The following is a 72,089-nucleotide window of genomic DNA, read 5'->3' as shown; positions in this document are numbered from 1 at the left end:
GGTAAGGAAATACAATAATTAGAATCTAAGAGCTCGTGGAATTGGAAGTAACTCATATCATACAAAATTAATTTCTGGGTATAATTTTAATACAAAAAATAGAGCATTCAGCAAATAAATAAATAAATTTAACCTTTATATTGGAAAATTATAGCAAATGTAATCAGAAGCTTCAAAGAGTAGGATAGAAGAATTAAACTACAGAAAATATTTTGCCTAAAAAAATCGACAAATGAAGACAAAATACAAAAAATAGATTGGGAAAACCTTTTCAATACAAAGCATATGAAGTTAATCCTTAAAAATAGTTCCTATAAATTTACGTTAAAAAGAAAGCAACTCAATATCAAAACCTAAAATAGCATGAATGGGAAATTGACAGATGAGGAGCTAAAGATGTAAGATGATTCTCAATTGTACTAGCAATCAGTTAAAACACAAGTCAAATTAATGAAGAAGCCCTGAATTTTACCCATCCAGCTGGAAAAAATTTTTTAAAAAGAAAATAAAAGAGATAATACTTGGTGCTGTGGATATACAGAAGAAAAAGTTCAGTCACATATTATTAGAGAGATATTCTGGAAATTAATCTGCAAAAGAATTATATATACATAGAAATTTCATACGTGTGTGTATATATACACACATATATATTAACATCTATACTTAGAGAAAAGAAGTTCTTGATATCCATGAGCTAGATACAAATATATGTACACATGCATGTGTGTGTGTGCTATGCATACATATACCTATACACTCATATACGTGTATAGTGAGTAAAAAGAACAGTCATAATTTGATGGGGCACAAACTACAAACAACTATTTTTTCCATCACTATCTTCAAACATGTTCTACCTGTTAATATCTTGGAAAGGCGTTATAGCCGTTAGTCGCTTTTAGTCATAAGAAGGCTACAACTCTCTTTCAGATAGAAAAATCCAGTCCAATTTAAACCTGTCATCTTCCATAACTTTTAGGGCTTTCTCAAGGTCAGTTCTGACCCTTTGTTCTAGGATACAGTGAGGAAAGGAGGCATGGTCTATTTATTTTTCCCATCTTTCCTCCCCCTTCTTCTCTACACCCAGGGAATATGGAAAAAAAGAATGTTAATGAAAAGTGGGGAAAGTTTTATATCACTGGTGTTCTCCAAATCAGCCTTCAATAACCTTTGTGTGGCAGCTATTCAAATTCTCGCCTTTTGTGGAGTATGTCTAGGGGTCCTTCTGAGATCTGTGGCATTTGTACACAACAAATTTTGGATGATGCCCTTATTAACCTCAGATTTGCCCCTAGATTTACACTTTGCTATTTTTACTAGTGGGATCCTTCAGCCCAGAAGGCTACTTTTGAAATGGCTCAGACCTACTTGTTCCTTTAGAGTTATATGTCCCTTGGGAATCTCATGTGTTCCTGGCATGTAAAAGAGTAGTGGTGTAGGCTGCAATATTATTACCCTTATCACCTTCCATCCAAATTGTTTCAGGTAGACTCTTGCTTTCAAAATTCTCAAGGTGAGGTACAGGCACACATCTCTACGTTCACATCTTCCCCCCAACTCCCAGAAATTTTCAAGTGCTCCTAAGAATCATCATCACCACATTCTATTTCACTGACCACACCAACATAGGCATATATGCTTCCGCCAACTACCAAGAATCCAACCGCCAAGTATGATGTTGATCTCCCCTTTTGGTGGACACCACTAAATTTAGGGATTTCTCCCATTTGACTTAGTGAGAACAACTCTGTGAAGCACGGAAGGGAAAAAGCCACAACACTTCTCACCCCTGTCAGGACTCCATCAAACTCTCAAATTTTGAGCTTTCTCTTTATGTTGACTATTTTAGAATGGTGGAGTGAGCATCACTGCATTGGAGTTTTGTTATTTTTTGATAAGCCCCAGAGGGGGTGTCTTGGAATTTCCTACATGCTCTCTAGACATGTGAATGCAGTTATCACCTATGGTTTTTCAGGTTTGGAGCCTAAGTAAAAAATCAACAAAAAAGGAAAATCTCACTGAACATCTAGTTACATGCATATTTATTTTGACTTAATAGTTGCATAAAATGAAGAAACCATTTTATAACGTCAGATATGCAAGGGTATGGCAAAAAGAAGCAAACGCAAAGTAGAAATTACCTGATTTTGCAAAATTGACTAAAATTTTAAATTTAATTTAAAATCGACTACATTGTGATTTGGCTCAACAAATATTATGCTACTATTAAAGTAATGTATATCCAGATCTATGAATCTGAAGGAATTTTCACAATACATTTAAAATAACAAGAGAAAGATGTAGAGAGATATTTGGAGCCTGATCCTACTTTGTAAAACAAACAACAACAAGAAGAAAATACCCTTTATATTCATATATAATTGTATAAACATGGAGAATAGTGTGGAAAGATACATGCCAGGCTTTTATCCTATTTTATGGGAAAAGATTGCAGTGAGGAGAAGAAAAAAAAATCTTTTAAAACAGGGGCCAGCCTCGTGGCCAAGTGGTTAAGTTTGCGCTCTACTTTGGTAGCTCAGGGTTTTACTGGTTTGGATCCTGGGCGTGGACCCGGCACTGCTCATCAAGTCGTGCTGAGGCAGCGTCCACATAGCAGAACTAGAAGGCCCTACAACCAGAATATACAACTATGTACTGGGGGATTTGGGGAGAAGAAGAAAAAAAACGAAAATATTGGCAATAGATGTTAGCTCAGGGCCAATCTTTAAAAAAAAGGCATTTTGTATATTAACAGAAAATATGTTTGTATGTATGACAACACTATCAATATACAAAGACTGAATATGTACCAAGGCAAAAGCTAGAAGGCAAAAAGGAACAATGAAAACATTAATTTGATTTTGATTTGGGATTGTGACCAAGTTTAACTTGGAGTTTTGTTAATTTTAATATAGCTTCTTCAGAGAAGTAACTGAGGAAAAAATGCCTGGGGTTTGTTTTGTATAAATACTTCTTAGGTCTTCTTTCAGTTGCAATTTCTCCATAAAAATCTTCCTTTAGCACAAATTGAAGTACTTTGTTCCTTCTCTAAAATATTATAGCAATTATGTCTTGCATAATGTAACAATTAAAACAATTAATCACCTACTGCCTCATGACATAACTTCTTTTCCTTCTTGACCTATATACATTTTAAATTTTTATTGGAATTTAAATATTTGTCATATTACCCAATTAGATTTTGAATTCCTTGTGGTTAGAGAAGCTCTCTAATAAATCTTGGCATTTCTCCAACCACTCACTGCTTTTCTTTGCATGTACAGATGCCCTCAATAAAAGTTGTGCAATTAATTTGAGTAAGGCTTTTTGACTTAAGGAGGGCAATTGATTTAATTTGCCACCCTATTCCCTCACTCAATGGGCACTTGAGTAAAAACTGCTTTTGTGGGCACTAGGGTAATTGGATAGAGAGCTATCAAATATCACTGGCCATAAAAAACCCCACAATATAATAGCAGCATTGATATGAGCAATGAAGAACAAATAAGGCAGAGAAGGGGGAGAAAAGGGAAAGAGGAATGATGAGGTGCCATTTGAGCAGAGACCTAAATGCTGTGAAGAAAGAAACTACGTGCATAACCGAGAGAAGATTTTTTCAGACAGAATGAGTAATGCTGACTGTTTTCCAGGACAGAATGGAAGCCCCTGTAGCTAGAGTATCTATGAGCAAGAAGAAAAGTAGTAGGGAAAAAGGTCAGGCAGTTAGAAAAGGGACAGATCATGCAGGTTTCAAGGATTTAGAATTTTATTCCAAAGTGTTAGGAAGCCATTATAAAGTTTGACCAAAGAAGTGACATGATCATATATATATTTAAAAATCATTCTTCTGGTTCCTGTTGGGAATAGCCTGTAGAGGCACAAAAGGAGAAACAGGGAGAAGAGCTATGAGGCTATTATAATAAACCAGGCAATAGGGAGCAGTAGGATGAGCTACTATGGAAGCAATGCGAAATAATCAGAATATAAATATTTTTGGAAAAGATTTATTTACAGACTTCATGTGGTATATGAATAATAGGAAAGAGTCAAAAAATATTTAAGACTTGGAAAGCTAAGTTATAGATGGTACCATTTAATAAGATGGAGAACATTTGGAGAGAGTAAGTTTAGCATACAGAAATGAATAATTTTATTTAGAACATGTTATTTTTCAGATGAATACTAAAGAACAGTATTAGGTAAGCTAATTACCTAAATTACTCTAAAATGTTAATAGTTTAAACCAACTAACATTTATTTCTTGCTCATTATACTTTAATCTAGCTTGGTGATGGTGGAAGAGCAAAGAGGTCTTTCAGAAAATCAAACGTCTACTCTCTTTCCTAGTGGCCCAGATCAGTTTGTCAGAGTTCAAGTAGAGTGAGGAGGGTGTCTTATCAGAAATACAACCTAGAACAGGGTATCAGAATGTGAGTGGAGTAAGGATATATCCTCAGAAGTGATCTGCCTTGCCTGGTGTGTGGGAGAACATCTATACAGCAGGTAGGATTACATGAGATGTCAGATCCCACACACAGGGTGTATGTAGGGGGAGGAGAGTGGCAGCATGGAGTGGGTTGTTGCAGCATGGGTAGGATGAGGAAAATGTCTACAAGAATTGGGAGAGGGAACAGATTGGTTCACGGTGCCAGATGCTGCATGGAGTGAGGAGGACATCTTTTCATGAGAGGAGTAATAGTAGACACAGGAGATGGCCACTGTGGCAGACCAACATGATCCCTGCTTCCTGGTGTTTATGCCCTTGTGTGATTCCCCTCACCTTGAACGTTGGTGGAACCTGCAACTTGCTGCTTACCAGTATAATACAGCAAAGGTGATAGGATGTGCAAGATTATTTATATATGATGAATCATAAGAATATAGTGTCCTTCTTGCTGAAGTTTCTACCTCCCTTGGTAGTTTGAGGAAGGAAGCATAACCCATGTGATGATGTAATGGAGGGTAGGAGTGAAGAGCAGCTTCTGATCAACAGCCTACAAGAAAATGAGTTTTTCAGTCCTACAAGTATGAGAAAATTAATTTCTCCAACAACCTGAGTGAGCTTGAAAGTGAATTCTTCTTCACTCAAGATTCAGATGAGACCATCCTCCACCACACTCAACCCCAGATTGCCCCTTGATTGCAGAAGACCCAGCTAATTCGTATCTAGAAATCAGACCCACAGAAACAGGGAGATAATAAACATGTCATGCTAAAAAGCTGCTAAATGTGTAGTAATATTTTTACACAGCAATGGTTAACTATGCAGTTACACACAGGGAGATTAATCAAATGGTTAAATATATTCAGGATAAGGGAAGTCTGGGCTCTGTCAAAAGGGAATTAAAAATATGGAAATACACTAAAGAAAGCTGAAATTGCTATAGTTAAATCAGACAAAATGTACTTTAAAACAAAGGCTGTGATAAGAAGCAAAGAAGGGCATTACATAATGATAAAGGGGTCAATCCAACAAGAGGATATAACATTTGTAAATTTTTATGCATCCAACAGAGGAGCACCTACATATATAAAGCAAATATAGACAGATCTAAAGGAAGAAAGACAGCAATAAACAATAGTAGGGGATTTTAATTTTTAATACCCTACTTATATCAGTAGATAGATTATCTAGACAGAAAATGAAGAAGAAAATATCGGTCTTAAATGACATATTAGACTAGCTGGAATTAACCAATAGATACAGAACTTTGTATTTAAAAGCAACAGAATACACATTCTTCTCAAGTGCACATAGAACTTTCTCTAGGATAGATGATACGGCAGGCCACAAAACAAGTCTTAATAAATTTAATAAGATTAAAATCATATCAAACATCTTTTATGACCATAATGATATGAAACTGGAAATAAATTATAAAAAGAAGAGGGAAAATTTGCAAATATGTAAAGATTAAACAACATGCTACTGAACAACCAATGAGTCAAAGAAGAAATCAAAAGAGAAATAAAAAAGTACCTTGAGACAAATGAAAATAGAAATAAAACATACCAAAACTTAGGGAATGCAGCAAAAGCAGTTCTGAGGGATGTTTATAGTGACAAATGCCTACCTCAAGAATCAAGATAAATCTTGAAAAAAAAAAAACCCTCCAACTTTACTCCTCAGGGAACTGGAATACGAAGAACGAATGAGGGCCTGAGGTTAGTAGAAGCAAGGTAATAACAAACATCACATTGGAAATAAATGCAATAGAGACTAAAAAGACAATAGAAAAGATCAATGAAGCTAAGGCTGGCTTTTGATGAGATAAACAAAATGGATATTCTTTAGACAGACTCACCAAGAAAAAAAGAAAAGTCTCAAATAAATGCTATCAGAAATGAAAGAGGAGACATTAAGACTGATACCAGAGAAATACAAAAGATCATAAGAGACTACTATGAACAATTATATGCCAACAATTTGGCCAACCCAGAAGAAATGGATAAATTCCTACAAATGTGCAACCTACCGAGACTAAATCATGAAGAAATAGAAAATATGAACAGACTCATTACTAGTAAGGACATTGAATCAGTAACCAAAATCTCCCAACAAACGAAAGTCCAGGACCAGATGGATTCACTGGTGAATTCTATCAAATATTCAAAGAATTAACACCAGTCTTTCTCAGTCTCTTCCCCAAAATAGGAAAGGATGGAATAGTTCCAAACTCACTTATGAGGCCAGCAATACCTTTATACCAATATCAGAGAAGGGTGCCACAAAAAAAGGAAAACACAGGCCAATCCCTGACAAATATAGATGCAAAATTCTTCAACAAAATATTGTCAAACGGAATTAAACAATACATTAAAATGATCCTACACCATAATCAAGTGGATTAATTCCAGGGATACAAGGATGGTTCAACATTAACAAATCAATTAATGTGATATACCACATTAAAAAATAAAGAATAAAAATCATGTGATCATTTTAACAGAAGCAGAAAAAACGTGACAAAATTCAACATCCGTTTATGATAAAATCTCTCAACAAAGTGAGTATAGAGGGAACACACCTCACAATAATAAAGACTGTATATGACAAACCCACAGCTAATGTCATACTCAATGGTGAAAAACTGAAAGCTTTTAATCTAATATCAGAAACAAGACAAAGATGTCCACTCTTGCCACTTTTATTCGACATAGTGTTAGAAGTCCTAGCCACAGCGATTAGGCAAGAAAAAGAAGTAAAAACCCTCCAAATTGGAAAGGAAAAAATAAAACTGTCACTATTTGCGGATGACTTGATATTGTATAAAGAAAACTCAGACTTCACTAAAAAATTGTTAGAACTAATAAACAAACTCAGTAAAGTTGTCAAGACACAAAATCTGTTGTGCTTCTATAGGCTAATAACAAACTATCAGAAAGAGAAATTATGAAAACAATACTATTTACAATTGCATCAAAAAGAATAAAATACCTGGGAGTAAATTTAACCACGAAGGTGAAAGACCTGTACACTGAAAACGATAGATGTCAATGAAAGAAATTAAAGAAGCCACAAATAAATGGAAAGTTATTCCATGCTCATGGATTGGAAGAATTAATATCGTTAAAATATCCATACAACTCAAAGTAATCTACAGATTAAATGCAATCCTTATCAAAGGTCCAATGGCATTTTTCGCAGAAATAGAACAAACAATCCTAAAATGTGTATGGACCACAAAAGACCCCAAATAGCCAAAGCAATCTCGAGAGAAAAAGAGCAAAGCTACAGGTATCATGCTCCCTGAGTTCAAACTATGCTACAAAGCTATAGCAATCAAAACAGTATGATAATGGTATAAAAACAGACACATAAATCAATGGGACACAATAGAGAGCCAACAAATAAACCCACTCATAAATGATCAATTAATTTACAGCAAAGGAACCAAGAATATGCAGAGGAGAAAGGACAATCTCTTTAATAAATGGTTTGGGAAAACTGGACATTCACATGCAAAAGAATGAAATTTAACCATTATCTTTCACCATACACAAAAATAAACTCAAAATTGGGTTAAATTGGTGAATGAATTAAGACCTGAAACCATAAAACTCCTAGAAGAGTTGCAGTAATCTCCTTGACATCAGTCTTGGTAATGAATTTTTGTATCTGATGCCAAAAACATAGGGAACAAAAGCAACAATAAACAAGTGAGACTACATCAAACGAAAAAGCTTCTGTACATCAAAGAAAAACATCAACAAAATAAAAAGGCAACCTACTGAATGGGAGAAAATATTTGCAAACCATATATCTGATGAGTGGTTAATATCCAAAATATATAAAGAACTCATTCAACTCAATAACAAAAAACACACAATTCAATTAAAAAATGCACAGAGTATCTGAAGACATTTTTCCAAAGGAAACATACAGTTGGCTAACAAGTACATGAAAAGATGCTCAACATCAATAATCATCAGGAGAATGTAAATCAAAATCATTAAGAGATATCACCGCACAACTGTTAGAACGGCTCTTATCAAACAGACAAGAAATAACAAGTGTTGATGAGGATGTAGAGAAAAGGAAACCCTTGTGCACTATTGGTGGATAGCGAATTGGTACAACTACTAAGGAGAGCAGTATGGAGATTCCTCAAAAAATTAAAAACTTTGGGCAATACATATTATCTATATAACCCTCGGTTTCTTCATCTGAAAAATAGGAATAATATTTATTTCATTAGGCTTTTAGGAGAAAATGAGATGGTGCACATCTGTAGATAACTATAAGCACTCAAAAATTACCACATGGTCCATCAATTCGCCTTCTGGGTATTTATTTGAAGAAAATGAGGACACTAACTCAAAAAGATACAAGCACCTTCATTTTCATTCTCACATTCTTTACAATAGCCAAGATGTGGAAACAACCTAAGCATCCACCAACAAGAAAGGGATCAAGAAAATGTGGTATATATATGTATATATAATTTATATATATATGTAAAATATTATTCAGCCATATAAAAGAATGAAATCTTACCATTTTCTACAGCATTTTTGAATGTGGATATGGGAGGCTGGTGAACCTATCTTGGCCACTTTTTAGATGCTTGGACATGGATGTCCAACATGGATGGGTGTTGAGGGCATTATGCTAAGTGAAATAAGTCAGACAGAGAAAGATGAATATCACACATTCTCACTTATATGTGTTGTCTAAAATAAAAAGAAAAAAATACACACAAAAAAGAATCCTTGCACTTAAAGATACAGAGAACAAATTGGTGGTTACCAGTGGCATGAAGTAGAGACTGTAGAAATGAGCAACCAGGGTCAAAAGTAAAAATTTCCAGTTATAAAATAAATAGTCAAGAAGCACCAACATACATAAGCATTAGATATCTCTCAAACTTGTTTCCTAACTTTCTTGTGGTCATATACAACATTTCACACCACTGATATCCATCGCTTAAGAAGTATTTCCCACCTTCTCAGTCTCTCACTCTTCATCCTACAGTAATGTTCTTTCTCTTACTTGGTTTCTTTCTTGATTTCTTGATAAAAGTAATATCTCCTTCCTCTATTGCAGGCATTATGTCTCATTTACATTTTTTGAGTGCTTATAGTTATCTACAGATGTGCACCATCTCATTTTCTCCTAACAGCCTAATGAAATAAATATTATTCCTATTTTTCAGATGAAGAAACCGAGGGTTATATAGATAATATGTATTGCCCAAAGTTATGAGTGAGGAAGCAAATAAAAAGTGACCAAGACAGGTCTACCAGCTTCCCATATCCACTTTCCAAAATCACTCTTCCCCGCTGCTTCGGTCTCAGACACGCTGCTAATAGACCACCTTGGGTTGCCACTGTCCGTATGTACAGCCTATTTCCTTTACCAAATTATGAGTTCCTAGAATTTCAAAATTATTATGCTGGTTGTTTTCTAAAACAAAAAGGTCAATGAGGAACCAGAGAAGAGGGGCAAAAATTGCTTTTCATCTGACCTTGCTGAAGTCAAGAAATCCTAACACTCTTAAAGAAAACATGCATGGAGAGATATCAAGACTATAAAGATTCAGCAAATTGTCTTAACTTTCAGAAGCTATGCCAAAGAAATTGGAATCTTTAGCATGTCACTATTGATGACATATGTCAATTTTCATGTGGTCATGGGATAAATAGGAACATCAACCACTTGCTTCCATAGATTCTGTTTCCTCTGAGGCTGACATGGCTGTTGTGTGAAGTCACAGGTCCCATTGTACCTGCTGCAATCAATACTGCAATTAAGGGGACTAGCACCTGCAGAACTTAATCAAACAAATTTAAACCTATTTTCTCCACTTGATATCAATTCAAAAAAAAGAAAATAACAAAGTAAATATATTGCACGTAAAACAAGTAACATTTCCTAAGAGGAATAGGTCACAAAGGAACAAAACAATAAACGAAGTTTTATACAAATTACAAAATTTTAATTAGCCATTTCAGGAATAAAAAATTAAATATTAAAAAATGTGGAAGTATAAAACACTCACTAAAATATCCACAAATGTTTAGATTTAATAAGGTAGTTTAGCAAGTTGAGATATGAGCTGAGATACCAATATACAAAAGACAGGTACATATCTGTGCACCAGCAGTAGCAGTTACAAATTCTAATTTAAAAAGAGACCATTTAAAAGAGCAACCAAAACTATAGCATACTTAGAAATAAAATGAACAAAAGATGGTTAAAACCTTTACTGCACCATAATAACAATGGAACATATTCAATCCTTTAGACGCATTTTAGAACAGAGAAACACTGCTCCCTTATAGCTGTATCGATCTATACAATGTAGGTATGCTACATTGTACATCTAGATGTTTGTCTAAAGCATAAATTTCAAATTGCGCCCCTATTCCTTTCCTTTAGCCCTTCTCTAAAAGGCCTGTGGCTAAATTCAGGTGAGTTTCCTTAATCTGTGCCTGACTTTGGGGTAGTGTTCCAAATGTCTGAATGATTTTCCAGACCGTGGGATGATGTTCCAAGAATCATCACAAAAAAATGAGCAGAAGATCTGAATAGACATTTTTCCAAAGAAGACATACAGGCGGCCAACATGAACATGAAAAGATGCTCAACATCACTAACCATCAGGCAAATGCAAATCAAAACCACAATGAGATATAACTTCACACTTGTTAGAATGGCTATCACCAAAAAGACAAGAGATAAGTGTTAGCAAGGATTTGGAGAAAAGGAATGTTTATGCACTGTTGGTGGGAATATGGATTGGTGCAGGCACTAAAGAAAGCACCATGGAGGCTCCTCAAAAAATTAAAAATAGAATTACTATATGATCCAGCAATTTGACCTATGGGTATTTATCCAAAGAAAATGAAAACATTAACTTTAAAAAATATAAGCACCCCAGTGTTCATTGCAGCATTTTATACAATAGCCAATATATGAAAACAATGTTAAGTGTCCACTGATGGATGAATGGAAAAGAAAGTGTGGTGTATATACATACAATGGAAAATTATTCAGACCCAAAATGGAAAGAAATTTTGCCATTTGCAACAACGTGGGTGGAACTTGAGGGCATGATGCTGAGTGAAATAAGTTAGAGAAAGAAATACTCTATGATTTTTCTTATATTTTGAATATAAAAATTAAGAAGAAAAGAAAAACAAGCTCACAGATACCTGATTGGTGGTTGCCAGAGGCAAGGGTAGGGTGCGGTGGGGTGGGAGAAATGGGTGAAAGGAGTCAAAAGGTAAAAGAAAATAATAAATTAAAAACAAAACAAAAAATTTCAAAGTATATGTTGCTTGTCCTTATTTGTTTTCTTATTCCTCCACTTATTTTTTTTTTAATTCACATCAAAGTTTCCTTTTGGAAGCCTTCTTATCATTCACTCACTCTAAGTTATATGTTCAACCCAATGCTATTATCGGAATAACTATATTCAGTTTCTTTTCTAGGAAGGGCTCTGTTTCTAGTTTATTTCTCTTGATAGTTTAGTAGGGAGAGAAAGAGGAAAGGAGGGAAGGTAGTAAATGTGGGACTATTTTTAATGGTTATCCTGCCACGTGAAGGAAATAGTGCCATTTTTTGAATCACAGGCTTTGGAATCATAGCAACACGTATTTATATGCTGTACATGCCAATACAAGTTTATGATCTCGGAAACGTTACTTAAGTTCTCAAAACTGTTTTCTCATTGGATAGGTGAAGGTGTGAGGATTAAGTGAGATAACATAAATAAAGCATACTGCCCAACATTTGCTGTGGAATAAATATTCCATGTAAGGAATTAATGATAGCCATGATTTCTCCTTAATGGCAAAATAATATATTAAAAATACATTTACTTTCCCTTTCTGAGTTGTCTTTTATATGACCTTCTGGGACTGGCTTCCTGTTCTGCTTGTGAAGATCCAGTAAATCACACAACACCATCCCATGCACATCAACAGAGAAGAAATCTGTTATGCAAGAGGATAAAACTTCTCATCAATTATAGCAGAATCACTATTATAGGTGGTTCTTATTTTCTTCTTTATACACTGAAAATTTGCCAAGTGTCTGGAATAAATGCATATTGTTTTTATAATTGGAGAAAAACATTATTTTATAAAGATACATATTTGGCTTTTCTGCCTACTTCAAATCTTAGTTATTAGTAAAAGCAGTAGACATTTTAGTCTTTAACCAAAAGATTGGTTAACATGTAGGAAAATCAATGTATCTCCTACTCTGTATATTGAAATACAGCTATATAAGTGTTCACTTTTATGGGACATTTGTTCTTTGTCTTTATGATCCAAAATGACAGATCCTAATAGTTTTAGGATATTTTCGAAACTGGCTGGAAGCCATAAAAACAAAATACCCATTTCAGCATAACAAAATGGGTATCAAAAATTCAGTCATAAAATTAATTGCTTGTTGAGGGTCTAGAATGAATCAGGTGTTCCTAAAAGTAACTTAAATAAATTTGCCTCTGTCATCTCTACTTCTTAATTTTATTTGGAAAATTTTTGTCTCTATTTACCGTATCTTACCTTTTTATTTCAGGGATTTCTTTTTTCACTTCAAGGATTAGGAAGTGGAAAATGAAGTATTAGATTGAAGTGTTTAGTATTAGATGTTTTGGGGAAACAAAACTTTGAATGTTGAGGGTGTCTAACACTTTTCAAAAATGAAGTTACAGGTATTACCAAACTATGTCTCATGTACTACATATTTAGTCAATTATAATAAATGTTTTACGTAATGTTTCTTCTAAGTCCAAAATTTAACCACATCAAATCAAAGTGGCTGTGAAACAAATTTCATCTATCTCTGAAGTTCTTGAATCCAACTTTACATTGAACTTCATATTAAAATCCCCTGTCGAGCTTTATAAATTACTAATGCTCAGGCCCTCATGTGAATCCAGGCCACAGTAAGTTTTAAGTTTCCCAATGTGCAGCCAGAATTGAGAACCAATCTTGAGAACCAATCTTGAGAACTAAATTGAGAAGTAAATACTAACCTATTTTTTTAACATGGCAAATTAAAAAATTAGAATTATATATATTCCATAACCTGAGAGATAAACATAAGTAATATTTCCTGTAAAAAAACAAAATCTAATTCCTAATAATCTGAGTTCTATTACACAGATTTATACTCATTTTTTCTTATTTAAAATAAGTATTTTAATCACCTTGTATTTAGGTTTTCTTCCCTAAAATGCAGATAGCAATAACACTTCATCTTATGCATTCGCTTAAGAAATAATTAAAAGTATTTGTTGTAGTGTTTTGGAAAAAAAAAAACAAAAGGATTTAAATCATGTTATACATTTATTTATCCATACAACCGTGTGTAAAGGAATTATCCAAAATTGAGTCTGTGTATAGAAAGAGGAAGATATGACTTCAATATTTATCAAAACTATCAACCTTAGTACTCACTTGATGGGCGTCCTTATCCACCCTTACCCCTTTTTGAGCATTCTGCCCAGAGTGGGGCTTCTCAGTGTAAGAGTAAACTCCCTCTCACACAACCCTTTATCTGACAGACACCAGAGTGCAGCAGATACCAGGATAGATCAGACAAAAGCAAGGGACAGTAAGAGCAAGGTGAAACAAATTTGTGTTTCTCTTGCTGGAAATTCCTTCTGCTATTGCTGACTTGAAGCACCAGAAAAAAATAACTCTCAATATTATGTCAGTGCTATGCTCATTTTGATTGAAGGCAAAGTGAAAAAGCAAAGGGCATGTTCCACTTTCCAGTCAGGCATATAGGGACTTCAAAATTGCCATTCCCTCCTAACAACAAATAAAAAGCTGAACAAAATGAAAAATCAACAACTCTTCTTAGATCTGTCAAAGAAGTGAGGTCACAGGGAAAACTGCTGCCTTTCAAAATGAAGAGATGGAAAAGAAGACCCAGAGAATTGCAGCTTATCAGAGCAGAAATTCATGAGCAGAAACCAACCTGGTAACCAGTGCCAGAGTAGGAAAACCTAAATTGCAACTGAGAAAATGCTGAAGCTCCAAATGAACAAGACTGAGAGTTAAAAAATCTAAGGGGACCCAACACTTTCTTAAATTTTACCTCCAGGAGCACCGCAAGATCCTTACAGTAAATACTCAACAAAAATCCCCTCATGATTCTGTCAGGGGAAAGAAAAAGGAACCATTTTGAAATATGCCAGAGCCTTCTATTTTTCTTAACAAGGTCTGCCCTCAGGAGAAATTCTTTTACCACATCTAACCTGCTAGGATTTATTGAGAGCCTAACCTACTTTGGGGAAGGTAAACACACAACTCCAACTGGATCTAGCTATTCTGTCCCACCTAAGGAGGGGGAAGACGTGAGAAGCACTGGTAAAGTTCACAGTCCAGGAGCACAGGCTCATCCAAACACAGAGACTTAACCATAGGACTATAGATGCTTCCCCACCCCACATCTCACAACATTATTAAAGACCTATTTACCCAGTGTATCATGTATACCTTTCAGCAAAAACCTACAAGACATACTAAAAGGAAAAATGTACAGTGTGAAGAGACTGAACAAGGATCATAACTAGTCAGATATGGTAGGATGTTGGAATTATCAGACTAGGAATTCTTTTTAAAAACTATGATTAATATGCTAAGGGCTTTAATGGAAGAAGTAGACACCATTCAAGAACAGATGGATAATGTAAGCAGAGAGATGGAAATTCTAAGAAATAATCTAAAGGAAATGCTGGAGATCAAAACATTGTAAAAGGAATGAATAATACCTTTGATGGGCTCATTAGTAGAGTGGATATGGATGAGGAAAGAATCTCTGAGCTTCAGGTTATGATGAAAAAAACTTCCAAAACTAAAAAGCAAAGAAAAAAGATTGAGAAAAAATACACAGAATATTCAAGAATGTGGGACAGCTACAAAATATATACCCTATGCATGATGGGAATAACAGAAGGAGAGGAAAGAGAGGAACAGAAGCAATATTTGAAGCATTAATGGCTGAGAATTTCCCCAAATTAATGACACATTAATAACAAATTAATGACACCAAATCACACATCCAGGAAGCTCAGAAAATACCAAGCAGAATAAATACCAAAAATGCCACACCTAGGAGTATCATATTTAACTTCAAAAAATCAAAAGATAAATCTTGAAAGAAGCCCAGGACTGGGCGGGACTTACCTACAGAGGAATAAAGGAAAAATTAATCCAACTTCTACTTAGAAATCATGCAAGCAAGAAGAGAGTGAAGTGAAATATTTAAAGTGTTGAAAGAAAACTCCACCTACCTAGAATTTTGTAGCTTGCAAAATTATCTTCCAATCTCACGCATAAGTAGGAGATAAAAACAACAACAAACAAACACATAGAAACAGAGATTTGATCGGTGGTTACCAAAGGGGAAGGGGGGAGGGAGGAGGACGAAAGGGGTGATTAGACACGTGTGTGGTGATGGACAGTAATTAGTCTTTGGGTGGTGAACATGATGTAATCTACACAGGAAGCAAAATATATAGTGAGGTACACCTGAAATTTATATAATGTTATAAACCAATGTTACTGCAATAAAAAAATGTAAAAAAAAAAGAATACCCAGTTTGATCCAATTTAAAAATTATATATATGCACACATACAAAGAAAACAAACAACTGTGTTGTTTGTCTCAACATCATAATGACCATGGCAGTTATTTCTATATAATAAAATTCATTTTCTGTGTATATGTTAAAAAAAAAAGTGAAAGAGAAATACTTTTGCAGACAAGCCAAAATTGAAGGAAATGTTGCCTTGCAAGAAATGTTAAAAGAAATTCTTTAAAGAGAAGGAAAATGATATAGGTCAGAAACTTGCATTTATACAAAGAAAGAAAGAGCATTGGAGAAGAAATGAATGATGGTAAAATAAAACTGATACTTTTCTTATTGTTAATTGATCTAAAAGATAACAGTTTGCTCAAAATAATAATAGAAATGACTTATTTTATTATATATATATGTGTGATTATGTATAAGTGAAATGAATGATAGCAGTGATATAAGAAACAGAAGGGAGAAAGTAGGGATATTCTACTATTATCAAGTACTCCCACTACTTGTGAAGTGGAGTAGTGTTATCTGAAAATGCACTTAGGTTAGCTGCAAATGTATAGTGCAAACTCTAGGACAACCTCTAGAAAACAGTAAAAAGTAGAATTATAATTGATATGCTAAGAAAGGAGAGAATATGGAATCCTATAATATGTTCAATTAAAACCACAAAAGGCAGGAAAAAAAGGAACAAACAACAATGGCAACAAATAGAAAACAGTAAAATATATGGCAGTGTATCAATAATCATGTTAAGCCTCATGGCCTAACAGAAAAGACAGAGATTGTCAGAGCATAACAAGAAAAAAACTCAACTATGTGTTGTCTACAGGTAACTTACTTTAAATACAAAGACATATATAGATTAAAAGCAAAGGAATGGAGAAAGACATACCATGCTAACACTAATCAAAAGAAAACAGAGGTGGAGCTGGCCCCGTGGCCGAGTGGTTAAGTTCGCGTGCTCCGCTGCAGGCGGCCCAGTGTTTCGTTGGTTCGAATCCTGGGCGTGGACATGACACTGCTCATCAAACCACGCTGAGGCAGCGTCCCATATGCCACAACTAGAAGGACCCACAACGAAGAATATACAACTATGTACTGGGGGGCTTTGGGGAGAAAAAGGAAAAAATAAAAAAATCTTTAAAAAAAAAAGAAAACAGAGGTAACTTCAAACAGCAGATTTCAGAACAAGGAAAGTTATCTGGGACAAAGAAGGGTATTACATAATTATAAAGAAGTCAATACTTCAAGAAGGCATAGCAATCTTTAATGAGTATGCACCTAACAATAGAGAGTCAAAATATTTGAGGGAAAAATTGGTAGAACTGCAAGGAGAAATAGATACATCCACTCTCATAGTTGAAGAGTTTACACTTCTCTATCAGAAATGGACAGATACAGCAGGCAGAAAACCAGTAAGGACATAGTTGAATTCAACAGTACCATCAATCAAATGTATATAATTGACATTTATCAACTGCTTCATTCAAAAACAGCAGATTACAAATTCTTCATGGAAGAATTATAACCTCATGTGGAACATTCACCAAGATAGACCACATTCTGAGCCATGAAACACACCTTAACAAATTTAAAATAAGAGAAATAACACAATGTCTGCTGTCAGACCACAATGGAATTAAACTAGAAACTAACAACAGAGAGATATCTGGAAAAACTCCAAATAATTGAGATTAAGCAACACATGGGTCTAAGAAGAAATTTCAAGAGAAATTAAAAAATATTTTGGATAAGATAAATTTTGAACTAAAAATGTAGAACAGCTTATCAAAATTTGTAGTATGCAGCAAAGCAATAATTAGAAGGAAATTTATTGCATTGTCTGCAAATACCAGAAAAGAAGAAAGATCTAAAATCAACAATTAAAGCTTGAACCTTGGGAAACTTAAAAAAGCAGAGCAAATTCAATCCAAAGTAAGCATAAGAAAAGAACTAGTAAAAATTAGAGCAGAAAACAATGAAGTTAAAAAATGTCTCAATAGAGAAAATCAATTAAATCAAAGGCTGGTTCTTTAAGATGATCAATAAAATCAATAAGCCTTTAGCCAGGCTAACTAAGAAAAAAAGAGGAGAAGTTATGAATTATCAATATTATTAATGAAAGAGGGGACATTACTACAGATCCCATGGACATTAAAAGGATAAAAAAGATATATTATGAACAACTCTGTGCGCATAAATTTAATAATCTAGAGGAAAAGGACCAATTCCATGAAAGATACAATTTGTCAAAATTCACACAATTTGTCAAAACACACACAACTCAATCATCTGAATAGGGATATATTTTTTAAAGAAATTTAATCAATAATTAATAGAGCACCAAGCTCAAATGCGTTTAGTGATGAATTCTACAGAATATTTATGGAGGAAACTATGCTAATTCTCTATAATCTTTTCCAGAAGATAGAAGCAGAGGGAATACTTCCTGATTCATTCTTTAATGCTAGAATTACCCTGATACAAAAATAAGACACAGATATTACAAGAAAAGAAAACTACAGACCAATATCCCTCATGAACATAGATGTAAAATCCTAAAAAAATATTAGCAAATTGAATCCAAGATCATTATGAAATCACAAATTGAAGCAACAATGAAGTATTACTACACACCTATTAGAATGGCCAAAACACTGACAACACCAAATTCTGGTGAGAATGTGGAGCGACAGGAATTCTCATTCATCGGTTGTCAGAATGCAAATACTGTAGGCACATTGGAAGACAGTTTGACAGTTCTTATAAAACTAAATATATTCTTACCATACAATTCAGCAATTATAGTCCTTGGTATTTGCCCAAAGGAGTTGAAAATTATTCATAATTGCCAAAACTTGGAAACAACAAAGATGTCTTTCAGAAGGTGAATGGGCAAATTGTGGTACATCCAGATAATGGAATATTACTCAGTGCTGAAATGAAATGAGCTATCATGCCATGAAAAAACATGGAGAAACCTTAAATTCATATTACTCAGTGAAAGACGCTAGTCTGAAAAGGCTACATACTGTATGATTCTAAGTATATGACATTCTGGATAGGTAAAACTATGGAGTCAGTAAAAATATCAGCTGGTTGCCAGGGTGAGTGGGAATGGAGGCACGAATAGGCACAGCACAGAGCAAACAATTCTGTATTACGCCATAATGGTCGATACATTTCATTATACATTTTTTCAAACCCATAGGATGTACAACACGAATAGTAAACCCTAGTGTAAACTATGGGCTTTGGGTGATAATGATGTGTCAATATAGTTTTATGGATTGTAACAAATGTTCCACTGGTGCAAGATGTTGATAGTGGGAGAGGTTGTGTGTATGTTGTGTGGGTGGAGGGGGGACAAGGGGTATATGAAAACTCTAGGTACTTTCTGCTCAATTTCACTGTGAATCTAAAAAATAAAGCTTATTAATTAAATACAATTAAACAAAAATACTATCTACAAAATATCAAAACAAGCAGAGTTACCACATTACCTAATATCCTTTTCCATATATGAGAGCCATGATTCATTGCTTCAAAGGGAATTAGTAAGTTAGCAACACTGTTGGAGCTAATAAATATTTCTGGCTGAAGAGGGAATGTTCCTATTGCCACAATTCACATCTCAAATTCTTTCCCTTGGCAGTTCATGAGGAAATGTATCTCAGTAGACCTGCAAACCAGAGGACTTGCTCATCGCACTTTGGAAGAAAATCCCCAATTAGTACTGACACAAACACCTGAAGTCACAGCATCTTTTTTGTGACTGATGCAAAGTTCTCCACTTCCTGAGGCAGCTGGTTGGATCTAAATAGATATTTTTGCCCTTAATATAGATTTCAAAGTTACTTTAAAAGTTACTGACAAAGTTAATTGATTTTACAAGTAATAGGCTCTAACCCAGTGCTCTAACGTGCTTATGAATCAGCTGAGAATCTTGTTAAAATACAAATTCTTAGGTGGAGCCTGAGATTTCTAAATTTCTGACAAGCTCCCAGGTGTTAGTGACATGAATAGATGGACTATAGACTATGCTTCTGTTACAAGACTCTGGACCAAATTTTTCAAAGTTCAGGCTAAGAATAACCTGCATTAGAGTAGCCTGCGGTGGTCATGAAAAATTAGATCCGAGGGCCTAAGACCTACTGAGTTATGTAAGATTCTGCCTTTTAAACAAGTGCTTATGTGATTTTCATGTACATCAATATTTGAGAACCAGAGTATATCTAAATAACTTGTGTCTGCACAGGTCTATAAAGTAGACTCTCTATGGATTGAGGTTTTTATGTTTCTTTCAAGTTTTATGTGAAACTGTCTCTTTGGAATAACTTTGTAGAAAATCACCTATTATAAAATCACTTAAACTTTAAAAGACTTATAAAGTCAGAGTATGAGTTTAAACTATGTTTATGTATTATTTGATTTATGGTGCTCTTTAATTTTTCTGTCATTTCATGAATTTTAAATGCAAAGAGAGGGACTATCTTTGCTTTTGCTGCAGGCAGTGTTGTGATTTGCAAGCCTGATATCTAAACTCTGATGAGAATGATTGCGTATCTTTAGTGTGGCTTGTCTTATTTTAGAAAATTACTTGAGGAATAAAAGGCAAACTTTTTTTTATAATATCCCACTTATTAGGAACTCTGCCTCCAGGCAAACTCTACTGTTCAGAACACAGCAAAAAGCTCAAAATATGCAAAAGCAGGGTCTCAGAAATAGAAATAGCAGTCATAAAGTCCCTGCATGTGCTCATACACACCCTTATTTGTTTCTACTTTTAGGCCTAATTCTCTAATTCACTCCATTCCGTATTTCCTTTTAGTATCTTCTAGAAATTTCATGAAAGCTTAAGGGAACAAACCATAAAAACCTGGGGACCATTAGAGGCAAGGAAAAAAAGAAAAATGAAAGTAGAAATAAGAGCTAACAACTTAAAGCAAGTGAAATTTTAAGGTTTCAAGAATTTTTTAAAAAATTAAATTTAATTTCCCATGTTCAAGAATGAATGAATAGGCATGCTTGGATTAATTTTTATTAAAATTATTTTAATGACATATTAGATCATAATTATTCTTCACTTATCTGAAAATTTTATTCAAATATATCCTCATTTAATTCTAATGACACTAATTAAAATATTTGTCTGTATACCATTTGAAAACAATTCCAGAGGATGGGAGGCCTTAAATGTGCCTACTATTTTCCTAATAAACATTTTCCAAAATAAGATTCCCAAAATTTAGTCAGAGGTAGACTTTGTTTCACATATCCCATTGGCATTCTAATTCTGGATATAGAGAGTAAAAGGCAAGTGAAACTTAATGTTTTCATAATCACAGAAGCTGCATTTTCTAAATCAAGAGGACTGAGCATAACTTGAAACATTGCACAGCTAAAGCAGGATCCAGTTAATCAAGCATGACAGGTAGGAAAAGAAAAAAATCACAACACTCAGCAGAGTAAGACAGTCCATTTAAAACAGTAATACTCAATTGTCATCTTATTTTGTTCCTGACATCCCCTGGCATTTACTCATGTCAGTTATTTGCTATAGTTTGTCAGCTGAATATCAAAACAATCATGACAAGCAAATAAATATGAAAGTCTGAGAAAATATACTCCAACAGGAGACACAGCTGAGCATGAGTGGCAGGTGCCCACTAATACTGATGATTGAATTTTACTTTGTGACAAGAAGGCTAAGAATCTTTTCTCTTAGCTCTCTGTGGGTAGACATATTGTTATTTTCTTATGCTAAATACATACACACACAAAACATCTAAGCAGTTAGTAGATTTCATGAGTTAACCAATACAATAGGAAATGTTTCCTTTCTAAGTCAATTTTATGGACAACATGCCTGGTTTACTGTTCAGAATGAATTAGCAATAATCTAAAGCATCAGCCAGCATAATATGTCCGGTGAGCAGGAACCACTTGTTCTGCAACCTTCATTGTTCACATATTTGTTTTGCATTTTGTTTTTTTGAGGAAGATTAGCCCTGAGCTAACATCTGCCACCAATCCTCCTCTCTTTGCTGAGGAAGACTGGCCCTGAACTAACACCTGTGCCCATCTTCCTCTACTTTATATGTGGGACACCTGCCACAGCATGACTTCCAAGCGGTGCCATGTCCGCACCCGGGATCTGAACCGGCGAACTCCAGGCTGCCAAAGGAGAATGTGCGAACTTAACCACTGCGCCACCAGCCCGCCCCCTTCATTGTTTATTTATTGTTTAAGTAAGTTTCATCAGCACTGGGGCACAGAAAATTCCACTCTATAAAAGTCAAACTTTACTCAGAAAATCCAGAGAACTGATTTGTTCATATTCTATCAGTTGAAACCATTTTAAATATCAACAAGGTCATGAGAATAGACATCAACTTTCAAACAAATAGGTATGCATTATTTTTCAAGAAAAACATCCATCAGTTCAAACAAATTATACTTAGTTGTGCAGCATATAAAAATCTCCCTGTTGTTTTTTAAAGCTCTCAATAATGAAAGGCTAATCTGTCTAACTTACAAAAGTAAGCCCTTAGAATGTTGATCGCCCCCACACATTTAGTGCCTGCCGTAGTCTAACGCAAAGTTATAGCTTTGTCCATATTGGGTCAGTAAGAGCAAACAGTTGCTAGGCAGAAAAAAATCTTCCCTTCTGCCAGTGCAGGAGAATTAAATTTGCCATTTCCAGTGTGCTATATAGAATCATCCCACCTGAGCTTTACCTGAACTCCACGGGGTTTTGTTTCAGGCACTGAGAAGCAGATCCTCCCACCTCACTTTCTCTGACTCTCGACTTGCTAGGCTTATGCCCAATTTAAGTTGAGCATCACTCAAAGTACCACGCAGCAGACAAATACTGCAGATTTCTAAGAGGTCCCAAATTCTCTTAGAAATTCAGAAAAGCAAACTGTAGCAGATACACACAGAGAAGTTCTGTGTGCTACTAGACACCATGAAGAGCTGCTAAAATTCAAGCTTATACTAATACCTAGTCCTTTCTAAATTTTTCTCAGATGGTAGGAAGAAGTAACACTTTTTTCTGTGAATAAATATGAATAAATATTTTCCTAGAATTTATATAAGCACTAAATCCAACCAAAGGGTCAAATGATTAGGCATATTTAATATATGAATAGAGTATTTCCTACTACAATGCAGCTTAATTTAATGTTTCTGCATTTTTAAAGATTGCAAAGTCCTTATGACTCCCCAGAAAATGAATCATAGAGTAGTTGGTATTTCATTTTCCGTTCCTTTGTATTCTCTTTAACTAAGAAATAGTATTTGAAGAAATAATTGCCATAGTTGATAAACAACTATTATCTAAAATATATGAAGAACTCTTAAAACCCCCAAATAAGAAAACAACTCGATGTAAAAATGGGTTAAATACCTTAACATAAATCTCACCAAGGGAGATATACAGATGACAAATAAGCATTTGAAAAGATGCTCCACACCATGTGCCATCAGGGAAATACAAATTAAAACAACAATGAGATACCACCATACGCCTGTTAGGATAACCAAAATCTGGCACATTGACAACACCAAATACTGGTGAGGATGTGGAGCAACAGGAACTCTCATTCATTGCTTGTATGAATGTAAAATGGTACAACCACTTTGGAAGACGGTATGGTGGTCTTACAAAACTAAACATACTCTTACCATACAATCCAGCAATTGTGCTCCTTGGAGGATAATTCAATCCAAATCCACAATGCAACCCAAAGAAGTTGAAAACTTATGTCCACACACAAGAAAACACATCAATGCTTATAGTAGCTTTTTCTATAACTGCCCAAACTTGGAAGCAACCAAGATGTTCTTTGGTAGATGAATGTATAAATAAACTGTGGTACATCCTGACAATGGAACATTGCTGGGCACTAAAAAGACATAAGCCATCAAAGCATGAAAAGACATGGAGGAAACTTAAATGCATATTACTAAGTGAAAGAAGCCAATCTGAGAAGGCTACATACTGTATGATTCTGATTATATGACTTTCTGGAAAAGGCAAAACTATGGAGACAGTAAGAAGATCGGTGGTTGCCAGGAATTAAAGTGGAGGGAGTAATGAATAGGCAGAGCAGGAGAATTTTTAGGTCAGTGAAACTATTCTTCATAATATTGTAATGATGGATACAAGTCATTATACATTTGTCTAAACCCATGGAATGTACACCAAGATTGAATCCAAACATAAACTATGGAATTCGGGTGATGATGTGTCAATGCAGGTTCATCAATTGCAGTAAATGTACCATTCTGGCGGAGGATGTTGTTAATGGGGAGGCTATGCATGAGTGGGGACAGGGAGTATATGGGAAATCTCTGTACCTTCCACCCAATTTTACTGGGAACCTAAAACTGCTCAGAAAAATAAAGCCTATTCTTTAAAAAAATGCCTATGAGAAAAACGATTTATAGTCAATATGTACAAAATCTATGTAAATATTCCAACTTACATAAAATTTAAAGACCTTAGTGTTTCTGAAAACCATTTTCCAGATTGTAGTTAATGTATTTCCTACTGTATTTATGTGTGGTTTTAGATTTTAATATACTTTCTTCCATCGTCCATTTATTTTGTGCCTAAATTAGTCTGTAATTGTTAAAATATGTTACTTCCAGTTACTCTCTCTTTATTGCATAAAAAGCAAATTTTAATAATGGAGACAAGTCTTGGTAGGACTTTAAAATTTTTATTTAGGTATTAAAGGTAGAAAAATAGCTCACAATTTGTTTGTGTTCTCTAAAGGATAAAATTCCACTAAGTTAATATAATTTTTATGATAGAATATTAAAAAGAAAATGAATATTTAGCAAATAAGACTCATAAAAATAAAAAATGGATCGTGCCTATTTTAAAAATCCTAAACAAAAAATTGTTTGAAGGAAATTTGTGACTTTGTGACAAAGAAGACAGTTTCACTAATGATATATGAAGATATATCCAGTAGGCATGGTCAGTTTTTATGATACTAAAAAGGTTTAATGAATCCATATTACCTAATATGTTGGATTTCCATTGAGTCTACCTTTAGGGGAAAGGTGTTTATAGTTTGATAGGTTATATTTGAGTCAAAGAAAGGACCAACAAAAGAAATATGACTATAAAAATATTTTAGAAGTTTTTATAAGCTGTATTTAAAATTAAAATGAAGAATAAAAATCAAATACCTTTAAAAGGAAATTTTGAAAAGAGGCAATTCTATGAGATAGGATGGAACTATATCTTGAGTAGAAGAAGCAACTGCTAACATCCCAAGAATGGAACTAGTTTGACATATTCAACACCCAGCAAATGGGCCAGTGTGAATGGGACAAAAATGTTACACAGTGTTTCCCCTCCCTGCAGAAAAAAGGTGGACAGATATGACAATTATCTAGGAGAGAAAAGCAGCAGAAATTTATGACTGATTATAGTCAGGGGTTGAGAAAGGGATAGGGTTAAGCTCTGGCTTGAGCAACTGTGTAGATGATTTTAGCATTAATTAAATAAGAAACAGAGAGGGTATAAATGTTTTTCAAGGAAAATATTATAAATGTTGAAGGACAACTAAGTAAAAGAGACCAATAATCACTTAGATATATGGTCTCAAGCTCTTGTGGTTCAGAGAGAATTTAGGTATAAGGCTTCTGATTCGGGAATCATTGGCGTATATATTACAACTGAAAGTATAGAAAAACACAAGACTGACTAGAAAAGAAGGTCCAGGGCAGAACTGAGGAACTTCAGCATTTAAGGCGTAGGCAAGAAACAAAAGGAGCAAAGGAGACTGAGAAGTCTCTGTCAGAGAAGTCGGAAGAAACTAGAGGAGTACATTCTCATCTGAGCCAAGAAGTAATAGTTTCAGGAAGGAGCAATTAGTCAAAGGGTCAAATGCTGCTAAGAGTTCAAAAAAGATGAAAAATGCCCATTGTATTTAGCAAAGAGGAGATTTCATTGAAATCAGTGTCAGTGGAACGGTAGATGTAGAAACCAGACTGCTGCGAGTTGAGAAAAGATGGGGAGGTAAAGAAAATAAACAGAAAGCAAAGGAATTTGCTTATGAAGAGAAGCTTGAATGGGATGAAATTAAATATAGGGTCAGGGAAGGTTTTTAGTTTTGATGATAAGATAAAAGGTGAAGCGAGGTGAGTTAAGTTAAAGTAAGGTAAAATGAGATAAAATTGCCTATAGTTAAATGTATGGTACTACTAGTATGTGAGATAAAGTAGCAGCAAAATGTAAAATAAAAGGAGAAAGGAGATAATTTATGAATTAATGAGAACAGATGGATCCCAAGCCCAAGCGAACGGATGAACCAAAGACAGTATGAGGGACACTTCAATGTCTTAGTACCTGGAATACAGGCTTCTAAGACTTATTAGCTGTGTAAACTGGATTAAATAATTTAACCTGTTTCTCAGTTTCTTCATTTGAAAAGTAAGAAAATGATATTTACCTCACAGAGTTATTACAAGGATCAAGTGGGCCAATACTTATAATACACTCAAAACTGTGTCTGTTTCATAGCAAACTTTCAAGCATATTTTTATTATCATATTAACAGCATAAAAGGATAGCTGAGAATACAATTAAGATTGTAGACTTATACAAGTGGCCAAAAATACATGAAACAAAATGTTCAACATCATTAGAGAAATGCAAATCAAAACCACGAGATACCGCCTCACACCCATTATAAAGGCCACTATCAAAAGACCGAAAATCACAAGTGTAGGGCAGGATGTAGAACCTTTGTACACTGCTGATGGGAATGTAAAATCGTGCAGCTACAATGCAAAACAGTATGGTAGTTCCCTCAAAAAATTGAGAATAGAATCACCCTATAATCTCACAATTCTGCTTCTTGATATACCCAAAAGAACTGAAAACAGAGTCTTGAAGAGATATTTCTACACTCATGTCTGTAGCAGCATTATTCACACTAGCCAAAAGGTATAAGCAACCCAAGTGTCTTTCAATGGATGAATAAAAAAATATGGTATATACGTACAATAGAATATTATTCAGCCTTAAAAAGAAAGGAAACTCTGACACGTGCTACTCCCTGGAGGAACTTTGAGGATCTACGCTAAGTGAAATAAGCCAGTCACAAAAGGACAAATATTGCATGATTCCAGTTATATGAGATAGCTAGACTAGAAAATTCCCTACGTCAAAAGACAGAATTGTGGTTTCCAAAGACTGGGGGAGGCAAGAATGGGGAGTTACTGTTTAATGGGGAGAGTTGCAGTTTTGCAACAGTTGTACAATGATGCAAATGTACTAATACCATTGAACTATACACTGAAAAATGGTTACGATGGTAAATTTTACATTACATGTATTTTATCACAATTAAAAAAGATTTTTAAAAGATTGTAGATATGTGGGCATCATCAAGTTGTGAAAGTTCTAGTCTTGTAGATTCTATTACCTCTGTGAATTAAAATGCAATCATCTCTTATGACTGAGGGGAGGAAGTGTTAGGATCTGAGGCTTGAGAAGCAGGGAAGTAAGGATTCTTCTGTATATTTTCATCTATTTGCATACTTATTAATATAATTGTGAATAGTTTCTGGAAAACCTGACTATGGATTCTTCTATTGCATTAATACATATTTTAGCTATCAGATCTCTTCGTTTATATGTGAGAAACAAATCAGAGGAAAAAACAGCAACATAGTTACTTCTTGCTCTGTACTTTGGCCTATTGAGAACATTTGTACACCAATTCAATAACTTCTTCAAATCAAATTAACCAACTGTTAACAATCTTTAACACTGATTTCTGATGACCATCCGTCTGAGACTCTAACAATTACCCAGAGTTACAATCTTTATTAGGAAACCTCTCCTGCTAATTCCAAAAATCAAGAGCCTGAAACTTTTATCAGGTCCTTGCTACAGGAAGAACTAGTTCATCAACTACCAGGTGCTAACTATACCCTGGATGCTAATCTTGAGACCTCAGGGATTTTCAGTCAGCAAAAGACATGGTCCATGCACTTAAGACTGCTAAAATTGAAAAGTGAGGATTTCTGTCCTAAACCATTTAGGACTTAAACTCCTTAAATTGTACACAGATAACTTGAAATGAGGTTGTTTCATACTTAGGTGAATCGATTCTACTTAAAATGCAGGCAGTAGCCTTTCCAACAGCATTTACCAGGTAATTTTTGCTTCTAGGACTCAGGTGTCTAAGTTCCCAGTGGTCCAAATGTGTTTTCTATATACCAGGCATTGTCCACCAGTGTGCACTTTCCACTCTCACAAATGTGTACACTAGTAGGACTCAAAGGTGACTGATTGTATTGAGTGTCACACTATTTCTTTGGCTCATAAAGTGTATCAAGGGATCCTGTGGTGAATGCCATTTGTAGAAAAGCACTCGTGTCTACTGGCAGATATCCAGGTCCTGTGGTGATTGGATGAACTCTCTAATGCTGTTCATAACTGTTCTTTTTTCTTCAGCCTGAATGATTAAAACAATAAGCTATGAAAACTAATGTGTTCTTGAAAGAAAATTAGGTGAAATTCTGTGATTAATAGTTGATCACAAAAATAGCTGAGAAAAGCTAAATAACAGTTAAGCCAAGCCAGATTTTTCATCAACATCTAGATATGTATGATGTAAATGATTTCTAACAAACTGCATTTTTACACACACTTTGTGTTTCAGTTAGCAGTCAGTAATTTCCAAACATTTTACCAATTACTGAATAATTTTCTTGTTAGTATTTGCTATAAGGTACACTCAGATGGGAATTTATTTTCTTCCTAATTCCAAAATAAAGATTTCAAATATTTGGTACCAAGTCCACGCCATATGAATAAAAATGTTTTCATTAACTGATACTAAATATTGACTTTTAGTATTGCCTGGAATTTGAACTGATGACCAATGACAACTTCTATTTACTTGTACGTATTCTATTTCTACTGCAGCAAAATTTCACTTGAATTTTGGTAGCTGCCTTTCGTGTTTTGTTAGTACGATCTTTTTTTGACTCCTCTTCAACCACAGTGATAAAACATTCTTTGTCATCACTATAGATGTCATAAAGGAAACTTTTTTCATCTGGCTGTCTAGTCCCTTGCAAGTGGTAATTCCATCCAAACAAGCCTATTGTGCTTACCAACCCGCTCCCACTTATGGGTCAGGGAATGAGAGGGTCCCGAACAGCAGTGAATGAGCATTCAGACTTTGCATCCCACCTTCAGCCTCCCTCTAGGTTTGCTTCCCAGGTTCTTGGCTTAACTAGGTAGACGGGCCAGGCTCCGGGTGTGGTAATCTTGGTTCCAGGTACTTTCAGCATAAGCATATGTGCTGTTGGCATTCTTGCTCATATCTAATTGGCCTTAAGGCAATTTTGCCATAAAAGGTAAAATAATGAAAAATAAAATAAAAGAGGGACATTTAAAAAGATATAATGAATCACGTAGTCATATCTGGACTACATTTAGACGCTCCATCACATGCTTAGTCCTTATATTTCACCAAATCATCTAAGCCAGATTCTGTGCCAAATACCAAAATTCCATCTACATCGCGTTCTTCACTATTAAGTAGAAACAAATTTTCAAGAAACACACTCATCAGGATTCATGCAACCATTTCTCTTTTTTAGGGGACGTATAGGTGGAGTTTGATTATGTTTCTTGCCTCCGACTTCTAATAATGTGTGATAAATTTGGTAAAGATGGCATTAGAGAACAAGCTATTGTATCTAAATTAGTTAAGGAATTGATAATTAACGTTATGACGACTATTGTGAATGACTAGCCACCTCTTTTATATTTGCCATAGCCTGTTAAACTTTTGGTTTTGACGGGTAGGAGGGAAGACTGTGCTCACCGAAGGATGTGCAAACTGATATGTTATTTTCTAGTGTAATATACAATCTGGCTTTACACTCTCTTATTTTACACTTTCAGTAAGTTTTATCATCATATTTTCTGTCAAGTCGATAGAAATAACTGGTTCTATCAACGAGTCATTTTACCTTTAACAGCAAAATTGCCTTACAGCCAATTACTCATGTGGCAAAAATGCTCGTGTCAAAGATGTCTATGGCAAAGATGCTTACTGCAAAAATACTGGACACACCTAATCTCATGAACTCCTGAATTTTCTCCTGTACTTGTTGAAGTGATGCTAATTCAGACTGTCTCTGCTTCTGAAGTTTATCTTTGTTCTCTGCAAAGTCCTTTCAGTTTCCTTAGCTCCATGTCTCCCCACCAGAGGGCAGCCTGGATCTACTTCCTCTCTAGAACCTCTCAGTGGCCTCATCCAGGTCAGGGGCTTTGATGCTCGGCTTGTTCCTAGGCAGGGAATTGAGGCAGGTCTCTCAACATACTTAATGAAATTCCTCAGGCAAACTCAGCATGATTCAATAAACATGGACCATAACTCTTCAAGAGAAAGAAGAGTTGCAGCACATCAGAATGGGTCCTGGAGGCAGGTAAGCTACATCCAGGCACAAGAAACATCACATGGTTGCTTCATATAGCCACTTGAGTGGACTGTAAGAATGGAAGTGGAACAAGACCTACGTTCTGGGAATGACAAAGTGCCTACTTCAGATACACAGCTCACTTTCCCATTATTGTTAGTTAGCATGTGATATTGCAGAAGCCACTATGAAAAATAAACATTCACAAATAGGTTAATATCAGAGGGCAGACATGAGCAGAGAGTATAGTAGATGAGTGAGATTATTTAGGATCTTTGGGCTAAATACATCTGCTTTAATATTTGAAATTAGAAAAAGTTTTGGAAAAACATAAAAAGAAGCAAATCTTATAAGTCTAAAACCTAATGAAAAATGAATAATTCATCATTTTGCATAGATTACTTAGATCTGACAAATATATAGTCTATAAGTCACTCAGAGTAGATATTGTGTTTCAGGCATTATTACACACGTTAAATAGCATCTTAGCTCATTTAATCCTCACTTTATTCTAGAGAAAACTGAGGCTCAAAGATACTAAGGAATTAGCCCAATTCCAGCTCATAAGTGAAAAAGAAGACTTTTTAACTTGGATCAAAAACTTTTGATTCACTTTCCTTTCATTTTGGACTTTTTTGCAGGGGAGAGTGGGATTATGTGTTTTTAGAAGCACAGAATAATAAACACCTGGAATTTATTGTATTTTATGCCCGCCCATCCCCAAATGCATTAACGTTTTTTTTCATTTTCCAAAATTTCACATGAGATTTAGAAGAGAGAAAGGATAAATCACATCTGGGACATCAGACTGAGAAGAAATAGAGATTCATTTGCAGCAGAAGTGATGCTAAAATATTAATTTTTAATGGCTGTCAGATGAAATATGGCAAAAATGGTCCTTGGAAGGCTACCTGAAAAGACAGACAGATAATGGACTCTTAAGGATTTGGTTACATCATGGGTCAAGACAACAGTTGGTTTGCAAGTGCCTGAAATCTCATTAAACTAGACTAAATGGTAGATTTATTGATGGAAGCATGGAATAGCTAAAAAAACTGAGTAGACCTAAGAAACTAAGTCTTGGGAAGGCAGAAACCTACGCAATCACATGTGCATGCTTCTCTCTCTCTTTCTCTTTCTCTCTCTCTTCATTTATTTCTTTCTTTAATTCTAGATATTTATGATGACCTTTCAGACCATCTTTCTCCAGGAGACTGAATTAGCTCACAACTCTGCTTTCCACCAGTACATGATTGAAAAATAGCGTGGATTGACACCATTTGTCTGACTTGGTCTTCTGACTACCATAGAAATTAGTCATTGGAACTTTGGGATGAGTTTTTTAGCATGATTTCCCTAGAAAACCAAGTCTGAAAAAACACTATAGAAGATTACCAACCCAGAAAAGTAGGAGTGAAGAAAGCGACAAGAGAGAGAGGACAGGAAGGAAAGCAAATACAAGGTGGTAAGTGACCAAGTTGGCTAAAGCTTTATCAGAAAACACAGCTCATTTCTTGTCACACAACATGTCTCAAGAGAGGCTATAGGGAAACACTGAACCTCAGAATAGTTACTGGAGGTGGAAGAAAATTTACCCACCGGCTCATTTCCATCTGCCATCTTTAATTAGTGGAGGTCTGCACACTGGACATTAACCACCCACTTTCCTAGGTTGTGTTATCTGGCCTCTGCACATAGCTGTGGCAAAACTAGATCAGCACAAGAGTAGCAGCGGCATTCACTGCACATGACACCAACTGCTGGGTGGGTCAGCAAGAGAAACTGGCCAGAAATTGGCACTATTTGCCTGCTGGCAAGAAGCCTAAAATCTCACTGATTTGACCAGACAGGCAATACATGGATGCTGAGAAGTTCCTGCGGTACCTTGAACCTCAAAGGTAAGAGAGAAACCCTGAGTACATGACATGAGCGATGTGTGCAGTGGAAGACATCAGGCTATCAGATTGGGCACTGAACAACATGGGGCACTGCTTGCTGCATTAGTCTTAGCTGGAAAACAAGTGGAATGCTAAAGTGATATGGTTTATGCCACGATGATGCTGACAGAACACTGTAATTTTCTCTCCAATAAAGATCAAAGCCTTTACTCTATGGCCCATGAGATTGTGATTGTTGCCAGGAGATCCTCCTGGAACGCCAATTCATGATACTGAATAGAAATCTGTGGCCAAGTAAGTGTATGCATGCACAAATATTAGAAACTGTACATTGGGGTATTTAATTATTGCACAACGCTTGACTCAAATGTTTAGTTCTTTATTAATGCAACTAAGGATATTGGTCTTTTAAAAAAGAAAGGCATTTACACACACAAACAGGGAGGACATAGACTGAGGTTGAGTACATGAGAGATGGAAGTTGGGAGGAAGCAGGTTGGGAAATGAAGAAATAAATCAGAGTACAGGATGACAAAAATCATCTACATAGTGACATTAGAATAAAGAGAAGGGGTGGGAAAAAATAGATATGGAGGGTAGGGCTGTAAAGGGAGAGAGAAACACACACACACACACACACACACACGCACATCGAGGAAGAGAAAAGAACAGAGAGAGGAAAAGTGAGTGAATGAAAGAGACAGAAAGGAAGCAGAGGTAGATAATGAGATGAAAAAGAGCAAGAGAATGAGAAAAAATGAGTTGGTACACTGACCACTGTTCAGATTATCATATGTCCCCTAGTCGGCTTTTGAAAATTAAAGTATTCATGCACTGCTAGACTATCATCAGTAAGAAATTAATGATGTGGCTAATTTTGTCAATTTGACCACACCATGAACCTTAAGAATGCTCTACCTCATATTTTCCTTTTTACTTCACATAATAAACTAAAGCCTTCAACCCTCTTCATTATGATCAGAAAGAGCAAGCTTTCCTATTTGAATAATGAATTGAATGTATTTTGCTGGACAATCAACCAAGGCAACATCTAAACACTTAAGAAGATGGAAAGAATCACCCCACAAGTTGTACCGCGTGTTTTCACTGTCTGTAGAGCTGGGGGGATGATATAAATGAAATAACTTTGAAAGCAACACAAGTAAGCTCTCAAATACATCTATATGTTAATGTCTATACAACATGCACAAACAGACCATACCTTATGACCATATATAAATTTGGATACGTCTACGTGACAAACCCTGTCAATTTTACTTCAGAAGTACTTTTGATATCCAGTCCAATATCTACAGTCCATTGGTCCTCTGCTGGATCAGTAACACTCATCTCTGCCCTTATTTTATGGTGTTTTCTTATTTGCCTGTTTATTATCTGTCATCCCCGCTTGAGACTGTGAGCGCCAGGAAAGCAGAGATCTGTCTGTCTTAGTCACTGTTAACCCATCACCTAGGACGGTGCCTTGTACAGTGTAATTGTTTAATGCTGAAACACAAAACATCTTTCCTTCACTGACAGTCTCTCTGAAGGAATCCTTCAGTCTGCTGTGACCACAAATCTATCTCTAGTTACTTCTTTCCCATTTTATATTTTAAGAAATGAAATTATGTGACTCTGAGTACTTTTATGTGAATTATAGATTTTTTTTGCCCTACTACCATGTTTTTACACACACACCAGTCAATAAAAGTGGAAATAGACACTGTAGTCATTTCTCTGTTATCAGGGATGGTCCTGATCATAAATCATTATTAAGCAGTAGTTTTAAATCTGTCCTATTCAATAATAATTGATGTTGCAAACACTGACCCTGAGTGCCCTTTTAGTACCCAACGTTAAATTGTGTACTATATTTTGTGTTATTTTTTCTATTTTGTTGTTTTCCTAATTATTTTAAAGCTCATCACTTATCCTACCTCTCTCAACAGACCACACATTTCTCCATGTCTCTTAAATACATATTTGAATAATTGGAGTATTAGAGCCTCTGGCAAAATGGTGAAATCGAGAGAGAATTTTGCATTGCCTGCAGTAGCACAAGACCCTCACATTAACATATCAGGAAGCTATGACATGACATATATGCATTGACCACTTCTTGAACAGGATCATGTCCACATATTCAGAGACCTGGGTGGTAATCTTAGAATAAATTTACTTTTTACATGGGACATATCATTGTCTAATCATTAAACATTATTATTTTGGAAAATAAGGATTTTTTTTCTTATGTTAGATAATGGGATGAAGTTTAAAAACAGATACATATTACCATGGCTTATTGTTCTTGGCATTCATATCATGTATTTCATTTGACTCCTTGCAATATAACCAATATTTCTTCCTGTACTATCAGTTAATAACAAGGTATCTTTAGTCCAGGAGCTGGATATGGTTGTGCATGTTATTTCCATTTTAGAAACTAGAACAAGGTCCCTAGACCTCTAATTTTTTCCTTTCTAAATGTCAAATTCACTGAATATCAGGCATCTATCATTTTTCTGGTGAATGCTTAACATGAAGAGCAGCTTGCTGTCGATAATGCGGAGAAAGAATCCAAACATATCTTAACTTAGAGGCTGCTTGCTTTTTGCCAGATTAACTGAATTTCTTTTCTCCTGTTAAATATAAACTATTATAGTATGTTCTGTGTACAGCTGGCCAACCTCTAAATAAAGAAAAGCATTTATCTATTTTTATTTCTCTGTGTTTTAGTATTAGACATTAAGTCATAAAAATTATTGCATGTGGTTAAATTAAAATATTATCGCATTATTCTTGGAATAACAACAAGGTAACTGTCACACATAAGCTTAAAGCAACAGTTTAGTTACACGAAAAATCCATTAAAAAGGGGAAGCTAATCAATTTATACCTGCTTTCTAAAAAACATGTTGGTGCAACCTTGACACAGTGACTTTAGAAAGACTTGACTTCAACTATATGCAAAGCATATTGTGAAATCAATAATTTAAATAATGTGATAAGAGCTGGAGAATATTCATATTATATATTGTGAATAATTTCCTCTGACTAACTCAAAATTTATATCTCACTTGGAAAGTGTTATTGGACGACATTTATTCATAAATATAAATATAATTCCTTTATAATATTCATAGAAATGAAAAAATAGTTTGAAATTAGATAGTCTGTAGTTTTTTTCTTTGTTCTTCTATTTCAAACCCTTCTTCATCTTTTAAAAATATACGCATTAAAAGAAGCCAGATTGATTTCCTCTCTCTCTCAGTTGACTCTGTCACAGGTGATATTGGTTAGTCCGAGGAGCCAGAAAAAGGGAATAACTAAATTAGTACTTATAAACTGGAACAAAATTTTATTCCAGTGTTAGATTCTGAAACCAATGCATAAACTCAAAATGAGATAACTCCCAATTATTACTGATTACTTATTAAAAATTAATTTTAACATTTGAAAGACCAACAAGATCAATGTTGGCAAGGACTTGAAAGCACTGAAACTGTCACACTTTGCAATAGGTATGCAAATTGCTACAATCACTTTGTAAAACTATTTGGATTACCTGCTAAAGGTAACCATATACCTACCTATGTCAAGGCAGTACCATTACAAAATTTCTGAGCGTGTTTCCACAAAAACATCTGCATAAAACTGTTCATAGCAGCTTTGTTCATAATAGCCTCAAATTTGATACTATCAAAACATACATCAACTGTAGAATGAATAAATAAATGATAAGATATTTATACAGCAGAATACTACTAGCAATAAGAGAATGGACTTCTACTACATGAAACAATGTATAAATTTCACAAACATAATGTTGAGCAAAAGAAGTCAGACACCAAGGAATAAATACTAGATATTCTGCTTCCACTGAGGATAGAGAAAGCTTAAAAAAAAGTAAAAGTGTAGCTCTCAACCTAGCAATGAGAAAAATCTTGGTACAATACAAAATAATAACTATAACCCATCAGAGAGCTGGGTTTGCAGAATAACCATGTAGCCTAAATTCTAAAGGAAGACAGACATCTTCAAGGACAGATGAAACATGCAGTCTGATTCATCTGTGGCAGAACACAGAAGAGCCAGTACCAGCTGTGCTACAAGCGGCTAGGAAAAAATGAGCTAAACTTTTGAAAATGTGTTAAAGGCCAACTATGGACTATTGTGACAGTGTAGAACCCCTAGGAACCTGTGGAGAAATAAAACTTTCATGGATTTCTCAGTGGTCCTGTTAAAAGCCTTATCCTCCTGAGACAAGGGAAATTTATATGATATAAAGATAGCAAAGATTGCTTTCACTTCCCCTAGGAGCATTTTGCTCTTCACATCCCATTAGAATTAAATCAGTAGCCATTTTTCTAGTTTATTGTTCTCATCCAAAGGATAATAAAACTTCTCATATTTCCTAGAGAGAGACAAACGGTTACAGCCTGGACTGGGTCACTAGGTTAAGCCCTTAGGTGCCAGGAAGACTGAAGTGCTTTCTCCCTAGGTATTTACATTTCACGCAGTATGTAGTCTAGACTTTAGAGACACCTTTAGATTGCAAAAGCTGGAGACATCTGGGGCTTATCTGGCCCATGAAAAAATGTGCTTACATTCAAAAAGGTAAGGGTAAGGATCCGGGATCCTTTTCATTGCACCCTGAAGGAGTAAAAGCTTTTATTTTTTGATTTTCTCCTTTTGGGAGAAGAAGGGGCTGCTGTCTCTTACTGCATATAAATGGAGACAGTCTGTTATTCTCCATCCTTACCTATGGAGTGTTTGGCTAGTCATGTAGGAGGGTTTTCCATCTAGCTTTCATTTCATCACACCAGGGATAATGTCTGTAGAAAGAGGGACTGGTACATTTATTATTTATGATAAGATAATTAATTAGAAATCAGTGTCTGACACAGAACATCTTGTGTTCACATTCAGGAAAATATTAATAAAGATGAAAATTAAAAACCCAACAGAACCCCTAACACAAGAAGAGTTCATCTTCATGCATGGGCTATTTTTCATGAAACTCTGTAAAGTGCTTGTGAGAACGATTAGAGACAGTGTAGGAGACCAGAGAGAATTTCCCTCTATGATGCTGGTGTACAGGAGATTATTAGAAGTCATTGGTTGAAAGACACAAAAATTCATTGCCCACCTGGACCTATCTCTCATACAAGGCAAAAGTCTTAAAATACTGGGAAATTGACAGCAAGGCCTATTACCCTCAAAGTACAGGAAAGGATTGATTGTGGCTGGCAGAGTATGGATGGGGGGAGAAAAGAACTCTACCAAAGGGATAGGGAGAAGGCGAAAGGAAGTAGTTATGGACTCGATGTCTTACACCAACACCTCTAGAAATCTGCTACTACTTTGGCACATGCAAGAAACTCTCTCCTGCACAGCAAAAGATAAAAGGTAGTATTTGGGTACGACATGGAACAGGACAGAAACAATGAGTAAGCCCTACTCCCAAGGCCCAGACACTCAAATCCTCCCTAAGATTGTGGCTAGACTTGGTAAACAAACAACTGTACTTGCCACCTACCACAAGCCTAGTAATCATTCAAATAATAAGCGATGAATGTCTGTTTTTTTTTTTCCAGAGGGGCAAGGGCATACAGAGAAACTCATTTTATGGTAAAGACATGCAGACAGAAATGAAAACTGACTAGGAAACATTAATACTGATAAACATACTCCATCATCCCAGCCTCCATCATAAGCTCAAGGCAATGGCAGCCAATTTTGCTAGCAGAATTTAAAGCATAGCAACAACAAAACATCACCTCAGCTAAGCCACAGACTAGATTGATGCAAACCACCACAGTGGCTGCCTGAGTGAAGATGAGGTATGCCTATTTTCAGGTGTAAATATAATTTATTTTAGTCTCTACTGTACCATAAATGATATTGAAGATTTAATAAGAAATAAATATATGCCAAAAAAATCAGGGTAAAAAACTGTCAAGAGCCAAAATGATAAACATAATAAGACACAGAAATGACCCAAGTATTGAAATTATTAGAGAAGATCTTTAAAATATTGCTGATTAATAGCTTAATGTGGACAACAAGGATGAACATATGGGAGAATTTCAGGAGAGATGGAAATTATAAGACAGTGTCAAATGAAAATGCTAAAATGTAATAAAGTATCAGAAATAAATCATATGGGCTCATAAGTAGGCTTAAGACAGCTTAGAAAATAATAAATGAATTTGAAAATATATGTTAATACAAATCACCAAAACTGAAAAACAGGAAAACAATGCAAAGGGCCGACCCCGTGGTATAGCAGTTAAATTCACCTGCTCCATTTCGGTGGCCCAGGGTTTGCAGGTTCAGATCCTGGGCGCAGACCTAGCACTGCTTGTCAAGCCACGCTGTGTCAGCATCCCACATAAAGTAGAGGAAGATTGGCACAGATGTTGGCTCAGCAACCATCTTCCTCAAGCAAAAAAAGGAAGACTGGCAACATATGTTAGCTAAGGGCTGATCTTCCTCACACACACAAAAAAGAAAACAATGCAAGCAAAGGTTTAAAGCACAATTCAAAAGAGTTGAGCATACAAGAGCAATGGTACAATATCAAACAATCTAACATACATATGAAATTGGAGATCCAGAAGAAAAAGAGTGAAGGTGACAGAAGAAATATTTGAAGAGACAATGGCTAAGAATTTTCAAAAAATCATGAAAGCCATCAAACTCTGAAAACTCCAAGTACAGGCATACCTCACTTTGTTACACTTTGCTTTATTGTGCTTCACAGATACTGTGTTTTTGACAAACTTTCCACCAGCAAAAAATTATGACTCTCTGAAGGCTCAGATGATGGTTAGAATCATTTAGCAACGATGTATTTTCTAATCAAGGTGTGCACATCGCTTATTTTAGACATAATGCTATTGCTCACTTAATAGACTATAGTAAAATGTAAACCTAACTTCTATTTGCACTAAGAAACCAAAAAGCTTGTGTGATTTGCTTTATTGTGACATTTGCTTTATTACAGTGGTCTGGAACAGAACTCACAATATTTCTGAGGTATGCCTGTACTCCAAAAGAGATAAATGCAACAACAACAACAAAACTCTAGACATTTTATATTCAAACTGCTGATAATTAAATATAAAGAGGAAATTTTGAAGACCACCATAGAAAAAAGACATACTACATACAGAAAAACAGATAATTACAGCAGATTATGCAAAATCATAGAATGATGTAAGTGAAGTGCTGAAACAAAATCAAAAACTATCAACAAGAATTCTATACCCAGTGAAAGTATCATTGAAAAATGAAGACTAAACAAAGACAGTTTCAGATAAGGAAAACTTGAGATAATTCATATGCTCAAATCATGAATATGAACATTGTCAAAAGCACTTCTGCCCATAGAAGAAATGTATTAGGCAAGGACTTGGCTCTAATAAACTAAAGAAAGCACTCCAGAAATGGTAGAAATCAGATACATATAAAAAACGTTTTTTTTCCTCATTTGTAATCACTCTAAAAAAACCATTGACTATCTAAAGCAAAAAACAATAACGATGTATGATGAGACATGTTATGTAATAATAATAATAGCATAATGAGTGGGAGAGAGGACTTAACAGTATACAATTTGACGTTCTTATACTACACGTGAAGTGATATAATATTATTTAAAAATATATTGTGATAAATTAAAAATACATGGAGCAACTGTTAAAAGTCATAACGACAGAGATTAATAAGATGTAAGAAAGTATGGATAAAAATACTCAATTGCAATAAAAGGAGACAGACTAAGAGTGAAATAGGAAAAACAACAGGTAGATAAAATAGAAACAACTAGCATAATGGCAAGTATAAATATAACCATATCAATAATCAGATTCAATATAAACCCCCCCAAGGATAAATGGCTTAAAATGCAGAATTTGTCTGATTCAATTTAAAACCAAGATCTAACTATATACTATCTATATGAAACGACTTTAGACACTAAGATCTTAGTTAAGGATCTTAGATTAAAAGTAAAAGTAACACAAAAGATGTACCCTGCAAACACTAATCAAAATAAACCTGGAATGGCTATGTTGTAAAACAAAATAGACTTCAGAACAAGAGATGTTGCCGAGGATAAGCAGGAACATTACATAATGATAAAGTGGTGAATTCATCAAGAAGACATAACATGAAGCACAAAACAATGGAAGTGAAAGGAGAAATAGACAAATCCACAATTACAGATGAAGTCAGTACACTCATCAATCAATAGAATAAGTAGACAGAAAATCTCAGGTATATAGAAGATATGAACATTACCAGCAACCACCAACAATAGGAGAACACACATTCTTTTCCAGACTACAGGGAATATTCATCAATATGCCCCATATTCTCTGGGCTATAAAACAAACTCTGATAAATTTAAAAGAATTTATAGCATGCAAGGTGTGTTTTTCTGATATCAATCAAATTAAATTTTAAATGAATCACAGAGAAATATATGGACTATCCCAAATATTTGGAAGTTAAATAGTAAAATTCTAAATTAATTACTTCTCAATTTACTTGAATTGAAAATTCAAATAAAACTGAAGACACAACATATAAAAATTTGGAGAACATATCCAAATATAAGAGAAGTTTTTAAAAAAATTAAATAAATGGAGAGTTATATGGTGCTCATGTATTGAAAGACAAAATGCTGTCAAGATATCAATTCCCTCCAAAATGATCTATAGATTCAATGTAATCCCAATCAGAACCCCAGTAGGATTTTTTTTTGTGGAAATTGAAATCTCAATTGGAAAGGCAAAGGCAATAGATAATCGATTCAATCTGGAAAAACAATGGAAAATTGTGGAGGCCTTTCACTTCTGATTTCAAATTTAATTGAAGCAACAGTAATAAAGACAGTGTGGTACACAGTAAAAAGAAAGGCACACAGAGCAATGGCACAGAGTAAAGAGTAAAAAATAGATTCATACATTTTTGGTCAATTGAGTTCCAACAAATTTGCTGAGGAAATTCAAAGGAGAAAGAATAATTTAGTCAATAAATTGATACTAAAAATGTTGGACATCCATATGCGAAATACATAAAATTCAAACCATACTTTGCAACATGTTCAAAATTAACTTAAAGTCGATCATCAAATTAAACCTAGCACTAAGTTAAACTAAAGCCAGAAAGCTTCTAGAAGAAAACATTGGAGAATATATTGATACTTTGGGAAAAGCAGATTTTTTAGATAGGACACAAAAACAATATAAAACTAAAAGTGATATATTATACTTGATCAAATTAATCATGCCTGCTCTTTGAAAGACATTGTTAAGAAAATGAAAGTAAAATGCATATCTAAAAAAGGACTTCTATCCACACTATACAAAGGACCATCACAACTCAACAATAAGAGGACAAACAACTCAATAAAAATGAACAAAAGATTTGAACAGACACTTCATTAAAAAAATAGAGCTAGCAAATAACAATGAAAAATGGCCCTTAACATCATTAGTCTTTCAGAAAAACAGAATTAAAACCACAATGGTATTCCATTACATACTAGTGAGGATATAGAGTAAGTGTAACCTTCAAGCACTGTTGGTGCAAAATGCAAAAGTTACCTTTGCTTTGGAATAGTCCTGCAATTTCCGGTACAGATAAACATATACTTACCATATTATCTACCAATCTCTCTCCTAGGCTTTTACCCAAGAGAAATGAAAATATACATCCGCATGAAATTCTGTAGGTAAATACCCAGTCCCTGGAAAAATTAGAACTGCTTACATAATTTTGAAGAATTTCTATTTCTTGCAGTTTTTATTATATTCTGTGTTAATATTAATATTATCTATGTTCTTAAAATCCTAATAAATTTCTTCACTTATATGGATTAAACAGTTTTGTGATTTCTGATCTGAACAATAATTCCAAGGAAAAAGAGGGTTTTTTTGTTTATATGTAGACATGATTATGGAAGATATGGCCATATGAGTTAAATTTTCATTTATTATCCTGAAACTTCCCCATAACTCACCATAATATTAATGGTTTGTTTTTTCTCATTAAGAAGTAAATAGAGTTAGAAAATTTTTATGATTATCTCTTTTATTTAAGTAAGCAAATCTAAGATTTGCAAGCGTAATTTTGGTAAGACAATTTATATATATTACAGAAATAGAACATGGGATGCTTACGAAATTACTGTAAGAAATCTCTCTTTCCAGTTAGTGTGCTTATTTACTATGTAATAATACTATTAGAATATAGAAATCTGATCATTAAACCTGGAAAAAGTGATAACATAATTAAAATTGCACAGTATAAATCGTCCATTTTCTCTTCTTTGGAGGACACACACACACAAAACTTCCAAACAACCAACCTTCCACTTTAAAAGCAATAGTGACATTCCTGCCTAAAGAGCTGACTGTGTCTTGTGGGTGAACTCTAGATTTGAGGGAAAAGTCATCTTGCAAGCAAATTGCTGAAGTTAATTGAGTTAATTTCTAAATTTATTTATTCACTCATTCACCTATTCAACAAATATTTATTGAATGCTTATTATGTTCCAAACACCATTCTAGGTTCTGAGAATACAGCAGAACACAAAGTACCTCATTTTCATGGAGCTTACCTTCTAGTGAGAGGCAGTTAAAAAATAAGCAGAGAAATAATGTAATTTCAGATAGTGTTAATTGCTAGAGTAAAAGCAGAAAGAATATAGAAAGTGATAGAGACTACTCACTGAGAAGGGGTTGTTTAAGCAGAGAGATGAGTGATGAGAAGAACTAGGGATTATCTCATGGATTTTTTTTGATGTAAGTTGGCTGGCTACATTCAACTCAGCATCACAAACTGAACATGTCCAAGGACACAGTCTGCATTTCACCCTGTAAAACTGCTTCAACCCTATTTGTCCCAATTCCCACACCTCTTGCCAATTTATGTCATTCTCATGATACTATTCATATTATTATGCTATTAATTTGACAACTATTAGGTAAAAACAGTATGATGGGTACAAAATACGATAAGATAAGCAGTAGATGTCTCTAGGGTAATTTAAACATAACAGGCTAAATGCACTGATAATTGTTTAGACAGGCCATATATTAATTTTTTTCTAATATTCTTTGCTCCTGGTCAATTCTTTCTTGCTGGGAGCAAAATAATGAAGTAGGAGACATGTTAGGAATAACTCCAGATTTATAATTGTTATCACAAACTTTAGGTTTGTAATTCTTTTTTCAGCCTTTACAATTTACATGACCATCACTTTCTAAAAATACCATATGTTCAAAATCTAACTCTGGAAATTTAAATGGCATTGTGAAATGAACCACCTTTTTAAAAACATCTTAGATTCAGTCTAAGGCTGAAATTCTGATTTAAATGTATGGCAACTTTGCTATCCAATCTAATGAAATAGCTGTTACTTTGATAAAAATGTGCTGTTTAATAGAAAATTATGTCAGTTGCTTTAATAATTACTTGATTAGAGCTAAAGCACCACCAGCAAAAAAAAAAAAGGGAAAGCCTATTTTAAGAATTGCAATTTAGTTATTTTGACTTCTATCTTTTCAGAAACCTCATTGTGCATGTGTCCAACGTGTTTAGTTTAGATTTAACCTTCATTTACCTTAAAATTTGAATCAATTTTTCAGCCTATTCCCCCAAGGCTATCTTTTTCTAAACTGCATATCAGCCAGTGAAGAACTATTTAGCTCTTTGGGTGATACTTTAGAATTCTAGTAAATAACTGCACTTATTTATTTGAGGGTTGGTTTAACTTGCTAAGGACACACGCACACACCCCCCACCCCCACTCACAGTTGAACTTTAAGTCGTATGTAGATATGTTTCTATAAATATACTTGAGGACATTTTGGTGTTCTACAATCTGTTATAATCAAAACACATTAAATGTTAACATAATTGCTGCTGCATATTTTGTTGGGCTGCCTTAATCAAGGATTCCAAAAATGGCCCAAGTCACAAGTAACAGTCAAGCTCTATGAGATCAAAATAAAACTAAAGATATCAAAACCTATCTCCTAAAGATGGCTCTTATGAGTCAAGCCCAACTGATGTTTCATATACTTTTTTGCTACAAAGGTTTATTAATGCATTACTTTCTATCTGGCATGACTCTATGTCCTGTTGAGGCTATCGATGAATATAATTACCTTAAAAAAAAATTCGACTTACACAGTGGCTCTGACTTGCCACCATATTTCCACACATAGGCAGCATTCTCCTGAATTTCACTGGATTCAATCAGATGGAGTAAATCAGCATACTCCACATAGAGAAATATTCGTGATATGGAATCAATGGTCAGTATGATATTCTCATATTAAGGGAGGTATTGTTGAACTCATGCCTAAACACTCTTCCCATATGCTTGAGCCATGTCTAAATTCTTCAGAGTGTCTAAATTTTAAGCAATCATTTTCATCACATGAATTGTGACAGTTCTATCCAAAACAACTCAGATCATGTGAAAAACTGAAGAAAGAAGGGAAACAATGGAGGAACTTAAGAAAACTGATTTCTAACTGTTTTTCATGTCTCAGGTTGTTCATGAATAGTGAATTAAAACCTTAGAAAAATTGCTTCAACTCTTTCTAGGGTATAAATATTCCAGAGAAATATTAAAAATATTAGGTTGGAAAATAAATGTGAGGCTATCTTCCATTTAGGATTGGATTTTATTGATCCAAGCAAAGATTCAAGAAGATGGCTTTAAAAAGGTAAGAGGGGGAGCTAACTAAGAAATGGAATGATTTTACAAAACCTGGAAAATAGGTATTTTGAAATGGGAAAATTATGCGTTATGGAGGGCATTCAGGAACATTTCAGGTACTTCAAATATTGCACCAATAAGGGCAGAGAACATATTTTCAACCTGTAGATGGGAAAAAGAGGTCTTGCCAACACTAGGTTTAATTATATAGTTCACGACGTGTCCACAAAATCTGACTTTAGGACATGACTGTCATGCCACGATAGGACAAGTTCTGAAGACAATTCTGAGACTAAGATCATGTAAACTTATCTTGGAAAGATTCCACAGCATCGGGAAGCAAAATACTAGCAAAAGTAGCTAATCTGGAATTCAGACACATACATGGTTTAATTGTTACATTATATAAGGTCCATACACGCTGGAAAGGGAAACAAGAATAGAAACAGAAGAGCTGGAAAAACCTTGGAATTTGTTTTGGGTTCAAAGCAGTTTATTTTCCATATTCTTTCTCCTTGTTTTTTAATTCCCAGCATCAGATTCCCACATCTTTAGCAGAAATTAAATTCTAATAGAATTATCACTGAGGAGACATCCCAGTGTATTCTCATACTAAGACATTAAGAGCATTCAGAGGAAAGAAATACTTAGAGTCCAAGCAAATTTGTTTCTTAGTGGTGATATATTAGGTATAGCTCATTTCAATGTGGTATGCTTTTTTTTATTATATTAATATGCTCTCAAAGCCACCAATAAATTGAAGTAGCCCAATTTAGATTTACTAAATGATGTAGCACAAGCAATATTTACTTTTAAGTACACAGTAGCAATTTCTTTCTCAAACTTATCTTCTATATTCAGTGGAGTTAAATGGCCACTCAAGATTTTAGACCAAGTTAAGAAAGTTAATATCTGACTGGGGAACATGGGTCTTATAAACGTCTTTTACATTTGATCACTGCTTCCTGTAAGATTGACAAGAGCTCATAAAGCTAAATCATACTTAAAATCTTATTCCTACTTTTTTATCTCCATTTTATTTTGCTTGTAATACCGTGTTGGAGCACGAGGCAAAGAGACCAAATTTTCTTTTGTCACTTTACCTCAAGCGTAGATTTTCATAGTCAGACAGGAAGTAGGGTTTCTGGTGGTTAAGAGCTCTGTCACAAAAGGGCTAATATATCACCAATAAAAAGAACAAGTAACCTGGATTCAAAATCTGGACAAAGCACCTGTTTGTGTTTGGAAATAGGAGATAGCTCTATCAGATATTAAAACACACTATAATTAAAATACTCCATAATTAAAACACTGTGATATTAACTTATAGAATGGTGGACCACTTGAAAAAATTACAAGTCCAAAAATAATGAATATATAGTATATGATGCTGATGATATTTCAAATTGGTGGCAAAAAATATTTTTAAATAGATAATTACATCAAAATATAAAATATATATAATTCCTCACACCATACCCCAGAGAATATTCCAAGTGGATAATAGATCTAAATATTGAAAATAGAAACTTCTAGGTGTGCGTTGAATTGTGCTTTCAACTTGGTTCAGACTTAGACTATATTTTTTTCCAGAATCTTCTCATCAAGAGTTGGTTAGAGTTGACCAAATGAGAAACTAATACAAGATCCAGAAAGCTAAGAGGAGCGACAATTATTCTTAGAAACTCATTATAGTCATATATGGTGATATACAGGTAAAGAGGTACTCAGTGGGTCACATTTTCTTCAGTCTCCTCTGCTCCATGTGCCAATCCTGCTGGACAAAGCAGTCTTATGACCACCACTACATTTTTTACTGTGGACCTTACAAGCAGAGGCTACAAAGCGATATAGGTATTTCCATGAACTCCCCCTTTGTGGTCTCACTTTTGTGACTGAACATGATTGACTTATTGCAGTTTTAGCCTGAAAATTCTAACTTGTCCACTTGTATATTTCAGGTAGATGCAGTAGTGACTTTCCCTGATCTTCTGATTCCTGATTCCAGGCTTTCACTTTCTCAGCTTCAATCACTTTATGCAAGCTTAATCTCTTTTCTTTGTGTTTACAGCGGTCCTGCTTCTCTGATGAAACTCTGACTGATAAAGAAATTAGTACTTAGAAATTAGGTGTTGTTGTAACAAAAATTAAAACAGACGGCATTGATTTGGGCATCAGAAAGTTAGATGAGGCAAGGAAAGCAGCTGAGATACTATTAGTGAATTAAGAAAATGATAAGCTAACCATTCACGGAGACTGAAAAAGTAGTAAACAAATTATTGTAGCAAGTTGGAAAGTAACCACCTGTGTTTGTAGTTCAGAACAATGGGCAAAACTATCATCTATAGTAACTGAGAAGATGGAAAATTGCCTAATGAACTCAGTCACTCTGGAAAGATGATTTCCAGGCAAAATACATTGTGTCATTTCATCTACTTTAGCTGTCTATGGTAAGGTACAGAAAGAGAAACAAACTAAGGACTGAAATATTCAGTTTGCTGGCAGAATTTAGAGGGACTAGCACAGCACCCAATTTGATGAGTGAATATGTTTCTCACCTCCAGACTCTAGTCAGTAAAAATTTCCCCAAATAAAAAGTAAAACAAGGTCTAAGGGTACAAATCATGGATAGAGTTGTAAGATTTTCTTATGAAGTCTACTAAATTTAAGCTGATGCCTAACAGCCACTTAAGCTAGACACTTAAGCTAGACAAAAGGACGTCTCAGATTTTTAAGTGTGTGGCACTGAAGATTGATATATTCCTTGAAAAGATAGGCCTGTGTTCAAAAGAATAATTGATGTGGCTTTGAACGAATGAAGTGACCTGAATCAGATTCATAGGAAGCTGATAAAGTTTTCAAGGGAATGGTACTAATGAAAGTACAGGCATACCTTGGAGATGTTGTGAATTCAGTTCCAGACCACTTCAATAAAGTGAGTATCATAATAAAGTAAGTCACACGAATTTTTTGGTTTCCCAGTGCATATAAAAGTTATGTTTACACTATACTTTAGTCTATTAAGTGTAAAATAATATTATGTCTAAAAAAGTGCACATAACTTTATTAAAAAATCCTTTATTGCTAAAAAATCATAACGATCATCTGAGCCTTCAGTGAGTCATAATATTTTTGTTAGTGGAGGGTCTTGTAAAAAATGCAATATCTACAAAGCTCAATAAAGTGAAGTGCAATAAAATGATGTATGCCTGTAACACAATTGTGGTCTATGAGAAACTAAAATTCTTTAAATAGAAAAGAGGTTTTGGGGCTCAAATTTCTCTAAGCAGGAAGCAGGTTGAGAGTGCTATTCAGCTTTTGTTTTGGTTACCTACTTCTGTGTAATAAGTTATTCAAATTTATTTACTCTAATTAGTCATGATTTTGTGATTCAAGAATTAGGACAGAGGGGCCAGCCCCCTGGCCTACTGGTTGAGTTCATCATGCTCTACTTCAATGGCCCAGGTTCAGTTCCTGGGCACAGACCTATACCACTCACTAGCAGCCATGCTGTGGCAGCAACCTACATACAAAATAGAGAAAGACTGGTACATATGTTAACCCAGGTTGAATCTTCCTCAAGCAAAAAAAGGAAGATTGGCAACAGATCTTAGCTTAGGGCAAATCTTCCTCAGCAAGAAAAAAAAAAAAAAAGAAGAATTAGGACAGAACTTAGCTGGGTGTTTCTTCTGTTCCATGTCATGTTCACTGGCATCATTCACTTGACTACATTCATCTGATAGTTGCACTGGGCTGGAAGGTCCAAGAAAGCTTCACTAACATATCTGGCACCTTGGTGCTCCTATACATAGCATCTATCTCCATGTAGTTAGCTTGGACTTCCTCATAGGTTGTCTCAGTGTAGTTAGACTTCTTACATGGCAGATGGATTCCAAGATTGTTCCAAGTAGGGAAAAAGCAGAAGCTGTATATTTCTTAAGGCCTAATCTCAAAAGTTAAACATCTCTTCTGTCACATTGTGTTAATCAAATCCATCCCCTAGGACCAGCACAAACTCCAGAAGAAAGTGAGTAGGTCCTGTCTTTTGATGAGCAGAATGAGAAAGAATTTTCTGCCAGATGTTATTATCATGTCAGCATGAGAGAATCCCTTTGTCTCTCCCCTTCAATCTACAGTGAGTGAAATACCCATAACCCAACAAAGGTTGCACTGTCCAACACACCAGGATGTTGGAGAGATCTACACCTTGGTACATACAAAGGTGGATGGATTGGAGCACAGAGAAGAGGGAAAATGGGGAAATGGCAGAGGTGGTGCCCAGGACCCTGGACCCCCAGTGACTGCAGCTGTTCCAGCCATTCTCAGCTCTAGAGAACACAGTGGGCAGCAGTGGAGGCATGTGTATGACTCTAGGTAGCCAGCTGTAGTGGTATCTGCAGCCATGGGGAGTGAAGCAGCAGAAGCAAAGCCCCATGAGCCAAGCCACCCAGCCATCACTCAGAGACTAGTAACAGTAGCAGAGGCACACACATGATTCCAACACCTTTACCACAGTGGAGCCTGTGGCCACAATGTAATGAAAAACAGCAAAGGCAGTGCCACACAAATCTGGCTCCCTCCCTTCTCCCCCTTTCCCACCACAGAAGTGAAGGTTCTGACCCAGGTGATCCTGGACATAGCAAAGGCATCAGCCATCCCTGTACCCCTGGCAACAAAGCCAATGACCACAGACTCATTACTGATAGCAAGGCTTTAGCAGACCTCAGGGTACAGGGAACAATGATGAAATTACCAGTGACAAACAAATAGAGGCAATGGAGGGTGGAATGTGCTGATCCTCAAATATAGCCAGAGGCAGCTCAGGGAAGAGAAACCAAAAACTTTATAGCATCACCTCCTGAAAAACAGGAGAAAGTTTTCCAATCTTCAACTGGTTGAAAATTTTGAATCAAAACAAAGCTATATCTAAATAAAAACATGCTTGCTATGACAAATGTGCCAGCAGAGGAATAGCTCAACAAGCACCATTAAAAGTCATGGTAACATGGCATCACAAAAAGAAAATAACAATTCTCCAGAAACCAAACATAAGTCATGAAAGATTGTGATTTAACTGATAAAGAATTCAAAATAGCTGTCATGAAGAAACTCAATGAGCTACAAGAAAATTCAAAAGTTCAAAAAGCTCAGGAATAAACTCAATGAAAAGAAAGAATACTTTACCAAAGAGATTGAAACTCTAAAAAATAACTAAACTAATTCTGGAACTGAAGAACTCAATAAATGAAATGAAGAATGCATTAGAAAGCATTGGAAATAGAGCAGAACATATGGAAGAGATAAATAGTGAGCTTGAAGATAGAAACCTAGAAATGATGCAGGTAGAAGACGAAGGAGAACTAAGATTTTTTTAAAAGGTAGAAATTCTATAAGAATTATCTGATTTCATTTAGAAAAGTCAATAAAAGGACAATGGATGTCTTAGAAGAAGAAGGGAGAGAGAAGAAGTCAGAGAGCTTATTTAAAGAAAGAATATCTGAAGGGAAGGAACTGGATATAAAAACTATGAAGCTAATAGAACAACCAATTATCTCAATGCAAAAAGAATTTCTCCAAGACATACAATAATAAAACTTCCAAAGGTCTACGACAAAGAAAGAACACTAAAGGAAGCTGGGGGTGTGGGGAGATAATAACCTACAAGGTAATCCCATTAGACTATTAGGAGATTTCTCAGCAAAAACTCTAAAGGCCAGAGAAAGTGGAGTGATATATTCAAAATATTGAAAGATAAAACTGTCAACCAAGGATACTCTATCCAACAAAGACATCTCCTAGATATAAAGGAGAAATAAAGGCTTTCCCAGACAAACAAAAGCTGAGAAGATCACTGCCACTAAACCTGCCTTACAAGAAATGTTGAAAGGAGACTTCCTACCTGAAACAAAAAGGCGAAGGTACAGAAATCTTTGAGCAAGGTGATAAATAGACAGACAGAATCAGAAAATTGCAACTGTATATCAGAATAGCTTAGTAAATATTTAATTATAACATAAAGGTTAAAGAGAAAGGAAGCATTAAAAATAAGTATAACCACTTCAATTTGGTAACAAACTCACAATACAAAAAGGGATAATTTGTGGCAACTAAAACATAGAAGGAAAAGAGGTAAAAGACAAAACTTGCAAAGTCAAATGAAGTTAAGAGGCTATCAGTAGAAAAAGAACTATATTATCTATGAGACCTTTTATACAAACCTCATGGTAACCACAAAATAAAAATTCAGAGGAGAGACATGAAACATAAAAAAGAGGACACTGAGAAAAACATCACAGACAACCACCAAACTGAAATGGCAAACAGAAATACAAGGAAAAAGAAACAAAGAAAACGTAGAACAATCAGAAAACAAAAGATAAAATGGTAGTATGAAGTCCTCATATATTAATAATCACCCTAAATGGAAATGCAAATTTACCTAAATCTATATGCAAATGGATTGAATTCACCAATCAAAAGACACAGAGTGGCTGGATAGATTAAAAAACAAGACTTAACATTGTAGTGCCTCCAGGAGAACCATATCACCTCTAAAGACAAACATAGGATCAGAGGGAAGGGCTGGATGATGATACTCCAAGCAAAAGGCAACCAAAAGAAAGTCATACTTTGAGAAAATAAACTTGAAGCTTAAAAAGATAAGAAGAGACAAAGATGGACATTCTATAATGATAAAGGGGATAATCCATCAAGAAGACATAACATTTATTAATATGTATATGCATCTAATATAAGAGCACCAAAATAGATAAAGCAATTATTAATAGACCTAAAGGGAGAATAAGAGTAGAGGACTTTAATACTCGACTTACATTAATGGATATATAGTCCAGAAAGAAATTTAACAAGGAAACATCAGCCTTAAGTAAAACATTAGACCAGATGGACTTAAAAGAAATATATAGACATTCCATCCCAAAGCAGCAGAATATACATTTCTCTCAAATGCACAGGGAACATTCTCAAAGACAGATCATATATAGGGAAACAAAACCAGTTTCAATAAATTTAAGAAGATTGAAATCATATCAGGCATCTTTTCTGACGACAATGGTATAAAGCTAGAAATCAACAATGTGACGCTGAAAAACACACAATATCTGGAGACTAAAAAAATATGCCACCAAACCCCAACTGTTGTATCAATGCAGAAATCAAAATAAAAAAAAATTAAAAAATACTTGGACAAGTGAAAATGAAAACATAAAATACGAAAACCTATGGGACACAGCAAAAGTAATACTAAGACGGAGGTTTATAGCAATACAGGGCTACCTAAAGAAATGAGAAAAATTTTAAATAAATGATGTAACATTACATGTAAAAGAACTAGAAAAAGAAGAAAAAAATCAAGCCCAAAGTCAGTAGAAGGAAAAAATACTAAAAATCAGAGTGGAAATAAATCAAATAGAGATTAAAAAGCCAATAGTAAAGATCAATGAGATTAAGAGCTAGTTCTTCAAAAAAATAAACAGAATTAACAAACTTTAATTAATCTCACTAAGCAAACAAGAGAGAAGTATCAAATAAATAAAATCAGAAGTGAAAGAGGAGAAATTACAAGAGATACCACAGAAATACAAAGGATTGTAAAAGAATGCTGTGAAAAGCTATATGCTAACAAATTGGATAACCTAGAAGAAATGGATAAATTCTTAGAATCATACAACCTTCCAAAACTGATTCAAGAGGAAATAGAGAATCTGAGTAGACTAATCACTAGTAAGAAGATCAAAACAATAATCAAAAACATCTCAAAAAACAAAAGTCCAGGACCAGATGCATTCTCTGATAAATTCCACCAAACAGTCAAAAAAGATTTAATACCTATCCTTCTCAAACTCTTCCAAAGAGTTGAAAAAGAAAGGACACTTCCTAACTCATTCTATGCTGCCAATGCTATGCTGATACCAAAACCAGACAAGTGTGACACACAAAAAAGAAAATTACAGACCAATATTTCTGAAGAACATAGATACAACAATTCTCAACAAAATGTTAACAAATTGAATACAGCAATACATTAAAAGGATCATACACCAAAATCAAGTGTAATTTATTCTAGGGATGCAAGGATGGTTCAATGTCTGCAAATCAATCAATGTAATACCACCACATTAATAAAATGTAGAAGAAAAATCACATGATCATCTCAATAGATGCAGAGAAAGCATTTGAGGAGATTCAGCATCCATTTGTGATAAAGTTTCTCAATAAAATGGATATAGAAGAAAAATACTTCAACATAATAAAGGCCATATATGACAAACCCAGAAATGACATCATATTCAATGGTGAAAATTTGAAAGCTTTTACTCTAAGGTTAGGAATAAGACAAGGATGCCCACTCTCACCACTCTTATCAACATAGTATTGGAAGTCCTGGTCAGAGCAATTAGGCAAGAATAGGAAATAAAACAGATTTAAATCGGAAAGGGAGAAGTAAAACAGTCTCTATCTGCAAATGACATGATATTATATATATATTACCCTAAAGAATTCACCAAAAATCTATTAGAAATAATCAATGATTACAGTAAAGTTTCAGGGTACAAAATCAACATACAAAAATCAGTTGTGTTTTTATCCATCAACAACAAAATAGCAGAAAGAGAAATCAAGAATACAATATCATTGACAATTACAACAAAAAAATAAAATACTTAGGAATAAATTTAACCAAGGAGATGAAAGACCTCTACACTCAAAAGTATAAGACGGTATTGAAAGAAACAGAAGACTATACAAAGAAATGGAAAGATATTCTGGACTCATGGATTGGAAGAATTAACACAGTTAAAATGTCCATATTACCTAAAACAATCTACAGATTCAATTCAATCTCTGTCAAAATTCTATGACAATTTTCACAGAAATAGAACAAAAAAATCCTAAAACGTATATGGAACAAAAGACCCTGAATAGACAAAGCAGTCCTGAGAAAAAAGAGCAAAGCTAGAGGTATCATACTCCCTGATTTCAAAGTATATTACAAAGCTATAGTAATCAAAATAGCAAGGTACTGGCAAAAAATAGACACACATTCAATGGAACAGAAGTGAGAACTCAAAAATAGGCCCACATATTTACAGATAGCGGATTTTCCACAAAGGAGAGAAGAACGTACAATGGAGAAAGAAAAGTTTCTTCAATAAATGCTGTTGGGAAAACTGGACAGACACATGCAGAAGAATGAATGCAGAATATTATCTGACAGCATACACAAAAATTAACCCAAAATGATTTAAATATTTGAATGTAAGACCTCAAAGCATAAAACTCCTACAAGAAAACATAGGCAGTACACTCTGACATTGGTCTTAGCAAATCATTTTGGATGTGTCTCTTCAGGCAATGGAAACAGAAACAAAAGTAAACGAATAGGACTACATCAAACTATGAAACTTCTTCATGGCAAAGGAAACCAACAAAATGAAAATTCAACCTACAAAATGGCAAAAGATATTTGAAAACCATATATTCAATAATATCCAAAATATATTTAAAAACATTCAATTCAACAACAAAAAAACAATAATCCCGATTAAAAAATGGGCAGAGGATCTGAACAGACATTTTTCCAGAGAAGATATACAGATTGCCAACAGGCACATGAAAAGATGTTCAACATAATTTTTTATCAGGAAAATGCACATCAAAACCACAATGAGATATCACCTCACACTTGTCAGAATGGCTATTATTAAAAAGACAAGAGATGTGTTGGAGAGGATATGGAGGAAAAGGAATTCTCATACGCTGCTTTTGGAAATGTAAATTGGTGCAGCCAGTATGGAAAATGGTTGGAGATTCCTCAAAAAAGTAAAAATAGAACCACCATATGATTCAGCTATTCCACTTCTGGGTATTTAACTAAAGAACATGAAAATACTAATTCAAAAAGATATATGCACCTCTATGTTTGTTGCAGCATTATTTACAATAGGCAAGACTTGGGAATAACCTAAGTGCCCATCAAATGATGAATTAAGAAGATGTGGTATATATATATATACAATAGAATACTACTTAGCCATAAAAAATATGAAATCTTGACATTTGCAACAATATGGATGGACCTTGAAGATATTATGGTAAACCAAATAAGTCAGAGGAGAAAGACAAATACCATATGATTCCATTCATACGTGGAAGATAAAACAACAACAACAACAAATGAAGACACATACATACAGAGAAGAGATTGGTGTTACCAGAGGGTAAGGGGGCTGGGAGGAGGGCAAGAAGTGTAAAGGGGAACATTCGTATGGTGACAGATGGAAGCTGGACTTTTGGTGGTAAACATGATATAATGTATACAGAAGTCAAAATATAGTGATGTACACCTGAAATTTATATAATGATATAAACCAATATTGCCTCAATAAAAAAAAAGAATTTGCTACCATCTTTAATTCATCACTGTTGCCGACATGGCTCATGTCTTATCAAATATGAAGGATATCTCAAAGAACACATGACAGAACACTGAAGACTGAACCAAAAACCATGGTGGACATTGGAATAGAGAACCTCTCCCAAGGAACAGAATAATATAGTGGACTGGAAAACAATCTGAGGAATATAAAATGGTCAGTTTATTCAAGAACCATTTTCAGGGATCAGATCTGGGCCATATTAGTGAAATATTTCCTGTCCTTTGTGCAGACAGTCCTAGCAGTATTTGTCCAGCTGGATTTCAGAGAATCCTTCCTTCCCTTATCTGAAGAAGAATGCCTGTTATATTGTCCTATGCCTGTCTCAGCATATAACATGGGGAGTATGTCAGGGACAGGTTACTTGTTCATAGTTCTCCAAGTCAAGTTCTCAAGTTCTCATATGCATCCAAATCACATCTGAGCCTGATACCATATTTGATTAAACTTTTGGGATCCTGTGTTGGGTCATTTTGCTTATAGGAAAAGGATGAATATATATTGCCCAAAACTGAATTGTAGTATATTATAAAAGTGACTACACATTCTTCCCTCTAAGAAAGAGCTAATGATAAATCTAAGTTGACCATATGACTTTCTTTGGCCAAGAGTACATTAGCAAATAAGATGCAAGTGGAGTTTTGTAGGGTTCGTGCATTGTGGGACTTGTCACCTTGATTCTTTGAGAAAGTCTTTGACTACCACCATGTGAAAAAGTTCAGATTAACCTTCTGAATGATGAGAAACATGTGGCCCAGAAAAATTCATTTTTAATTCATTGGAATTTATTTCTATTAGATATATTTGTCATAATTGTCAAAATCAAATTATTCTAACCACTTCATTAGTATCTCAAAATTCTAAACTATTTGTCTTAATTTATCCTTAAGAAGAAAGGTAAAAGCCATATCCCATATTGTTTATATTAATTCTTTTACAGAGTTTTGTTACCAAGGTGACTGTTCTCATAAGAAGTCTTAATATCAAAGATAGAAAGTATTATTGCTTTCATTTAAAAATTCCTTCTGAGAGCAAGAAGTTTTTTTAGAAATGAAAAAAATTTTCATATTTATAACTATTCAACAATGCTTTAAATAGAATAAGAAACTTCAAAGCATAATGATCCTTAAAATTGCTTCCAGCTTTTTTTTCAATATTTTGAGATATTAACTTTATAGCATCAGACTCTATGCATGTATCATTGCAGTGCTGTATAATTTATACTCTGCTAGAAAATAGTTAATACATGGACATGCTATTATGTTTAAGCTAATTCAGAATATTTATATCATAGATTCGTATATAAATTTATTTTTTTAATTTTACTTCAAGACACTCTTTTCAATATATTTTCTGAAATATAATATCCAATTACTATGGCTTCAAAGCAAATTACTCAAAATTTAATGTTGTAAGTCAATCATTATTATGCTCTTGGATTCCATGGGTTGGAAATACAGAGAGGGGATAGTGGGGATGAACTCTCTCTTTTCCAGTATCTGGGATCTAAGTTTGAATGCAAGATGTTGATGGCTGGAATCACCTTTATGCTGAGGGTTGGCAATACCTGTTGGCTGAAAGCTTACCTATGGCGTTGACCAGAATATCAGAAGAAAATAGAAACAAATAAGTAAACCAATAGGTGAGAAACAGTATCTCAGTGTAGTTTTAATCTGTATTTCTTTTATTATATGCAAGGTTGATAATCATTTTTATTACGATTAATATTTTAGAATTATTCCACAAATGTGAATTTGGAAAGACACTTTTCTGGCACATGTTTTGAAAACTGATAATATTTTGGGGGCAAACTATACTATAAATCATGTCAATAGGGCATAATTCCAGATTATTAACTTTCAGAGAGAAAATTACTCTAAAAATGTTCTTAGAAGAGAACATAGAAGACAGTATTTATCCTGAATTCTTTAACTGTATTCTAAAAGCCCACCTAGTTATTTCTGAATGCAACTAATACATTCAGAAACACTATCCCTCCTTGCCCCCAAATTATAAATGAATTCTATGATATAGGGATCCTGATTAGTCTATTCTTTAGTAATAGTGTGTATTTAAGTGTGTGTGTGCATGTGTGTGTGTGTATGTGTGTGTGTGTTGAGAAAGAGGGACAGAGAGAGAAAAAGGGGTTATGCATTTCTGTTTAATACACTGCAGTTTTTGCACTGTGATTCTAAGTCTAGTAGTTGTTCTGTAAATTTCTATAATGGTACCTTTATTTTCTCAACTGGAGATGATGTCCAGCTGCTCTCACAAGCTGAGAATTGACCCAGTTAAATTCTTTAGTCAGTAATAACACTTAGCACTGTGATTATTATACCTTATGATCCATACACAGTCATTAAATTTCAGTTTATATGATAATCTTGGTGATAATGGGAGATACTTGTCAGTTTAATTTTTCTCTTCCATATTGAGAAAGATACTAGCACCAAGCTTTATTCTGATTATTCACAGTGACTAAAATTATAACTAATTTTGAGAGAAGATAGATAAGTCCCCAACTGTGACTTGTTTTTTCTAAAGGCCATGGGACTTCGGTTGAATTTATTATCTGGCAGAAAAAGCAAAACCCCTGAAATCCACTTTGAAGAGCATTTGTCACTTACTTGCCAATGTTATGTCCCTTCTAGGAAGTAGATCAGGGACCCATAATGCCAAACATAGTTTACAAGTGTGATGTGTGCATTTCTTTAAGGGAAGTGACCTTCTACTTTGTCACATGGACTTTTGTTTGAAGTGACTATGCAATAATACAAATGATTTTAATAAAAATTCATCAAAAATAAATATTTACATTAAAAAATTATGTTGCAATTCCACTTGTACTACCATTACTAGAGCATTACTTTTAGTATTGCCTTTAGGGTCTACCCAGTGGTGTGTGGGAGGTGGCTGGCACCAGCTTAAGAGTCAATTGTGCAATCTCTTTCCAGCTCTGTATTTGCTGATATTCCAATATTAGATGCTTAAAATTGACATTTGTGGGAGTATTTATACTACAGAAGTTGTCAAATGATGCAAATCAAGGTTCTCCCATCCATGCAGAGGACGTTGCTAAATATTTTCCAAGATAGCCTACCACTGGGTCAACTCACATTTTTCTTTTAAGTTCAGTATATTTTATTTATCTATATTTTTTTTTTCCCATATTTTTCTTTCCTAATTTTCCAAGATTTTTTTTATCACTTCCTTTCTAAGAGCTACCTTTGGCTATTCATTTAGAGCAAATATACTCATGACAAATTCTTATTTTTCGTTTGAGTCTGTCCTAGTTTCTTCTTCATTCTTAAAGGATATCTTTACTTAGAGATAGAATTCTGGAGTGACAGTTCTTTTCTTTTCCTTTTCTTTTCTGAGGAAGATTAGTCCTGAGCTAACATCTGCCAATCCTCCTCTTTTTTCTGAGGAGGACTGACCCTGAGCTAATATCGTGCCCATCTTCCTCTACTTTATATATGGGATGCCTACCACAGCATGGCTTGCCATGCGGTGCCATGTCCACACCCGGGATCTGAACTGGTGAACCATGGGTCATCGAAGCGGAACGTGCACACTTAACCGCTGTGCCACTGGGTGGGCCCCGACATTTCTTTTCTTTCAGCATCTGAAAAATGTCATGTCACTTCCTTCAGATCTACATGGTTTCTGATGAAATAGCTGCCGTCGTTTGAATAGTTTTCTTCCCCTCTCAGTAAGATACTACTTCTCCCTCACTGCTTTCAAGATTTTGTCTTTGGTATTAGTTTTAAGAAGCTTAATTATGACAAATATTGATGTAGGTTTCATTGAATTTATCCTGTTAGGATTTTATCAGCTTCTCGAATCTGTAAGTTTAGGTCTGTTGGCAAATTTAGGAAATTTTCAGTCCCATCATTTTCATCCTTTTCTTCGGTGACTTCAACAATACAAACATTAGATCTTCTCAGATAGTTTCGTAGGTCACTGAGGTTCTATTCGCTCTTTGTTAAGTCTATCTTCTGTTGTTCATGTTGAGTAATTTCTGTTGTTCTGTCTTCACTGATTCTTGTCGCTGTTTTCTTCATTCTGCTATCGCGACTATCCACTGAGATTTTTCTTTGAATACTGTATTTTTCAGGTCTAAAATGTGATTTTGCTTCTTTTTTATATCTTCTATTTCTTTTCTGGGACCTTTTATTTGCTGAGACTTTCCATTTTTCCATTTACTTCAAACATATTCATAATTGAACATTGAAGCATTTGTTATGATGAGTGCTTTAAAATCCTTTTTGGATAGGGGGCTGGCCCCGTGGCTGAGTGGTTAAGTTCGCGCGCTCCGCTGCAGGCAGCCCAGTGTTCCGTTGGTTCGAATCCTGGGCGCGGACATGGCACTGCTCATCAAACCACGCTGAGGCAGCGTCCCACATACCACAACTAGAAGAACCCACAATGAGAAATATACAACTATGTACTGGGGGTCTTTGGGGAGAAAAAGGAAAAAATAAAATCTTAAAAAAAAAATCCTTTTCGGATAATTCTATGTTATCTCAACATTGACATATATTGATTATCTTTTCTTTTTCAAATAGACACTTTCCTGGTTCACGGTTTAGTGATGAGTTTCTATGTATTCTGGACTTTTAGCATATTATGGTGTAATATCTACATCTTATTTAAATCTGTTTTAGCAAGTGTCTTAGGATACTGTGCCAGCAGAGGAAAAGGAGCACTGCTTTTGTACTGCTAGGTGGAGAAGAAAGTCCAGGTTCTTCACTCAGCCTCCTTTGACACCACAGGGCTGACAGGGGTGCCCATCACAGCTGGCATTTCAGGCTCTGCACTAGATGTCCACTCATGTCATCCTGACTGAGAGGAGGCGGAGTGTCATTACTATTTCCCAGGGGGCATGACACGATCGGAGACAGGCTCATTACACTGGGTGGTGGTGAAAGTTCTAAATTCCCTTTAAGCCTCCCCCTATACTCCCCCATGGGGAGAGGGAGGGATGTTCTGCTACTGTTGGGTGGGGTTAACATCCAGGTTCTCCACGTATTCTCCATGGACTTCATAGGGGAGGTGCTCATTGCTTCCTAGCAGGGATAAACGTCCTGGATTCCCATTCCCATTCAGCCTTCTCTTCTACCACTCTACCAGAAGGTGGGCAGTTAGGAGTTTGTAATAGCCTGGCAAGGATGGAGATCTAACCTTCTCACTCAGTCTTTGCTGATGGGGATGGGAGTGGCACTATAGTATTTTTCTGTGGTATTTGCCTGAGTTAGATTGGTCATTGTCTAAGAGCTTTCTGTCTTGCTTGGCTGCCCCTTTCCTGGTCATTGAGCTACGGAGAGGAGGCTTTTCATGGGTTTTCTGGCTTCTGCCCATTGGCATTACCAGGATATTGACTTCTCCAACCCCCAGTCTGGGATAAATAAGGCAAAAAAGGAAACTCAATTCACTGCTGTGTCATTCCTTAGTTTCCAGGGTCCCTAAGAGCCTGCCTCTTTCTCAGCACATTTCAAAATATTCTTGCATATGTTCTATATGTAATTTCCAGGAGTTTTAGCTGCACTTACTGGAGAAATAGGAAAAAGTATGTCTAGTTCGTCTCGTCTGTTACCATTATCTTCCCACTTTTAATACCCTAGATATTGCCAAATCCAGGTCATTTACAGGCAAGTGTGTATGTGTGTGTGTGAAAAAGATGTATTTAGATTTAAGTCTGATGTATTCACACAGAGAACTAAATGGGAAGGTGTCTATGAAGCAATCCCAAATATGAAATTCTCAAATTGTTTTCAGTTATGAAAGTATTACTTGAAAAAATGGCATTATTGCCTCATTCATGTTTCAAGAATTACAACATTCCTTTAGGTATTTGGATTATGTATTTTTAAAAAATCATTAACTTGTTACTCTAAAATCTCTACAAAATTATCAGTCTCATTATTTTTGAGTTTTAGACTTATGAATTCACAACTTTGTGAAGGCCTTCTTGATATTTATTCTCAAGATATGATTCTTCTGCTATGAGATCACTGATCCTTAAAATTTTATAATGAAACAGAAGATGATATCCTCACAACTATGTTAGTTACTAGGAGACAACAGAGTAGAGAGTCTAAGATTTTTGGCTCTTGAGTCAAACTGACCAAGCATTTATTCTGACATTTATCTCCTACTATCTAAATGACATTGAGCAGATCCCTCAAACTTTCCATGACTCAATGTCCTTACCTGAAAAATGAAGATAAAAGTATCCCTAATGGATTAGAATTATGTTTAAATGAGTTAATATATGTAAAATCCTTAGGCAAGTGACTGGCACACAGAAAACACTCAGCTAACATCAGCTATTAATAAACATTAACTATTAATGTTATTATCACTTAAGGAACTTAAGTATGAGCCAGGTTGTTTTCATAGTACCACCTTAAATAAATACTTTTATTTAAATATCCAAAATTGTTCCCTTATCAAATGAAGACATCATCAGAGAGAAGATATTATGGAACCCTTTGTTTTTTGCTTTTTTGGTTGTTGTTTTCTTTTTAGTGTATCCTAAATCAAGAATTAAATATAAATGTAAGTGGATTTCTTTGTTTATTTTTATCATTTTATAATAAAATAGCTAAATTTATTGGGCACTTATTAAATGTCAAAGATTCTTCCAAGTGCTTTTTATGGTACTATTATCTCCATTGCACAGATTAGGAAATTGAGGTACAGAGAAGATAAGTAATGACAAAAAGTCTCATAGCTTTTATGAAGTTAGGTCAGGTAGTTTGGCCCCAGAGCTCACATTCTTGAGCAATACAATAAATTGTCTTGTATGTACTTCTAGTACAATCTTAAATTCTTTTTTAAAATTATAATCAGGAAACAATTCATAAATATATACGAATTTAAATCATTATTATATCATACTGTACTATATGATCATTCATATTGGAGTAAAACACAAAAGATATAAGCTATCAGCACCAATGAAGATAATTATATACATTACATACATTTAATCCATAAATGCAACCGAAATTTAGAAAAAAATGTCAAATGGAAAACCATTTTCATTCTCATTAATACAAAAATGTGATTGTTAAAATTTTCAAATAAAACTATGAGGAGTTTTTAGTAACAGCTTATTTCTTTTTCGGGGGGTTGGAGGGAAATCAAACAAAATACTTCCCTACATTTTTTTTTTTTAAATATTGGGGCCTGAGCTAACATCTATTGCCAATCTTCTTTTTTTTTCTTCTTCTCCCCAAAGGCCCCCAGTACATAGTTGTATATTCTAGTTGTGAGTGCCTCTGGTTGTGCTATGTGGGACGCTGCCTCAGCATGGCTTGATGAAAGATGCAATGTCCATGCCAATGATCTGAACCAGCAAAACCCTGGGCCCTGGAAGCAGAGTGTGAGAACATAACCACTTGGCAACCGGGCCAGCCCCTTTTCCTGCATTTTTATAACTCTTTTATTTTCTCCTCAACTTAGTGTCAAAATAAACACAGACCAAAGCTTGCTCTAAATCCGTTTGAAAGATACTTCATACTTTTCCAACTATGGGGGAAAAAAATTGACATTTCACATTGACTGACTGGAATCAGGATGTGTTTACCTTACAAATCTCAAATTATACATACAGGATCACTCTTTTAGGTACATTTAAAAATTATATGTATAATTCTGCCTATACTCTTTTAAAATACTACAACAAAATTATTATTGCTATTATAATAATTACTTATAATAATTGTAGTAGTTTTAAAGATATATACTGAATAATATATATAACAAAATTATTTTTAAATATACCTCACAAAATGGTGTTCTCTCATTTAATTCTAACTTGTGAATCTAGAGAGACAGCAATGAATAGCTACTGTGTTTTATTACAAATATGTACTTTTTTTAGTTTATTATTTAAGCTTCCCTGAAAATTTATTTTTTCACCAATTTGTAATGAAAGTGTGAAAAATCTACACGGCAACCTTTTTGAGGGCTTTTCTATTTCCACTTGTGCGTAACTAGGTATATTAGAGTTGAAAAATTCAGTAACCATGGCAATGGTGAAGTAATTCATTAAATTGACAGTGTACTAAAATTGTGTTATTATCAGGAAAATGATCAGTTATTTCCTTATATCAGGTTGCTGTATTTCTCATAATTTTGGAATATTATATCTTGATGAGCTGTTCTCTCATTGTATGAAAGCTGTTTGTGACATTTTGTGATTTAAATAACTTCCATCATAACATTTCATGAACTTGTATCAACCTATAATATCAGCAGCACAAAAATGCATTTTGACATGTACTAATTTATCTAAAATGCTGTAGTTGAATTACCTCACTTAAAAGTTAAGATGTTTTTATTCAGTTCTTCTCAAATAATTTGAATTGCATTTTTTGAGAAAGAAGGGATTCTTATAGAGGCTATAGTTTTTCTGTTCTGACTTTACTTTGTGTATAGAGTACCTGTTCTATATTGGTTCCAGAAATGACACTGAGTTTGGAAAACCATCAAATTCTGAGAAAAAAAATCAGGTACAGAGTAATGAAAATATGATTTACAATGGCACCATCATAAAGATGCTGCCATTAATATTGTACTAATAGAGGAGGGAAAAAGCCAAGAGGAATATTTAAAAGTTTAAAACATAAGAGTTTAAAATGTTGATGCAGATTTTTAAGTAGCCTAGTCCAACATCTCAGTTTTACAAATAGGGAACCTGGCGCTGGGTGTGGTGTATCATGGTCATTAGCTTCTTAGTAAATTTTGCTCTTCAAATTGTTTGGCTATGCTAGTCCAATAGCTACTTTGACAATGTCTCCACTACACCACACAAAATGGTTGTACGGAACTGGATTAAGAACTAAGTAGGCCCCAAACAGACTACTTAGAAAAAATAAGATTTTTCATATACCTTTTACCACATGTTCACAGGCAAATTGGTGATAGGGAGATGAGTTAGAAGTTTGACACAGAAGTCCAGGTGACAGGTGATGCTGGCCTGGATGAAAGTGATGCAGATGATGTGGAAATAAGTGATGGATTTGAGGTGTGGTCTTGAGTTGGTAGGGACAGATCTGCTGACCAGATTGGATGAAAGGGAGATAAAAGGAGGAGTCAAGGATGATCTTAGACTTCTAGCATCTGGCATGAGCAATTGATGCCATTTACTGGGAATAGTAGACCACAAGTGAAACAGTTTTGGAAAGAAGAAAAGTTCAATTTTAGTCATAATAATTTCAGAAGTACTTGTAGTGCTAAAATGGAGAGGTCACTTAAATAGTTGGATATATTAACCTGGAGCACAGAGGAGAAATTTTCTCTAGAGCATCTGTTGAGCATCATCATCCTAAAGATGCGATTCAAAGACATGGGGGTAAATATTGATCAATCAAGTGAGAAAATGTAGAGATTTTTCCTCAAATGCCAAGTATTAATACTATTAATGAAGATCATAGTAATGATATTATTTTAATACCTATCCTATTAATGTCATATTAGTATTCATACTAAATGGTATTAATTTCTATGTTTATAAAAATGATGACATTAACACTATTAATGTTGAATGATATTTAATTAATATTAAAAGCCCAGTCTTTGATATAGCTTGGTGGAAATTCAAGGCTCTAAGGATAAAGAGAAGACTCTTAATAGGATCCACAAGATAGATAATATATGTCAATAACAAAAAGCATAAGGACACAATAACCTTATAATCAATAGTCCATTTATAAAAGAATGTAGATAAACTACAGTAAAATAAAAATTGAATCCAAGAAAGAAGAAAAGTCTAGACCCTAATAACATCAAGTGTACAAATTTCATAGTAGCAGAAACATTGAAGGTTTTATTTTATATTGAGTAAGGTTTAATCCATCTAAAAGACGTAATAGCTATTACTGTACCTTATCTCATAGTTCTCAATTATTTTACCAGAAAATCAGGAATTTAGGGAGAAGAAAAATCAGAGTAGAGGATTTAGACCACATCTGCCATCAAGTAATATATTGAACTATATGAAATTGTGAATATTAGACTATTCTGATCTACAAAAAATGACAAATTGATATATTTAAACTAATCAACTAAAAATGTTATAAAGAATTTGAAGAACACATATAAAACTTGTTTCACTCTGTTTAAAAGTTAAAAAGACAAAATCCCTGCTTTCACTGAACTTACATTCTAGAGGAACAATAGACAGCAAACTTGATCTAACTCATATTGAAACAGATTTGAGAGAGAGGGAAATACTTTACTTATGTGATACTTTACTTATCACATATGATTAGAATGAGATGGGTAGTCATCTATCTAGTTTATTGCTTTTACCCAAAAGGATAATAAAACTTCTCTTATCTCCCAGAGACAGCCTAATGATTACAGCCCAGATTAGGTCATTAGGGTGAACTCTAGCTGCCAGAGAGACTGGAACATTATCTTTCCATACATTTACGTGTCAAAAGGAGAAAGGTTCAGAAAAGGGAACATCTCTAGGTAGTAAAAGGTAAGACACAGAGGCTGTCTGCTCGCAGATAGGTTTTATTTAACCAAATAATGATCATAGTTAAGTTTTGGATCCCTTATTTTCCAAGAAGACCCTTTCAGGAAGGGACAGGGCCAGCTGCCTCCTTCCCCTTTATAAGCAGAGAAAAAAAAATTTTCTTCATCCTTCCCCTATGAGGTATTTGAGTACCTACATAAAATAATAGACCTGGCCCTTATATGTCGCCGTAGGGATTAGGACTACAGCAAATGGAAAGTCTATGCACTTATTATTTACAGTGAGGTACTTAATGGAAAATCTGTTTTTGATCCAGAATACCTCATGAATTCATTCAGAATAAAATAAGAAAGATGAATATTAAAAACCCAACAGATAGATAACTTTGTCTTCAACAAAAATACATATAGCATTTCAACACTTTTGAACCACTAAAAATAAATAAGGCTCAATAAATTCTCAAAATAGATACTATATAGCTCTTTCTTCCCTCTTATCAAAGCACAAAGGTGAATCAATGGGAGACCGGTTTAATAAATTATGAAACATCAGTACAATGGAGTATGCAGGATATTTTCTTTTAAATTCCTTATATTTCTGAACATTTTATTCTTTAGAATTTTGATAGACAATATTATAGAGAATTTTTATAGAAATAAAAGTATAAAGAATCCTAATGTACTATTACTAGTCCCCAAACCGTTAACCCATGGCCAGTCCTGCCCCACCTATTACCAATTCCCCATTTATCATTGATTACGGATAACAATAGCACCTAACGCCAAGTACTGCTATTTAGTCTAAAACTGAGGTTGCTGTGGCTGCTACTGCATCCAATCCAAAGAATAAATTCCAGGTAATGACGTCTGTTTGCCCTGGCACTCACAGGGCTAAGCTCTGTTCCAGAGGAGAAGCCATTACCACCAAGGCTTCCTATGGCACATTCCTTCTGATAAGAAGCTATTCTTTTCTGAAGCATGCAGTAAGGAGTAAAGAGAATTGAACAATTATTTCCATTTCGATCATCTTCTTTTTATCCATGTAACCAGCACAAGATTTTTCTTCTATTTTTTAGGTGCTTGGTGTGAAAGAATCCTTAATCTAGTTGATCTATCAAAATGGGTTAAAGAATTTGAAAAAGGATAAAAACTATCAAAGTTTGCTCAAAAAAATCACTCTGCAGTAGTGCAAAGCCATTAGACAGATGTGTGTAAGACACCATCAACCTGAGAAGCCTGAAGATGATAAAAATTCACATTTCTCATTGTGGAAAAAATCTCTGTGGTGTAATAATTTTATTCTCAACTTTCAAACTTGGGTGGTTTATATAAGGTGTACAACTGGTAATAAATAGCATTTGTGATTTCACATACATGATAAAATTGTCATATTTTTTATTTAGTAGTAAAATAAATTGTTAAAAAAAGCTGTGAAGTAATTCTTCTAGCAACAAGTTTTATCATTTTTCTTTACCTTACTCTTAAATAAATCTATTTACCTAAATTAATCAGACATATGTGAGGGTAGCTAGCTCCATTAAAGTTGGCACTTAAAATTAATGATAGCATAAACTACATAGTATTTTCAAGTTACAGAGTAATGTAGATTTAAAATAATATTCCTTACAATAATCAATAACTGAGAAATTGACTCCAATATCCTGAAAGAAAACAAACAAATGTCAAGCAAAGAGGAATGAAGTAAATAATCATTTAAATTAAATCTATGACCTGGCTTTTGCAGCAGATTAAGTTTGTCACAACTCTCAAGTAATGGTAATTTATTATTGTGAAAAATAAAACTGCATTATAGAAACCACTGGTGTTTTCTAATGCCCAGAATGTCAATCTCAAGAATTAAAATTCCAACTCACAAGACTCAACATATTCATTTAAGCGAATTGGTCTCCATGCTTCATGAACTTTCTAACCAAGCACAATCAAGTGAGCAAAACAGTAGAATCAATGCACTTTGAGTATTAAAAAATGGCAGGTCATAATAGCTAACAATTTTCCATAATTTTATATTTATTAAATGAGTCTTTACCTGGATTAATTTCAATGTTAATAATCTACAAATTGATATCTTGTTATAGAAAACATTTGATTTACTGATCAGTTACAGTTATTAAATACTGCTTTGCTCAACACAAATCAAAATGCTTTACAATTCAATGTTTTTCCTGTCTTCGTCTCCTTGACCCCTTCTCCATGCCCTGTTCCATGAAACATACCACACCTGCTTTTGCTGTTCTTGTGAAATACTCTGCACTCTCCTACATCCAGGACCTTATTTAAATTCTTCTCTTTCTGAATTCCCTACTCCTTCATCTGTCTTTTTAAAGTCCTATCTGCTTTCAAGCCCTATTATGTTCCAAGGAAATCTCTAAGTTCTCCATTTTCAGATTTACCACACTATACTTGTTTTAGAGTTATGTGAAGTAGTAATCAGAGGCAGGTGAGATTTTGCTATTGTCCCAGAAGTGGTCTAATTCTCAAACTTAAGAACAAGAGATAATAATTCATCAAGATAAAAGATTTCTCTATGAATGGCATTTACCTGCCCTTTGAAATTCATTTGAAAGGAACAGTCTGGAGAACTTGTATACTCCACATCCTCTCCTCAGTCAATTTAAGTCTATTAAGTGGAAAATCTGATAAGAGAAAGGGTCACTTTCTGAGAGATGTCAGGGTAAGGGAATCAAAGCCATCCTCCTCCCTCACGTCTCCCTCGTGTAAGGAGCAGAAATCTTTTACCCTCCAAGAGAATAATGTATAGAGATTCTACTGTAAGGCATGACTGGTATTTCCATTTACATCTGGACATCTGCTTGGCTAGTGGATCATTAATAGCTTCTAAATAATTAAGGTTAGGAAAAGAAAATTGTAAATGATGGTGTGTCCAGTAATGGCCAAGAGATAGAGGGGTGGGACTTCTTCTCCCTTAGATTATCAGTATCTAACAGGTTTGGAAGACAGATTCTGTCCCTAGATAAATGCCCAAGAATTAAGGACAAGGGGCTGACCCAGTGGCACAGTGGGTAAGTTTGCATATTCCACTTCAGTGGCCTGGGGTTCACCAGTTCAGATCCCAGCTGCGAACCTATGCACTGCTTGTCAAGCTATGCCGTGGCTGGCATCCCACATATAAAGTAGAGGAAGATGGGCATGGATGTTAGCTCAGGGCCAGTCTTCCTCAGGAAAAAGAGGATTGGTGGCAGATGTTAGCTCAGGGCTAATGTTCCACAAAATAAATAAAAGAATTAAGGACAAATGTCCAACTCTGCTACAGCCTAAGGGGTAAAAAATCATGTGTACCAATAAGACGAAGTATGCTGACTCAAGCAGGGGTCAGAGAAGTAAATGGCCAAATTTCACCAGGACATGCCAATGCCTAGGGAAGCAGGGTATAAACTTTAACCCACATTTATTCCTAATATTCAATTGTTTATTTAAAAATAGGTTGGAGCTAAAACTGCATTTCTAGTGAAATACGCAGCATTTCTTTTGAATCTTTACTTGAGACCTCTTTTATGACTTACGATCCTGACTGGAGAAGGAGAAAAAACTTTTATTGAACTTGCACAAAGTTGCAGGTACTTTGAGTAAATATTTCTGTATTTTCAGTTGATGAAGCAAATAGCAAATCTCTGAAAGCCAGAAACAAAATGTATAATGCAGTTTGAGCTCTAATTATTTCTCCAAGCATACATGCCTCTAAGCTTCATGAAAACACCTCTACCTAATAGAGCTAGTCATTTACCACTAAACATACTATGTCCCATCAGGGTACTTTTGTGACATTTTCTAAATTTACATCAAGTTGACTCTTGCCTCCAGACTTTTTCTCACAGCATTCTTTTACCAGTGGCACGGATAGAGTGGGCAGCAAAAAGGCAGTTATTCCTTGTATTAGCTTTCTGTTGCTCCTATGACACATTACTATAGACATAGTGGCTTAAAACAATAGAAATTTCTTATCTTATAGTTCTGTGGAATTGAAGTCCAGTATGAGTCTCCATGGGCTAAAATCAAGGTGTTGGCAGGGCTATGTTCCTTTCTGGATGGCTTAGAGGGGAACTGTTACCTGTTCATTTAGGTTGTTGGCAGAATTTAGTTCCTTATAAGACTGAGTTATCATTTCTCTGCTGACAAAACCTGAGAGCCATCCTCAGCATCCGGAGGCTGCCATATTCCTTGTCTATGGCCTTCTTACTCTGTCTTCAATGCTAGCAACAGTACTTGCTCCTCTCATGCTTTGAATCTCTCCTTCTTCTTCTTTAGTTTCATATCTCTTACTTCAGCTGGGAAAGATTCTACTCTCTGGAGGGCTCATGTGATTAGATCGGGCCCACCCAGATAATCCAGGAAAACCTCCTCATCTGCAATGTCTATTTTGCCATCTAAGTAATATATTCACACATTCTGAGGATTAGGGCATGGCCATCTTTGGGTAGCCATTATTCTACCCACCATACTGCCCTTGAATGCATACTCCAAAGGAGAAAAACTTGAAACAATATTAAATATGTTTCATGATAGTTGTTAATACTATGATAAAAATACATTAGAGGACAAATTCTGGAAATTTTTCAAGAATTCCAAAACTTTTAAAATTTGCCTGAAGTACTAGGCAAATGATCTCTATTTACCTAGACCCATCCTCCCTACCGAGAATTCACTGAGGTGTGTACATATGCCTGGGAGGCTCACAGAAACATATCTGGTATAGATGCCACCATTGGGATGTGAGAGGATTCAGACATGACAACATGCCAAATGATTTCCTAAATGAGAAATGATAGCCTCTCTCTAGGAAATCTCTAAAACATGGATGGTAAAACAGGATCAAAAATCCTAATAGTCAGTATAGAAAAAATAATAATCCATAAGTACTCAGCAGGATGGAACAGAAAACCAGGGTATGGAGTGATGTGGGAAGAGAACCAAAGGAAGAGTAAGAGTGTATAAATACTAGCTTTATTTTAATGGAGAGATAGATTTGGTCATATTATTTTGCTTTCATTGAAATTATTTAATGCTAAATTTTTGGTTAGTTCAAGCACTGATGAATTAAAGAAGTGAGTCAAGGTGAACATAGCTTGCTTAAGTTTAGATGTTCCTGACTCAAAGGAATGCTTTAAGTTTAAAAATCACAAATGTGGGTTTAAACTGTACTAACAGAAACCCATGTTCTGTAATAAAAGTCATCTCAATTATTTACTATCTTCTAAGCACTGAGCACTTTAGCTATAAAAATGAACGTATTTGGAAAAGGGAGAGATTCCCTGTTCTTACGCGTAATGCTTGCAAGATCTAGTTTTTTAACTACTTTCTGTTTCAATTTTCTTACAAACAAAGTTATACTCCAAGTATTTTTACTACCTACTTCATAAATTGGTGGGTCAATGAATGTGAAGATTTTAAAGGTTAAAATAAATTCAGTATAAACTGTAGTATTTGTAATATATGACAATAATATCCATAATCGTTTTACAATTGAAAAAGAATAGACAATCTTACAAAAAAGAAAATCTCATCAACTAATCTCATCCTAAACTCCTGTTCATTCATTCTTTGAAAATTTATCCAGATTTGAACTAGCTCTTATCACCTCTACAATCACCTTGTTTGTCTAAGCCACTGTCATTTTTTTCCTGGACAATTGGAAAAGCCTCCTGGTTAAGTTACTTTGCTCCTGCCCATACCCACTTCTATATATTTTCCACACAAAAGTCAAACAGATAATGCTAAAATATAAATCAGATCATGCCACTCCTTCTAATGACATCCCATAATACTCAGAGGAAAAACCAAAGTCCCTATTATTGTCTACAAAGTGACCAAGCCTCTATTATGTCTCTGACTTCATCTCTTGCAGATCTCCTTTACTACACATTAGAGCATTTTTGTCTTCCTTGTTCTTCCTTGAACGCAGTAGGAATAGTCTCACTTCAG

Source organism: Equus quagga, chromosome 3, assembly GCF_021613505.1.
Source record: "Equus quagga isolate Etosha38 chromosome 3, UCLA_HA_Equagga_1.0, whole genome shotgun sequence".
Classification (NCBI taxonomy): domain Eukaryota; kingdom Metazoa; phylum Chordata; class Mammalia; order Perissodactyla; family Equidae; genus Equus; species Equus quagga.
Note: the sequence above shows the minus strand (reverse complement) of the source record.